At 41.9% G+C, this 66454-nt stretch overlaps 2 protein-coding genes across 3 annotated transcripts; one reads left to right on the plus strand and one right to left on the minus strand.

Moving 5' to 3' along the window:
- The first annotated feature begins 31680 nt into the window (after window positions 1-31680).
- LOC127305628 (cyclin-C1-1) lies at window positions 31681-36958 on the plus strand. 2 transcript variants are annotated; one of them, XM_051336133.2, is made up of 9 exons: window positions 31686-31885; window positions 31995-32101; window positions 34058-34097; window positions 34630-34674; window positions 35551-35672; window positions 35772-35886; window positions 36026-36070; window positions 36310-36457; window positions 36545-36958. In XM_051336133.2, exons 1-9 carry the CDS (start codon window positions 31854-31856, stop codon window positions 36662-36664), a joined length of 774 nt encoding a protein of 257 aa, XP_051192093.1. In that variant the 5' UTR covers window positions 31686-31853; the 3' UTR covers window positions 36665-36958. The 2 variants fall into 2 exon arrangements, with proteins under 2 accessions (XP_051192092.1, XP_051192093.1); XM_051336132.2 differs by having other exon boundaries at window positions 31681-31885; window positions 36310-36958.
- A 2071-nt stretch (window positions 36959-39029) lies between these two features.
- LOC127305627 (phosphoribosylformylglycinamidine cyclo-ligase, chloroplastic/mitochondrial) lies at window positions 39030-46386 on the minus strand. Its single transcript, XM_051336130.2, has 8 exons — window positions 45999-46386; window positions 40764-40858; window positions 40582-40683; window positions 40421-40480; window positions 39964-40136; window positions 39714-39825; window positions 39464-39622; window positions 39030-39359 (listed from the first exon to the last, which is right to left on the minus strand). The coding sequence occupies exons 1-8, from the start codon at window positions 46315-46317 to the stop codon at window positions 39198-39200; spliced, it is 1182 nt and encodes a 393-aa protein (XP_051192090.1). The 5' UTR covers window positions 46318-46386; the 3' UTR covers window positions 39030-39197.
- Window positions 46387-66454: the final 20068 nt, after the last annotated feature.

Genomic DNA, 66454 nt, shown 5'->3' on the forward strand with positions numbered 1-66454 from the left:
CCATAATCATCAAATATAGGAGGCATATTGAAATCAATATTAATTTTCTCCTCAATAGTAGGTGGACTGGAAATATCATATTCATCATTGTAATCATCATATACTGGAGACATATTACCATCAAAGTAAATTTCCTCCTCCGTGCTTGGGGGACTTAAAATATCATTCTCATCAAAACCAGCTTCCCCAAGCTTAGACTTTTCCATAGCATTAGCAATAATGGTGTTCAAACAATTCATACTAATAACATTACTATTATCATGCAAATAAAGTTCCATAGGTTTTTTAATTTTCTCTTCAAACACCTCATGTCCTAACTCAAGATAAATACTATAAAGCTCTTTACTTTGTTGTTGTTTTCCATTAAGCCTAACTAGTGAAAATAAAAACAAGAAACAAAAAGATATAATTGCAAAATCTAAAGAAAATAACTTCGAGCACTCACCAGCAACTAGAAAACTTAGTAGCTAGAGGATGTGAGTACCTTTTACCTTACCTCCCCGGCAACAATGCCATAAAAGAGCTTGTTGCCGTGGGAGTTGGCAATCTCTGTGGTGTAACTTTTCTTCAGTTCCCCGACAATGGCGCCAGAAAAGAGCTTGATGTCTACTCACGCTTCTATTCTTGTAGATAGTGTTGGGCCTCCAAGTGCAGAAGTTTGTAGAACAACAACAAGTTTCCCTTAAGTGGATCATCCAAGGTTTATCGAACTCAGGTAGGTAGAGGTCAAAGATATCTCTCTCAAGCAACCCTGCAATTACGATATAAGAAGTCTCTTGTGTCCCCAACACACCCAATACACTTGTCAGATGTATAGGTGCACTAGTTCGGTGAAGAGATAGTAAAATGCAAGTGATATGGATGAATCTGAGTGGTAATAACAATATGAAATAAATATGGCAGCAAGTAAACATGCAGTAAAAAGGTAAATAAACGGTGATTCGATGTTTGGAAACAAGGCCTAGGGATCATACTTTCACTAGTGGTCAGTCTCAACAATGATATCATAAAGGAATATAAATATAAGCACTTTACTATGCTACTCTGAACTACTCTTCGGTTGGAGAACGAACACTAATTCACCGCGTAGGACTGCAAAAGCAAACCTTAAAGATGTATTCCCAAGTACCAATGAACACCCCACACTGTACTTTGAGCATTCGTAGGAGGTACTAACACACCACAATTTCATAGAGACATCCAACTCAAATCATAATTCAGTGAACCAGTACTCTGTGAAATATAGCCTAAGAGACCCACACGGTGCACACACCCTCACCTTTACACACGTGGGACAAGGGGTCTCCGGAGATCACATAAGTAAAGTTCACTTGAATAGCATAACGACATCTAGATTACAAAGCTCATGGTCACATAAAGATCACACCATGGGAGAGAGAGATATACCACATAGCTACCGGTAGAGCCCTCAGCCCTGGGGGAGAACAATTCACTCCTCATCATGGGAGTCAGCAATGGCGATGAAGATGGTGGTGGAGTCGATGGAGATGGCTAGCTCCGGGGGCAATTCCCCGTCCCGGCAGGGTGCCGAAATAGAGACTTATGTCCCCCGAATCTTGTCTGCGACGGCGGAGTTACGTAACTTTTCGTGGGCGGAGGCTTGTATATTTAGGGTTTTGCGTCGTGAGATTTACATAGGCGGAAGGGTGAGGTCGGTGGAGGCCTGGTGGCCCCAGACCTACCCTAGGCGCGTGCCAGGTCCAGGCTGCGCCTAGGGGTGGTTTGGGCGCCCTGCTGCGCCTCTTTGACCCCCCTTCGGACTTCGTCTTCGTTTCGGTAAAATATTGACTTCAGTTTTTGTTTCATCCAATTTCGAGAATATTTCCTGTACAACTTTCCTGAAATACAAACACAGCAGAAAACATAGAACTAGCACTATGGCATCTTGTTAATAGGTGATACGTCTCAAACGTATCTATAATTTCTTATGTTCCATGCTACTTTTATGACAATACTCACATGTTTTATACACACTTTACATCATTATTATGCATTTTCCGGCACTAACCTATTAACGAGATGCCGAAGCGCGAGTTGCTTTTTTCTGCTGTTTTTGGTTTCAGAAATCCTACAAAGGAAATATTCTCGGAATTGGACGAAATCAACGCCCAGGGTTGATACGTCTCCAACGTATCTATAATTCCTTATGTTCCATGCTACTTTTATGATGATACACATATGTTTTATACACACTTTACATCATTTATATGCATTTTCCGGAACTAACCTATTGATGAGATGCCGAAGTGCCAATTCCTGTTTTCTACTGTTTTTGGTTTCAGAAATCTTACACAGGAAATATTCTCGGAATTGGACGAAATCAAGGCCCACGATCTTATATTTCCACGAAGCTTCCAGAACACCGGAGAGGGACCAGAGGGGAGGCCCAGGGCCCTCACACAATATGGCGGCGCGACCAGAGGGGGGGCGCCCCCCTGGTGTGTGGGTCCCCCAGATCCCTTCCGACTCCGTTTCTTCGCCTATGTAAGTCGTCGTGACCTAAAACTTCGACACCAATAAGCCACGATACGAGAAAAGTTCCAGAGCCGCCGCCATCGCGAAGCCAAGATTCGGGGGACAGAAGTCTCTATTCCGGCACGCCGTCGGGACGGGGAATTGCCCCCGGAAGGCATCTCCATCGACACCACCGCCATCTTCATCGCCGCTGCTGTCTCCTATGATGAGGATGGAGTAGTTCTCCATCGAGGCTGAGGGCTCTACCGGTAGCTATGTGGTTAATCTCTCTCTCATGTACCCCAATACAATGATCTCATGAACTGCCTTGCATGATTGAGATCCATATGATGAGCTTTGTATCACTATTAATCTATGTGCTACTCTAGTGATGTTATTAAAGTAGTCTATTCCTCCTTCATGATGTAAAGGTGACGGTGTGTGCATTATGTAGTACTTGGCCTAGGTTATGATTGTAATCTCTTGTAGATTATGGAGTTAACTATTACTATGATAGTATTGATGCGATCTATTCCCCCTTTCATAGTGTAATGGTGACAGTGTGTATGCTATGTTAGTACTCGGTCTAAATTGTAGTGATCTATTATGCTCTAAAGGTTACTTAAATATGAACACCGAATGTTGTGGCGCTTGTTAACTCCGGCTTGAGGGAGCTCTTGTAGCCCTACACAATGGATGGTGTTTGTTATCAAACAAGAGTATATGTAGCACAAGTGAGGAGAAGTTATTTATTTATTATGTGATCAATGTTGAGAGTATCCACTAGTGAAAGTAGGATCCCTAGGCCTTGTTTCCAAATACTGCAAACATCGCTTGTTTACTGTTTTACTGCATCTTTACTTCCTGCGATATTACCACCATCTATACCACCTGTGTTTTACTATCTCTTCGCCGAACTAGTGCACCTATACATCTGACAAGTGTATTAGGTGTGTTGGGGACACAAGAGACTTCTTGTATTTTAATTGCAGGGTTGCTTGAGAGGGATATCTCTGACTTCTACCTCCCTGAGTTCGATAAACCTTGGGTGATTCACTTAAGGGAAACTTGCTGCTGTTCTACAAACCTCTGCTCTTGGAGGCCCAACACTGTCTACAGGAATAGAAGCGTGCGTAGACATCAAGCTATTTTCTGGCGCCGTTGCCGGGGAGGTAAGGTAAAAGGTATTCACATCCTCCGACTACTAAGCTATTTCCTAGCACTGTTGCCGGTGTGTGAGTGCTCGAAGATATTTCCTTTAGATCCTCCAATTATATCTTTTTGTTTCTTGTTTTCACTAGTTAGGCTTAATGGAAAAGAACACAAAATGAGAGATCTTTATGAACTTTATCTTGAATTAGGACATGATGTGTTTGAAGAGAGAATTAAAAAACCCATGGAACTTTATATGCATGCTAATGGGAATGTTATTAGTATGAATGCTTTGAACACCATTGTTGCTAATGCTATGGAAAATTCTAAGCTTGGGGAAGCTGGTTTTGATGAGCATGATATTTTTAGTTCCCCAAGTTTTGAGGAGAAATTTTTCTTTGATGATACTTTGCCTCCTATTTATGATAATTATAATGATAGTGGTATTTTGGTGCCACCTACTATGGAGGATAAAGGTTATTATGATTATACCATGGCTGCAATTTATGATGATTACAATGATGGTTATGATAGTTTTACTCCCACTATTACTAATAAAATTGATTATGCTTATATGGAGAGTAATGATACTTTTATGCATGTAGCTCATGATAAGAATGTTTCATGTGATAGTTATATTGTGGATTTCATCAATGATGCTACTGAAAGTTATTATGAGAGAGGGAAACATGGTTATATGCATCTTAATAATATTAAGTTTCCCCTCTTTATGTTGAGAATTTTGAAGTTGCGCTTGTATTGCCTTCCTATGCTTGTTGCATTATGCTTACATGACTTGTTTATTTACAAGATTCCTTTTCATAGGAAGTGGGTTAGGCTTAAATGTGTTTTCAATTTGCTTCTTGATGCTCTCTTTTGCTTCAACTCTTATTTCTTGCGCGAGCATCATTAAAATTACTGAGCCCATCTTAATGGCTATAAAGAAAACACTTCTTGAGAGATAACCCATGTCTTTATTTTGCTACTATTTTATTGTGTCTTGGAAGTTGTTACTACTGTAGCAACCTCTCCTTATCTTTATTTTATTGCATTGTTGTGCCAAGTAAAGTCTTTGATAGTAGGGTTGATACTAGATTTGGATTACTGCGCAGAAACAGATTTCTTACTGTCACGAAATTGAGCAGTCCCGTCTGTAGGTAACTCAGAAAATTCTGCCAATTTACGTGCGTGATCCTCAGATATGTACGCAACTTTCATTCAATTTGAGCTTTTTCATCTGAGCAAGTTAAGTGCCCCAGAAAATTTCGTCTTTACAGACTGTTCTGTTTTGACAGATTCTGCCTTTTATTTCGCATTGCCTCTTTTGCTATGTTGAATGGATTTCTTTGTTCCATTAACTTTCAGAAGCTTTGTGCAATGTCCAGAAGTGTTAAGAATGATTGTGTCCTCTCTGAACATGTGAATTTTTGATTATGCACTAAACCTCTAATGAGTTTGTTTTGAGTTTGGTGTGGAGGAAATTTTCAAGGGTCAAGAGAGGAGGATGATATACTATGATCAAGAAGAGTGAAAAGTCTAAGCTTGGGGATGCCCCCGTGGTTCATCCCTGCATATTTCAAGAAGACTCAAGCATCTAAGCTTGGGGATGCCCAAGGCATCCCCTTCTTCATCGACAACTTATCAGGTCACCTCTAATGAAACTATATTTTTATTCCGTCACATCTTATGTACTTTACTCAGAGCGTCTGTGTGCTTTTATTTTCGTTTTGTTATCTTAGTTCTATGAATAAATTGGATCATACCTTGTGTGGGAGAGAGACACGCTCCGCTCGTTCATATGAACACTGGTGTTCTTAGCTTTACTTTTAATGTTCATGACGAAGGTTGAAACTGCTTCGTTCATTGTTATATGGTTGGAAACAGAAAATGCTTCATGTGGTAATTGGTATAATGTCTTGAATAATTTGATACTTGGCAATTGTTGTGCTCATATAGATCATGTTTAAGCTCTTCCATCATGTACTTTGCACCTATTAATGAAGAACTACATAGAGCTTGTTAAAATTTGGTTTGCATGATTGGTCTCTCTGAGTCTAGATATTTTCTGGTGAAGTGTTTGAACAACAAGGAAGACAGTGTAGAGTCTTATAATGCTTGCAATATGTTCTTATGTAAGTTTTGCTGTACCGGTTCATACTTGTGTTTGCTTCAAACAACCTTGCTAGCCAAAGCCTTGTACTGAGAGGGAATACTTCTTGTGCATCCAAAACCTTGAGCCAAAACCTATGCCATTTGTGTCCACCATACCTACCTACTATGTGGTATTTCTCTGCCATTCCAAAGTAAATTACTTGAGTGCTACCTTTAAAATTCTATTCTTTGTCTTTGCAATACATAGCTCATGGGAAAATAGCCTTAAAAACTATTGTGGTATTGAATATGTTGCTATGTATCTTATTTCTTATAAGTTGCTTGTTGAGCGGTAACCATGTTTCTGGGGACGCCATCAACTTTTACATCATTGTTGGATATCATGTGAGTTGCTATGCATGTTCGTCTTGTCTGAAGTAAGGGCGATTTTCATGATCAAATGGTTTGAGTATGCATATTGTTAGAGAAGAACATTGGGCCGCTAACTAAAGTCATGAATCATGGTGGAAGTTTCAGTTTGGACACAAATCCTCAATCTCTTATGAGAATATTATCTGTTGTTAAATGCTTAAGCATTAAAAGAGGAGTCCATTATATGTTGTCTATGTTGTTCCGGTATGGATGTCTAAGTTGAGAATAATCAAAAGCGAGAAATCCAATGCGAACTTTCTCCTTAGACCTCTGTACAGGCGGCATAGAGGTACCCCTTTGTGACACTTGGTTGAAACATATGTATGCAATGATAATCCGTGTTAATCCAAGCTAATTAGGACAAGGTGTTGGCACTATTGGTATTCTATGCATGAGACTTGCAACTTATAAGATGTATTATGCATAACACATATGAATTATTACTACCGTTAACAAAATTGTTTCTATGTTTTCAAAATAAAAGCTCTAGCACAAAAATAGTAATCCATGCTTCCCTCTGCGAAGGGCCATTCTTTTACTTTTATGTTGAGTCAGTTTACCTACTTCTTTCTATCTTAGAAGCAAACACTTGTGTCAACTGTGCATTGATTCTTACATGTTTACTTATTGCACTTGTTATATTGCTTTATGTTGACAATTATCCATGAGATATACATGTTACAAGTTGAAAGCAATTGCTGAAACTTAATCATCCTTTGTGTTGCTTCAATGCCTTCTACTAAGAATCTATTGCTTTATGAGTTAACTCTTATGCAAGACTTATTGATGCTTGTCTTGAAAGTACTATTCATGAAAAGTCTTTGTTATATGGTTCAGTTGTTTACTCACTGTCTTTACCATTGCTTTGAATCACTTCATTCATCTCATATGCTTTACAATAGTATGATCAAGATTATGATAGCATGTTACTGATGTCTACGGGAGCTTCTATTCTTGTAGACAGTGTTGGGCCTCCAAGAGCAGAGGTTTGTAGAACAGCAGCAAGTTTCCCTTAAGTGGATCACCCAAGGTTTATCGATCTCAGGGAGGAAGAGGTCAAAGATATCCCTCTCAAGCAACCCTGCAACCACAAAGCAAGAAGTCTCTTGTGTCCCCAACACACCTAATACAATAGGTGCACTAGTTCGGCGAAGAGATAGTGAGATACAAGTAATATGGATGAGTGTGAGTGGTAATAGCAATCTGAATGAAATATGGCAGCGAGCAAACATTCAACAAAACAGTAGACAAACGGAGATTCGATGCTTGGAAGCAAGGCCCAGGGATCCTGCTTTCACTAGTGGACACTCTCAACAATGATCACATAATAGGACTACTCTACACCCTCTTGTTGGATGATGAACATCATTGTGTAGGATTACACGAACCCTCAATGCCGGAGTTAACAAGCTCCACAATATTCAATGTTCATATTTAAATAACCTTAGAGTGCAAGATAGATCAACACAACCAAACCAAGTACTAACATAGCATGCACACCGTAACCTTCACACTATGAAAGGGGGAATAGATCGCATCAATACCATCATAGTAATAGTTAACTTCATAATCTACAAGAGATCACAATCATAGCATAAACCAAGTACTTCATGATGCACACACTGCCAACATTACATCATGGAGGAGGAGTAAACTACTTTAATAACATCACTAGAGTAGCACATAGATAATATTCAACTTGATCACAAAGAGAGAGAGATGAACCACATAGCTACAGCGGAGCCCTCAGCCCCGGGGGTGAATTACTCCCTCCTCATCATGGAGGCAGCGATGGCGGTGAAGATGGCGGTGGAGACGGCGGTGGAGATGGCTCCGGGGGCAATTCCCCGTCCCGGCAGGGTGCCGGAACAGCGACTTCTGTCCCCCGAATTGGACTTTTGCGATGGCGGCGGCTCTGGATGGTTTTCTCTGTTTCCGTCGAACTTGTCGAGGTTTTTAGGTCAGGGACGATTATATAGGCGGAGAGGCGGCGCAAGGAGGCGGCTAGGGCCCCCACACCATAGGCTGGCGCGCCCAGGGGGCCACCCGCGCCGCCTTATGGTGTGGGCCCCCTGCTGCCCGCCTCCGACTCTCCTTCGGTGTTCCGGAAGCTTCCGGGAATTCTAAGACTTTCGGTGTTGATTTCGTCCGATTCCGAAAATATTTCCTTACTAGGATTTCTGAAACCAAAAACAGCAGAAAACAACAACTGGCCTTTCGGCATCTCGTCAATAGGTTAGTTCCGGAAAACGCATAAAAATGATATAAAGTGTGAACAAAACATGTTGATATTGTCATAAAACAAGCATGGAACATCAGAAATTATAGATACGTTGGAGACGTATCAGCATCCCCAAGCTTAGTTCCTACTCGTCCTCGAGTAGGTAAACGATAAAAGATAATTTCTGAGGTGACATGCTACCAACATAATCTTAATCATACCATTGTAAAGCTTATGAGATGAATGCAGTGATTCGAAACAATGTAAATGCAATGAGTAAACAAGTGAATCATACAGCAAAGACTTTTCATGAATAGTACTTTCAAGACAAGCATCAATGAGTCTTGCATAAGAGTTAACTCATAAAGCAATAAATTCATAGTAAAGGCATTGAAGCAACACAATGGAAGATTAAGTTTCAGCGGTTGCTTTCAACTTGTAACATGTATATCTCATGGATAGTTGTCAATGCAAAGCAATATAACAAATGCAATATGCAAATATGTAGGAATCAATGCATAGTTCACACAAATGTTTGCTTCTTGACATGGAGAGAAATAGGTGAACTGACTCAACAATAAAAGTAAAAGAATGGTCCTTCAAAGAGGAAAGCATCGATTGCTATATTTGTGCTAGAGCTTTTATTTTGAAAATATAAAGAGAGCATACAAATAAAGTTTTGAGAGGTGTATGTTGTTGTCAACGAATGGTAGTGGGTACTCTAACCCCCTTACCAGACAAACCTTCAAAGAGCGGCTCCCATTTTATTTTATTTTGGGTGGCACTCCTTCCAACCTTTCTTTCACAAACCATGGCTAACCGAATCCTCGGGTGCCTGCCAACAATCTCATACCATGAAGGAGTGCCTTTTTATTTTAGTTTTATTATGATGACACTCCTCCCAACCTTTGCTTACACAAGCCATGGCTAACCGAATCCTTCGGGTGCCGTCCAACAATCACATACCATGGAGGAGTGTCTATTTTTGTTAATTAATTCGGGACTGGGAATCCCATTGCCAGCTCTTTTTGCAAGATTATTGGATAAGCGGATGAAGCCACTAGTCCATTGGTGAAAGTTGCCCAACAAGATTGAAAGATAAACACCACATACTTCCTCATGAGCTATAAAACATTGACACAAATCAGAGGTGATAAATTTTGAATTGTTTAAAGGTAGCACTCAAGCAATTTACTTTGGAATGGCAGGAAATACCATGTAGTAGGTAGGTATGGTGGACACAAATGGCATAGTGTTGTTTGGCTCAAGGATTTGGATGCATGAGAAGTATTCCCTCTCGATACAAGGTTTAGGCTAGCAAGGTTGTTTGAAGCAAACACAAGCACGAACTAGTACAGCAAAACTCACATAAAAGACATATTGTAAACATTATAAGACTATACATCGTCTTCCTTGTTGTTCAAACACCTCACTAGAAAATATCTAGACCCAAATTTTAACAAGCTCTATGTATTTCTTCACTAATAGGTGCAAGGTATATGATGCAAGAGCTTAAACATGAGCACAACAATTGCCAAGTACCACATTATTCAAGACATCACACCAATTTCTACATGTAGCATTTTCCGTTTCTAACCATATAACAATTAACGAAGCAGTTTCAACCTTCGCCATGAAAACTAAGAACACATGTGTTCATATGAACCAGCGGAGCGTGTCTCTCTCCCACACAATCATTTATTCAAACAAAAACAAAAACAAGAAACATACAGACGCTCCCAGTAAAGTACATAAGATGTGACCGAATAAAAATATAGTTTCAAGAGAAGGAACCTGATAATTTGTCGATGAAGAAGGGGATGCCTTGGGCATCCCCAAGCTTAGACGCTTGAGTCTTCTTGAAATATGCAGGGATGAACCACCGGGGCATCCCCAAGCTTAGACTTTTCACTCTTCTTGATCGTAGTATATCATCCTCCTCTCTTGACCCTTGAAAACTTCCTTCACACCAAACTTCTCATAAACTTCATTAGAGGGGTTAGTACATAATCAAAAACTCACATGTTCAGAGGTGACACAATCATTCTTAACACTTCTGGACATTGCTCAAAGCTACTGGAAGGTAATGGAACAAAGAAATCCACCCAACACAGCGAAAGAAGCAATGCGGAATAAAAGGTAGAATCTGTCAAAACAGAACAGTCCGTAAAGACGAATTTTTAATAAATACTTCCGTTGCTCAGATCAGAAAACTCAAAACTAATGAAAGTTGCGTACATATCTGACGAACACGCACGTAAATTGGCATATTTTTCTGATTTTTCTACAGAGAAAACAGCCCAGATTCGTGACAGATAGAAATCTGTTTCTGCGCAGAAATCCAAATCTAGTATCAACCTTCGATTAGAGGCTTCACTTGGCACAACAAAACACAAAACTAAGATAAGGAGAGGTTGCTAAAGTAGTAAACAACTTCCAAGACACAAATATAAAACAAAATACTGTAGCAAAATAACACATGGGTTATCTCCCAAGAAGTTCTTTCTTTATAGCCATTAAGATGGGCTCAGCAGTTTTAATGATCCACTCGCAGGAAATAGTATTCGAAGCAAAAGAGAGCTTCAAGAGGCAAATTCAAAACAAATTTAAGTCTAACATGCTTCCTATGAAGAGGAATCTTATACACAAATGAATTCATGAAGAACAAAGTGACAAGCATAAGAGGATAAAACACGAGTAACTTCAATATTCTCAACATAAAGAGGGGAAACTTAATATTATTAAGATGCATACAACCATATTTCCCTCTCTCATAATAACTTTCAGTAGCATCATTGATGAAATCCACAATATACCCATCACTTAAAACATTCTTATCATGGTTCATATGCATAGAAGTATCATTAATTTTGGCATAAGAAGAGTTATTCTCATTAATAGTAATTGGAGCAAGATTATTTTCAAGAATTTGAACATGGTAAACAAGTTGCATATTAAAAGAATTGTTTTTGGTACTCCAACCATGACTATGACAAGTTTCATAAGGGTAGTTATAACCTATATCATAGCATTCTTTATAATAATCATCAAAGATCGGGGGCACAGTGTCATCATAAGAAATAGAATAGTTATCTTTCATAGTCGGTTTATCTATGACCATACCATCGTTGTTATTAGAAGGAGATGTATCAAACACATAATGATCAGTAGCAAAAGGATTTTCAAACACCTCTTCCCCAAGCTTAGAGCTTCCTATATCATTATGGGAGGAAGCATGGATAGCACTGACACTATGGCAATTATTATCATCATCATTTTCAGAATTAGTTTCCCAGAGATTTGCAATATCAAAAGTAGTGTGCTCATTCAAATCATGATCTCTAATGTATGTAAAGGGCATAGGAAGATCATCATATTTAGATTCATTATCACAATAATCATTAGGAGCAACATACTTACGGTTACTTAGCGTTATCTCATTCATGCGGGGATACGCCGTTACCTCTTTCTTTTTATTCTTCTTCTTCTTCCTCTTCTTCTTCTTCGTTCCCTTCTTCTTCTTCTTATTCTTCTCTTCCTTCTCCTCATTTCCTTCTTTAGGAGGAAGAGGCTTGAAGGGTGGCTTGTCCGCATAACCTGATTTACTTTTAGAAACAATAGAAGAAACTTGGGAGGATTCCTCCTTTTCATTAATTAGTTCAAAACACATGGCGGTCCTATCATATTTTGGCAAGGTGTCATCTTCTAAAATATTTTGTATGTAAGTATTTGTATGGCTATTATCAATGCAATAAGAAAAACACCCATGCAGGACATCATCAATATCAAGATCACTCATATGTAACAAAGAGATTTTTCTCGACAGTTCTTCACACCCAAAAATAAAGTAAGTTCATCATGCTGATTAGGAGTAATTTCATCATCACAATACAAATTTGCAGCACTCATTGGGTTCAAATTATCATTGGAGGAGCATTGAAAATTAAAATGACCCACTTCATGGCAAACTTCACAAATAAAAGGATAGAGGGCACAAACTTTTTTACCAAGACCATCTAGAGCCCTAAGCCACTTTCTAGTTTTTTCATTAGCATGATGGATACAATATTCATCTTTGATTTGATTAATTCCACAAGGTCTATGTATTCCACAAAAATTAACATGCTTATAGGAAATAGCATTCTTAGGAGTCTGAGCATGCTTATTGCAATAATTAACAACAATTTCATTCTTCATGCAAGCCTCTTTAAAAGGTTCATGATACTTATCAAAATTCTTTTTAGGCAATTCAAAATGAGAAGCAAAGGCTTTATAAAGATTTGCAGCAACTTGAGAGTCAAGACCATAAGTAGCACTCATATTTCGAAATTTATCGGCATCCATAAAAGCTTTAATGCATTCATAATCATAATTTATACCTGACTCTTTACCTTCATTGTTCTCCCATCCTTCAGCGTTGTCCTCAATCCGATCAAGAAGATCCCACCTAGCTTCAACCTCCTTGCTTGTGAAAGATCCCTCCGAACAGGCATCCAGATAGTCCTTGTGTTGTCCTGAAAGCCTCGCATAAAAATTGTTAACAATAACATTACGGGGGAGCTCATGAATGGGACATTTGAGCATTAGTGACTTCAGTCTCCCCCACGCTTGAGAAATACTCTCTCCATCACGAGGATAAAAGTTATAAATATAATTCCTATCAATATGCACTTCATGAGGAGGATAAAATTTAGAATAAAAGAGAGATGCAATTTCCTCCCAACCAAGAGAATGTCTATTCTCCAACAATTTATACCAATGCGCCGCTTTACTCGACAAATAAACAGAGAATAGCTTCTTCCTCACTTCATCCATAGAGATACCTGCACACTTGAATAACCCGCATAATTCATGCAAAAACAGTAAATGATCTTTAGGATGGACAGTTCCATCCCCTTTATAGTGGTTATCCATAACATGTTCAATAATTTTCATAGGTATTTTATACGGAATACTTTCAGCAGGTGGATTTAAAATATCAGAAGCATCATTAGAGTTATCGCATATGGGAGATAAAGCATTATCAGAGCAAAATATTTCTTCCAAAGCCGAGGAGCAAAAAAGATTATTTTTATATAAACTAGCTTCCCCAAGCTTAGACTTATCCATAGCATTAGCAGTAATTGCGTTCATACTAATAACATCGCTACTAGCATGCAAATAAGGTTCCATAGGTTTTTTAATTTTCGCATCAAACAATTCTAAATCAGGAAAACGATTAAAAAGCTCACCAATTTTTTTGTTGTTTTCCATTATGCCTAACTAGTGTAAACAAGAAACAAAAAGTTGCAATTGCAGGATCTAAAGGAAATAGCTTCGAGCACAAACACAATGGCGCCAGAAAATCTTGTTACAGGAACCGGAGTATGAGTGCCTTTTACCTTTCCTCCCCGGCAACGGCGCCAGAAAAGTGCTTGATGTCTACGGGAGCTTCTATTCTTGTAGACAGTGTTGGGCCTCCAAGAGCAGAGGTTTGTAGAACAGCAGCAAGTTTCCCTTAAGTGGATCACCCAAGGTTTATCGATCTCAGGGAGGAAGAGGTCAAAGATATCCCTCTCAAGCAACCCTGCAACCACAAAGCAAGAAGTCTCTTGTGTCCCCAACACACCTAATACAATAGGTGCACTAGTTCGGCGAAGAGATAGTGAGATACAAGTAATATGGATGAGTGTGAGTGGTAATAGCAATCTGAATGAAATATGGCAGCGAGCAAACATTCAACAAAACAGTAGACAAACGGAGATTCGATGCTTGGAAGCAAGGCCCAGGGATCCTGCTTTCACTAGTGGACACTCTCAACAATGATCACATAATAGGACTACTCTACACCCTCTTGTTGGATGATGAACATCATTGTGTAGGATTACACGAACCCTCAATGCCGGAGTTAACAAGCTCCACAATATTCAATGTTCATATTTAAATAACCTTAGAGTGCAAGATAGATCAACACAACCAAACCAAGTACTAACATAGCATGCACACCGTAACCTTCACACTATGAAAGGAGGTATAGATCGCATCAATACCATCATAGTAATAGTTAACTTCATAATCTACAAGAGATCACAATCATAGCATAAACCAAGTACTTCATGATGCACACACTGCCAACATTACATCATGGAGGAGGAGTAAACTACTTTAATAACATCACTAGAGTAGCACATAGATAATATTCAACTTGATCACAAAGAGAGAGAGATGAACCACATAGCTACAGCGGAGCCCTCAGCCCCGGGGGTGAATTACTCCCTCCTCATCATGGAGGCAGCGATGGCGGTGAAGATGGCGGTGGAGACGGCGGTGGAGATGGCTCCGGGGGCAATTCCCCGTCCCGGCAGGGTGCCGGAACAGCGACTTCTGTCCCCCAAATTGGACTTTCACGATGGCGGCGGCTCTGGATGGTTTTCTCTGTTTCCGTCGAACTTGTCGAGGTTTTTATGTCAGGGACGATTATATAGGCGGAGAGGCGGCGCAAGGAGGCGGCTGGGGCCCCCACACCATAGGCTGGCGCGCCCAGGGGGCCACCCGCGCCGCCTTATGGTGTGGGCCCCCTGCTGCCCGCCTCCGACTCTCCTTCGGTGTTCCGGAAGCTTCCGGGAATTCTAAGACTTTCGGTGTTGATTTCGTCCGATTCCGAAAATATTTCCTTACTAGGATTTCTGAAACCAAAAACAGCAGAAAACAACAACTGGCCTTTCGGCATCTCGTCAATAGGTTAGTTCCGGAAAACGCATAAAAATGATATAAAGTGTGAACAAAACATGTTGATATTGTCATAAAACAAGTATGGAACATCAGAAATTATAGATACGTTGGAGACGTATCAGCATCCCCAAGCTTAGTTCCTACTCGTCCTCGAGTAGGTAAACGATAAAAGATAATTTCTGAGGTGACATGCTACCAACATAATCTTAATCATACCATTGTAAAGCTTATGAGATGAATGCAGCGATTCGAAACAATGTAAATGCAATGAGTAAACAAGTGAATCATACAGCAAAGACTTTTCATGAATAGTACTTTCAAGACAAGCATCAATGAGTCTTGCATAAGAGTTAACTCATAAAGCAATAAATTCATAGTAAAGGCATTGAAGCAACACAATGGAAGATTAAGTTTCAGCGGTTGCTTTCAACTTGTAACATGTATATCTCATGGATAGTTGTCAATGCAAAGCAATATAACAAATGCAATATGCAAATATGTAGGAATCAATGCATAGTTCACACAAATGTTTGCTTCTTGACATGGAGAGAAATAGGTGAACTGACTCAACAATAAAAGTAAAAGAATGGTCCTTCAAAGAGGAAAGCATCGATTGCTATATTTGTGCTAGAGCTTTTATTTTGAAAACATAAAGAGAGCATAAAAATAAAGTTTTGAGAGGTGTATGTTGTTGTCAACGAATGGTAGCGGGTACTCTAACCCCCTTGCCAGACAAACCTTCAAAGAGCGGCTCCCATTTTATTTTATTTTGGGTGGCACTCCTTCCAACCTTTCTTTCACAAACCATGGCTAACCGAATCCTCGGGTGCACCGCCAACAATCTCATACCATGAAGGAGTGCCTTTTTATTTTAGTTTTATTATGATGACACTCCTCCCAACCTTTGCTTACACAAGCCATGGCTAACCGAATCCTTCGGGTGCCGTCCAACAATCACATACCATGGAGGAGTGTCTCTTTTTGTTAATTAATTCGGGACTGGGAATCCCATTGCCAGATCTTTTTGCAAGATTATTGGATAAGCGGATGAAGCCACTAGTCCATTGGTGAAAGTTGCCCAACAAGATTGAAAGATAAACACCACATACTTCCTCATGAGCTATAAAACATTGACACAAATCAGAGGTGATAAATTTTGAATTGTTTAAAGGTAGCACTCAAGCAATTTACTTTGGAATGGCAGGAAATACCATGTAGTAGGTAGGTATGGTGGACACAAATGGCATAGTGTTGTTTGGCTCAAGGATTTGGATGCATGAGAAGTATTCCCTCTCGATACAAGGTTTAGGCTAGCAAGGTTGTTTGAAGCAAACACAAGCACGAACTAGTACAGCAAAACTCACATAAAAGACATATTGTAAACATTATAAGACTATACATCGTCTTCCTTGTTGTTCAAACACCTCACTAGAAAATATCTAGACCCAAATTTTAACAAGCTCTATGTATTTCTTCACTAATAGGTGCAAGGTATATGATGCAAGAGCTTAAACATGAGCACAACAATTTTCAAGTATCACATTATTCAAGACATCACACCAATTTCTACATGTAGCATTTTCCGTTTCTAACCATATAACAATTAACGAAGCAGTTTCAACCTTCGCCATGAAAACTAAGAACACATGTGTTCATATGAACCAGCGGAGCGTGTCTCTCTCCCACACAATCATTTATTCAAACAAAAACAAAAACAAGAAACATACAGACGCTCCCAGTAAAGTACATAAGATGTGACCGAATAAAAATATAGTTTCAAGAGAAGGAACCTGATAATTTGTCGATGAAGAAGGGGATGCCTTGGGCATCCCCAAGCTTAGACGCTTGAGTCTTCTTGAAATATGCAGGGATGAACCACCGGGGCATCCCCAAGCTTAGACTTTTCACTCTTCTTGATCGTAGTATATCATCCTCCTCTCTTGACCCTTGAAAACTTCCTTCACACCAAACTTCTCATAAACTTCATTAGAGGGGTTAGTACATAATCAAAAACTCACATGTTCAGAGGTGACACAATCATTCTTAACACTTCTGGACATTGCTCAAAGCTACTGGAAGGTAATGGAACAAAGAAATCCACCCAACACAGCGAAAGAAGCAATGCGAAATAAAAGGTAGAATCTGTCAAAACAGAACAGTCCGTAAAGACGAATTTTTAATAAATACTTCCGTTGCTCAGATCAGAAAACTCAAAACTAATGAAAGTTGCGTACATATCTGAGGAACACGCACGTAAATTGGCATATTTTTTTGATTTTTCTACAGAGAAAACAGCCCAGATTCGTGACAGATAGAAATCTGTTTCTGCGCAGAAATCCAAATCTAGTATCAACCTTCGATTAGAGGCTTCACTTGGCACAACAAAACACAAAACTAAGATAAGGAGAGGTTGCTAAAGTAGTAAACAACTTCCAAGACACAAATATAAAACAAAATACTGTAGCAAAATAACACATGGGTTATCTCCCAAGAAGTTCTTTCTTTATAGCCATTAAGATGGGCTCAGCAGTTTTAATGATCCACTCGCAGGAAATAGTATTCGAAGCAAAAGAGAGCTTCAAGAGGCAAATTCAAAACAAATTTAAGTCTAACATGCTTCCTATGAAGAGGAATCTTATACACAAATGAATTCATGAAGAACAAAGTGACAAGCATAAGAGGATAAAACACGAGTAACTTCAAGATTCTCAACATAAAGAGGGGAAACTTAATATTATTAAGATGCATACAACCATATTTCCCTCTCTCATAATAACTTTCAGTAGCATCATTGATGAAATCCACAATATACCCATCACTTAAAACATTCTTATCATGGTTCATATGCATAGAAGTATCATTAATTTTGGCATAAGAAGAGTTATTCTCATTAATAGTAATTGGAGCAAGATTATTTTCAAGAATTTGAACATGGTAAACAAGTTGCATATTAAAAGAATTGTTTTTGGTACTCCAACCATGACTATGACAAGTTTCATAAGGGTAGTTATAACCTATATCATAGCATTCTTTATAATAATCATCAAAGATCGGGGGCACAGTGTCATCATAAGAAATAGAATAGTTATCTTTCATAGTCGGTTTATCTATGACCATACCATCGTTGTTATTAGAAGGAGATGTATCAAACACATAATGATCAGTAGCAAAAGGATTTTCAAACACCTCTTCCCCAAGCTTAGAGCTTCCTATATCATTATGGGAGGAAGCATGGATAGCACTGACACTATGGCAATTATTATCATCATCATTTTCAGAATGAGTTTCCCAGAGATTTGCAATATCAAAAGTAGTGTGCTCATTCAAATCATGATCTCTAATGTATGTAAAGGGCATAGGAAGATCATCATATTTAGATTCATTATCACAATAATCATTAGGAGCAACATACTTACGGTTACTTAGCGTTATCTCATTCATGCGGGGATACGCCGTTACCTCTTTCTTTTTATTCTCCTTCTTCTTCCTCTTCTTCTTCTTCGTTCCCTTCTTCTTCTTCTTCTTCTCTTCCTTCTCCTCATTTCCTTCTTTAGGAGGAAGAGGCTTGAAGGGTGGCTTGTCCGCATAACCTAATTTACTTTTAGAAACAATAGAAGAAACTTGGGAGGATTCCTCCTTTTCATTAATTAGTTCAAAACACATGGCGGTCCTATCATATTTTGGCAAGGTGTCATCTTCTAAAATATTTTGTATGTAAGTATTTGTATGGCTATTATCAATGCAATAAGAAAAACACCCATGCAGGACATCATCAATATCAAGATCACTCATATGTAACAAAGAGATTTTTCTCGACAGTTCTTCACACCCAAAAATAAAGTAAGTTCATCATGCTGATTAGGAGTAATTTCATCATCACAATACAAATTTGCAGCACTCATTGGGTTCAAATTATCATTGGAGGAGCATTGAAAATTAAAATGACCCACTTCATGGCAAACTTCACAAATAAAAGGATAGAGGGCACAAACTTTTTTACCAAGACCATCTAGAGCCCTAAGCCACTTTCTAGTTTTTTCATTAGCATGATGGATACAATATTCATCTTTGATTTGATTAATTCCACAAGGTCTATGTATTCCACAAAAATTAACATGCTTATAGGAAATAGCATTCTTAGGAGTCTGAGCATGCTTATTGCAATAATTAACAACAATTTCATTCTTCATGCAAGCCTCTTTAAAAGGTTCATGATACTTATCAAAATTCTTTTTAGGCAATTCAAAATGAGAAGCAAAGGCTTTATAAAGATTTGCAGCAACTTGAGAGTCAAGACCATAAGTAGCACTCATATTTCGAAATTTATCAGTATCCATAAAAGCTTTAATGCATTCATAATCATAATTTATACCTGACTCTTTACCTTCATTGTTCTCCCATCCTTCAGCGTTGTCCTCAATCCAATCAAGAAGATCCCACCTAGCTTCAACCTCCTTGCTTGTGAAAGATCCCTCCGAACAGGCATCCAGATAGTCCTTGTGTTGTCCTGAAAGCCTCGCATAAAAATTGTTAACAATAACATTACGGGGGAGCTCATGAATGGGACATTTGAGTATTAGTGACTTCAGTCTCCCCCACGCTTGAGAAATACTCTCTCCATCACGAGGATAAAAGTTATAAATATAATTCCTATCAATATGCACTTCATGAGGAGGATAAAATTTAGAATAAAAGAGAGATGCAATTTCCTCCCAACCAAGAGAATGTCTATTCTCCAACAATTTATACCAATGCGCCGCTTTACCAGGACAAATAAACAGAGAATAGCTTCTTCCTCACTTCATCCATAGAGATACCTGCACACTTGAATAACCCGCATAATTCATGCAAAAACAGTAAATGATCTTTAGGATGGACAGTTCCATCCCCTTTATAGTGGTTATCCATAACACGTTCAATAATTTTCATAGGTATTTTATACGGAATACTTTCAGCAGGTGGATTTAAAATATCAGAAGCATCATTAGAGTTATCGCATATGGGAGATAAAGCATTATCAGAGCAAAATATTTCTTCCAAAGCCGAGGAGCAAAAAAGATTATTTTTATATAAACTAGCTTCCCCAAGCTTAGACTTATCCATAGCATTAGCAGTAATTGCGTTCATACTAATAACATCGCTACTAGCATGCAAATAAGGTTCCATAGGTTTTTAAATTTTCGCATCAAACAATTCTAAATCAGGAAAACGATTAAAAAGCTCACCAATTTTTTTGTTGTTTTCCATTATGCCTAACTAGTGTAAACAAGAAACAAAAAGTTGCAATTGCAGGATCTAAAGGAAATAGCTTCGAGCACAAACACAATGGCGCCGTAAAAGCATCATTACTGAACCGGAGTATGAGTGCCTTTTACCTTTCCTCCCCGGCAACGGCGCCAGAAAAGTGCTTGATGTCTACGGGAGCTTCTATTCTTGTAGACAGTGTTGGGCCTCCAAGAGCAGAGGTTTGTAGAACAGCAGCAAGTTTCCCTTAAGTGGATCACCCAAGGTTTATCGATCTCAGGGAGGAAGAGGTCAAAGATATCCCTCTCAAGCAACCCTGCAACCACAAAGCAAGAAGTCTCTTGTGTCCCCAACACACCTAATACAATAGGTGCACTAGTTCGGCGAAGAGATAGTGAGATACAAGTAATATGGATGAGTGTGAGTGGTAATAGCAATCTGAATGAAATATGGCAGCGAGCAAACATTCAACAAAACAAAGAGACAAACGGAGATTCGATGCTTGGAAGCAAGGCCCAGGGATCCTGCTTTCACTAGTGGACACTCTCAACAATGATCACATAATAGGACTACTCTACACCCTCTTGTTGGATGATGAACATCATTGTGTAGGATTACACGAACCCTCAATGCCGGAGTTAACAAGCTCCACAATATTCAATGTTCATATTTAAATAACCTTAGAGTGCAAGATAGATCAACACAACCAAACCAAGTACTAACATAGCATGCACACCGTAACCTTCACACTATGAAAGGAGGAATAGATCGCATCAATACCATCATAGTAATAGTTAACTTCATAATCTACAAGAGATCACAATCATAGCATAAACCAAGTACTTCATGATGCACACACTGCCAACATTACATCATGGAGGAGGAGTAAACTACTTTAATAACATCACTAGAGTAGCACATAGATAATATTCAACTTGATCACAAAGAGAGAGAGATGAACCACATAGCTACAGCGGAGCCCTCAGCCCCGGGGGTGAATTACTCCCTCCTCATCATGGAGGCAGCGATGGCGGTGAAGATGGCGGTGGAGACGGCGGTGGAGATGGCTCCGGGGGCAATTCCCTGTCCCGGCAGGGTGCCGGAACAGCGACTTCTGTCCCCCGAATTGGACTTTCGCGATGGCGGCGGCTCTGGATGGTTTTCTCTGTTTCCGTCGAACTTGTCGAGGTTTTTAGGTCAGGGACGATTATATAGGCGGAGAGGCGGCGCAAGGAGGCGGCTGGGGCCCCCACACCATAGGCTGGCGCGCCCAGGGGGCCACCCGCACCGCCTTATGGTGTGGCCCCCCTGCTGCCCGCCTCCGACTCTCCTTCGGTGTTCCGGAAGCTTCCGGGAATTCTAAGACTTTCGGTGTTGATTTCGTCCGATTCCGAAAATATTTCCTTACTAGGATTTCTGAAACCAAAAACAGAAACGACAAGCGACGCTTTCGGCATCTCGTCAATAGGTTAGTTCCGGAAAACGCATAAAAATGATATAAAGTGTGAACAAAACATGTTGATATTGTCATAAAACAAGCATGGAACATCAGAAATTATAGATACGTTGGAGACGTATCAGTCACTTAAGAAATTATCTTTGTTATCGTTTAATTACCTACTCGAGGGCGAGTAGGAACTAAGCTTGGGGATGCTGATACGTCTCCAACGTATCTATAATTCCTTATGTTCCATGCTACTTTTATGATGATACACATATGTTTTATACACACTTTACATCATTTATATGCATTTTCCGGAACTAACCTATTGACGAGATGCCGAAGTGCCAGTTCCTGTTTTCTGCTGTTTTTGGTTTCAGAAATCTTACATAGGAAATATTCTCGGAATTGGACGAAATCAAGGCCCACGATCTTATATTTCCACGAAGCTTCCAGAACACCGGAGAGGGACCAGAGGGGAAGCCCAGGTCCCCCACACAGTATGGCGGCGCGGCCAGAGGGGGGGCGCACCCCCTGGTGTGTGGGTCCCCCAGATCCCTTCCGACTCCGTTTCTTTGCCTATATAAGTCGTCGTGACCTAAAACTTCGACACCAATAAGCCACGATACGAGAAAAGTTCCAGAGCCGCCGCCATCGCGAAGCCAAGATTCGGGGGACATAAGTCTCTGTTCCGGCACGCCGCCGGGACGGGAAATTGCCCCCGGAAGGCATCTCCATCGACACCACCGCCATCTTCATCGCCGCTGCTGTCTCCTATGATGAGGAGGGAGTAGTTCTCCATCGAGGCTGAGGGCTCTACCGGTAGCTATGTGGTTAATCTCTCTCATGTACCCCAATACAATGATCTCATGAACTGCCTTGCATGATTGAGATCCGTATGATGAGCTTTGTATCACTATTAATCTATGTGCTACTCTAGTGATGTTATTAAAGTAGTCTATTCCTCCTTCATGATGTAAAGGTGACGGTGTGTGCATTATGTAGTACTTGGCGTAGGTTATGATTGTAATCTCTTGTAGATTATGGAGTTAACTATTACTATGATATTATTGATGCGATCTATTCCCCCTTTCATAGTGTAATGGTGACAGTGTGTATGCTATGTTAGTACTCGGTCTAAATTGCAATGATCTATTATGCTCTAAAGGTTACTTAAATATGAACACCGAATGTTGTGGCGCTTGTTAACTCCGACTTGAGGGAGCTCTTGTAGCCCTACACAATGAATGGTGTTTGTTATCAAACAAGAGTATATGTAGCACAAGTGAGGAGAAGTTATTTATTTATTATGTGATCAATGTTGAGAGTGTCCACTAGTGAAAGTAGGATCCCTAGGCCTTGTTTCCAAATACTGCAAACATCGCTTGTTTACTGTTTTACTGCATCTTTACTTCCTGCGATATTACCACCATCTATACCACCTGTGTTTTACTATCTCTTCGCCGAACTAGTGCACCTATACATCTGACAAGTGTATTAGGTGTGTTGGGGACACAAGAGACTTCTTGTATCTTAATTGCAGGGTTGCTTGAGAGGGATATCTCTGATCTCTACCTCTCTGAGTTCGATAAACCTTGGGTGATTCACTTAAGGGAAACTTGCTGCTGTTCTACAAACCTCTGCTCTTGGAGGCCCAACACTGTCTACAGGAATAGAAGCGTGCGTAGACATCAAGGGTCTTATTTTTCCACGGAACTTCCATAAGACCGAAGAGCGTACGAAGTGGGGCCACGAGGTGGCCAGACCATAGGGCGGCACGGCCAGGGAGGGGCCCGCGCCGGCCTATGGTATGGGCCCCTCGTCAGCCCTCCGACTCTGCCCTTCCGCCTACTTAAACTCTCCGTCGCAAAAACCCTATTACCGAGAGCCACGATACGGAAATACTTCCAGAGACGCCGCCGCCGCCAATCCCATCTCGGGGGATTCAGGAGATCACCTCCGGCACCCTGCCGGAGAGGGGAATCATCACCGGAGGGCTCTACATCACCATGCCCGCCTCCGGATTGATGCGTGAGTAGTTCATCCTTGGACTATGGGTCCATAGCAGTAGCTAGATGGTTGTCTTCTCCTCATTGTGCTATCATGTTAGATCTTGTGAGCTGCCTATCATGATCAAGATCATCTATTTGTAATGCTACATGTTGTGTTTGTTGGGATCCGATGAATATTGAATACTATGTCAAGTTGATTATCAATCTATCATATATATGTTGTTTATGTTCTTGCATGCTCTCCGTTGCTAGTAGAGGCTCTGGCCAAGTTGATACTTGTAACTCCAAGAGGGAGTATTTATGCTCGATAGTGGGTTCATGCCTCCATTGAATCGGGATGCTGGACAGAAAGTTCTAAGGTTGTGGATGTGTTGTTGCTACTAGGGATAAAACATCGATGCTTTGTCTAAGGATATTTGTGTTGATTACATTACGCACCATACTTAATGCAATTGTCTGTTGTTTGCAACTTAATACTGGAAGGGGTGCGGATGCTAACCTGAAGATGGACTCTTTAGGCATAGATGCATGCTAGATAGCGGTCTATGTACTTTGTCGTAATGCCCTGATTAAATATCATAGTAATCATCATGATATGTATGCATCTCTATTTGTCAATTGCCCAACTGTAATTTGTTCACCCAACATGCTATTTATCTTATGGGAGAGACACCACTAGTGAACTGTGGACCCCGGTCCATTCTTTTATATCTGAATACAATCTACTGCAATCATTGTTCTCTACTGTTATTCGCAAACAAACATCATCTTTCACACTATACATTTAATCCTTTGTTTACAGCAAGCCGGTGAGATTGACAACCTCACTGTTACGTTGGGGCAAAGTATTTGGATTGTGTTGTGCAGGTTCCACGTTGGCGCCGGAATCATTGGTGTTGCGCCGCACTACACTTCGTCACCAACGACCTTCAAGTGGCCCTTGACTCCTACTGGTTCGATAAACCTTGGTTTCTTACTGAGGGAAAACTTGCTGCTGTACGCATCACACCTTCCTCTTGGGGTTCCCAACGGACGTGTGCTTCACGCGTATCAATAGGTTAGTGCCGGAAATCATGTAAAAGTGCAACAAAGTGTAAGCAAAACATATATGAATTGGTGTAAAACAAGCATGGATCATCAAAAATTATAGATACGTTTGCGACGTATCAACATCCCCAAGCTTAACTCCTGCTCGTCCTCGAGTAGGTAAGTGATAACAAAATAATTTTTGAGGTGACATGAAGCCAACACAATCTTGATCAAGTTATTGTAAAAGCATTGTGAGCTAGGATCATAGTACTCTAAACATAGGCATGATAGATATGATTCTAACAATAGAACTTAGCAACTATGTTATAACATGAGAAGTAACTCAAACAAAGGATTCATGAATAATAATGCATTGAAAGCAACTGTTTGTTTTTGAGAAAACATAGCAAAGTGGTACTCAACATGTCCTTAATGGAGTAACAAAACATAAATGCTAGGACACCTTTGAAGTTCAGAGGGTGACTAGATACAAGTAATTTAAGAGCAAACAATAGCACAATCATGAATCAATCAATAATAATTTTGGGACTATGCACATTGCACCAAGAATGACAACTATGTTCTTTTAATTGGTGCATAAAGTAGAAGATGAAGACTCAACATGATAGTAAAATAGAGACTCTTTGCAGAGTAAGCAAGATAAACAAGTTTTATAAACCTTCCAAAAAGTATGGTACTTATTAGCTTTGAGCTCTCATTGCCCCTATCATAAGCATCTTGAATGGTTAAAAGTTAATGTGAGTCGAAAATGAGCTATATGCTTGCAAATCACAAGTTGAAAATCTCATGCCCCTTGAATGCGAGTACCTAAACCTCATGCTACTCAACTTAGGTCCCAAATAAGTTCTTATCATTGTAAGTATACATGTATCATCGAGAACCGCCAACAGGGTACTGATACGTCTCCGACGTATCGATAATTTCTTATGTTCCATGCCACATTATTGATGATATCTACATGTTTTATGCATACTTTATGTCATTATTATGCGTTTTACGGAACTAACCTATTGACGAGATGCCGAAGGGCCAGTTCCTGTTTTCTGCTATTTTTGGTTTCAGAAATCCTAGTAAGGAAATATTCTCGGAATCGGACGAAATCAACGCCCAGCATCTTAGAATCCCCGGAAGCATCCAGAACACCCGAGAGTCGCCAGAGTGGACCCACAGGGGGCCCAGGAGGTAGGCCGGCGCGGCCCAGGCCCTGGCCGCACCGCCCTATCGTGTCACCGCCTCTTCGACCCTCCGACTCCGTCTCTTCGCCTATATAAAGGTCCTCGACCTAAAACCACGAGACGAAAAAGCCACGGTACGAGAAACCTTCCAGAGCCGCCGCCATCGCGAAGCCAAGATCTGGGGGACAGGAGTCTCTGTTTCGGCACGCCGCCGGGACGGGGAAGTGCCCCCGGAAGGCTCCTCCATCGACACCACCGCCATCTCCATCAACGCTGCTGTCTCCCATGAGGAGGGAGTAGTTCTCCATCGAGGCTCGGGGCTGTACCGGTAGCTATGTGGTTCATCTCTCTCCTATGTACTTCAATACAATAATCTCATGAGCTGCTTTACATGATTGAGATTCATATGATGATGCTTGTAATCTAGATGTCGTTATGCTAGTCAAGTGAATTTTACTTATGTGATCTCCGGAGACTCCTTGTCCCACGTGTGTAAAGGTGATAGTGTGTGCACCGTGTGGATCTCTTAGGCTATATTTCACAGAATACTTATTCACTGTTATGAATGGTATAGTGAAGTGCTTATTTATATCTCTTTATGATTGCAATGTGTTTTGTATCACAATTTATCTATGTGCTACTCTAGTGATGTTATTAAAGTAGTTTTATTCCTCCTGCACGGTGTAATGGTGACAGTGTGTGCATCCGTGTTAGTACTTGGCGTAGGCTATGATTGTGATCTCTTGTAGATTATGAAGTTAACTATTGCTATGATGGTATTGATGTGATCTATGCCTCCTTTCGTAGCGTGAAGGTGACAGTGTGCATGCTACGTTAGTACTTGGTTTAGTTGTGTTGATCTGTCGTGCACTCTAAGGTTATTTAAATATGAACATCGAATATTGTGGAGCTTGTTAACTCCGGCATTGAGGGTTCGTGTAATCCTACACAGTTAGTGGTGTTCATCATCCAACAAGAGGGTGTAGAGTATGCATTTATCTATTCTGTTATGTGATCAATGTTGAGAGTGTCCACTAGTGAAAGTATGATCCCTAGGCCTTGTTCCTAAATACTGCTATCGCTGCTTGTTTACTGTTTTACTGTGTTTCTACTGCCTGCTATATTACCACCATCAACTACACGCCAGCAAGCACTTTTCTGGCACTGTTGCTACTGCTCATACTTATTTATACCACCTGTATTTCACTATCTCTTCGCCGAACTAGTGCACTTATTAGGTGTGTTGGGGACACAAGAGACTTCTTGCTTTGTGGTTGCAGGGTTGCATGAGAGGGATATCTTTGACCTCTTCCTCCCTGAGTTCGATAAACCTTGGGTGATCCACTTAAGGGAAACTTGCTGCTGTTGTACAAACCTCTGCTCTTGGAGGCCCAACACTGTCTACAGGAAAAGGAGGGGGCGTAGACATCAAGTAATTTTCTGGCGCCGTTGCCGGGGAGGAAAGGTAAAAGGCATTCATACTCCGGTCCCAGGTAAAGTACTTTTCTGTTACCGTTGTGTGTGTGCTCGAAGCTATTTCCTTTAGATCCTGCAATTGCATCTTTTTGTTTCTTGTTTACACTAGTTAGGCATAATGGAAAACAACAAAAATATGAGAGATCTTTATGAACTTTATCTTGAATTAGGACATGATGTGTTTGAAGAGAGAATTAAAAAACCCATGGAACTTTATATGCATGCTAATGGGAATGTTATTAATATGAATGCTTTGAACACTATTGTTGCTAATGCTATGGAAAATTCTAAGCTTGGGGAAGCTGGTTTTGATGAGCATGATCTTTTTAGTCCCCCGGGCAATGAGGAGGAAATTTACTTTGATGATACTTTGCCTCCTATTTATGATGATTATAATGATAGTAGTCTTTTGTTACCACCTGTTATGGAGGATGAATTTGATTATGAATACAATATGCCTCCTATATTTGATGATGAGAATAATAATGATAGCTACTTTGTTGAATTTGCACCCACTACAACTAATAAAATTGATTATGCTTATGTGGAGAGTAATAATTTTATGCATGAGACTCATGATAAGAATGTTTCATTTGATAGTTATATTGTTGAGTTTGCTCATGTTGCTACTGAAAGTTATTATGAGAGAGGAAAATATGGTTGTAGAAATTTTCATGTTACTAAAATACCTCTCTATGTGCTGAAATTTTTGAAGCTACACTTGTTTTATCTTCCTATGCTTGTTACTTTGCTCTTCATGAACTTGTTTATTTACAAGATTCCTATGCATAGGAAGCATGTTAGACTTAAATGTATTTTGAATTTGCCTCTTGATGCTCTCTTTTGCTTCAAATACTATTTCTTGCGAGTGCATCATTAAAACTGCTGAGCCCATCTTAATGGCTATAAAGAAAAGAACTTCTTGGGAGATAACCCATGTGTTATTTTGCTACAGTACCTTGTTTTATTTTTGTGTCTTGGAAGTTGTTTACTACTGTAGCAACCTCTCCTTATCTTAGTTTTGTGTTTTGTTGTGCCAAGTAAAGTCGTTGATAGTAAGGTTCATACTAGATTTGGATTACTGCGCAGAAACAGATTTCTTTGCTGTCACGAATCTGGGCAAAATTCTCTGTAGGCAACTCAGAAAATTATGCCAATTTACGTGAGTGATCCTCAGATATGTACGCAACTTTCATTCAATTTGAGCATTTTCATTTGAGCAAGTCTGGTGCCTCAATAAAATTCGTCTTTACGGACTGTTCTGTTTTGACAGATTCTGCCTTTTATTTCGCATTGCTCCTTTTGCTATGTGGGATGAATTTCTTTGTTCCATTAACTTCCAGTAGCTTTGAGCAATGTCCAGAAGTGTTAAGAATGATTGTGTCACCTCTGAACATGTGGATTTTTGATTATGCACTAACCCTCTAATGAGTTTGTTTCGAGTTTGTTGTGAAGGAAGTTTTCAAGGGTCAAGAGAGGAGGATGATATACTATGATCAAGGAGAGTGAGAAGTCTAAGCTTGGGGAAGCCCCGGTGGTTCATCCCTGCATATTTCAAGAAGACTCAAGCATCTAAGCTTGGGGATGCCCAAGGCATCCCCTTCTTCATCGACAAATTATCAGGTTCCTCCCTTGAAACTATATTTTTATTCCATCACAGCTTATGTACTTTGCTTGGATCGTCGGTTTGTTTTAGTTTTTGTTTTGTTTGAATAAAATGGATCCTAGCATTCTTTGTGTGGGAGAGAGACACGCTCCGCTGTTGCATATGGACAAGTATGTCCTTAGTTTCTACTCATAGTATTCATGGCGAAGTTTCTTCTTCGTTAAATTGTTATATGGTTGGAATTGGAAAATGATACATGTAGTAATTGCTATAATGTCTTGGATAATGTGATACTTGACAATTGTTGTGCTCATGTTTAAGCTCTTGCATCATATACTTTGCACCCATTAATGAAGAAATACATAGAGCATGCTAAAATTTGGTTTGCATATTTGGTCTCTCTAAAGTCTAGATAATTTTTAGTATTGAGTTTGAACAACAAGGAAGACGGTGTAGAGTCTTATAATGTTTTCAATATGTCTTTTATGTGAGTTTTGCTGTACTAGTTCATCCTTGTGTTTGTTTCAAATAACCTTGCTAGCCTAAACCTTGTATCGAGAGGGAACACTTCTCATGCATCCAAATACTTGAGCCAACCACTATGCCAATTGTGTCCACCATACCTACTTACTACATGGTATTTCTCCGCCATTCCAAAGTAAATTGCTTGAGTGCTACCTTTAAATTTCCATTCTTCACCTTTACAATATATAGCTCATGGGACAAATAGCTTAAAAACTATTGTGGTATTGAATATGTACTTATGCACTTTATCTCTTATTAAGTTGCTTGTTGTGCGATAACCATATTCCTGGGGACGCCATCAACTACTCTTTGTTGAATTTCATGTGAGTTGCTATGCATGTTCGTCTTGTCTGAAGTAAGAGCGATCTACCACCTTATGGTTGGAGCATGCATATTGTTAGAGAAGAACATTGGGCCGCTAACTAAAGCCATGATCCATGGTGGAAGTTTCAGTTTTGGACATATATCCTCAATCTCATATGAGGAAAAATAATTGTTGCTACATGCTTATGCATAAAAGAGGAGTCCATTATCTGTTGTCTATGTTGTCCTGGTATGGATGTCTAAGTTGAGAATAATCAATAGCGAGAAATCCAATGCGAGCTTTCTCCTTAGACCTTTGTACATGCGGCATAGAGGTACCCCATTGTGACACTTGGTTAAAACATGTGCATTGCGATGATCCGGTAGTCCAAGCTAATTAGAACAAGGTGCGGGCACTATTAGTATAATATGCATGAGGCTTGCAACTTGTAAGATATAATTTACATGATACATATGCTTTATTACTACCGTTGACAAAATTGTTTCTTGTTTTCAAAATCAAAGCTCTAGCACAAATATAGCAATCGATGCTTTCCTCTTTGAAGGACCATTCTTTTACTTTTATTGTTGAGTCAGTTCACCTATCTCTCTCCACCTCAAGAAGCAAACACTTGTGTGAACTGTGCATTGATTCCTACATATTTGCATATTGCACTTGTTATATTACTCTATGTTGACAATATTCATGAGATATACATGTTATAAGTTGAAAGCAACCGCTGAAACTTCATCTTCCTTTGTGTTGTTTCAATGCTTTTACTTTGAATTATTGCTTTATGAGTTAACTCTTATGCAAGACTTATTGATGCTTGTCTTGAAAGTACTATTCATGAAAAGTCATTGCTTTATGATTCAGTTGTTTACTCATGTCATTACCATTGTTTTGATCGCTGCATTCATTACATATGCTTACAATAGTATGATCAAGGTTATGATGGCATATCACTCCAGAAATTATCTTTGTTATCGTTTACCCGCTTCGGACGAGCAAACTAAGCTTGGGGATGCTGATACGTCTCCGACGTATCGATAATTTCTTATGTTCCATGCCACATTATTGATGATATCTACATGTTTTATGCATACTTTATGTCATTATTATGCGTTTTCCGGAACTAACCTATTGACGAGATGCCGAAGGGCCGGTTCTGTTTTCTGCATTTTGGTTTCAGAAATCCTAGTAAGGAAATATTCTCGGAATCGGACGAAATCAACGCCCAGCATCTTAGAATCCCCGGAAGCATCCAGAACACCCGAGAGTCGCCAGAGTGGACCCACAGGGGGCCCAGGAGGTAGGCCGGCGCGGCCCAGGCCCTGGCCGCGCCGCAGCATCGCCGGGGAAGGAGGCGAGCATGGCGGAGGGCGGCGAGCATGGCGGAGGGCGGCAAGCATGGCGGAGGGCGGCGGTGAGGGGAGGCCCGCCGGCGCGCATGAGCTCCAGAGAGGGGAGAGAGAGGAGGTCGCGGGGAAGAAGGGATTTGCACGCTAACAGAGCCCGTTCCACTTCGTTCGACCGAATCGGCCGGACGGGCTCGTTCCGGATCTACAGAGAATATTCGCTTTTGAGGAACGCGTTGGTTTCGTTCCATCCCAGAACCGAACGCAGGAATCGCCCCGAGGAACAACTTGATTCCATTCCGTTCCATCCGGTTCTGAAACCGAACAGACCCTTAAAAGTAACTCTTTATAAAAAAATAGGAATTGGCACGTTCTGGGATTTTCTTGCGATGAGTAGTACGCGTTAGACATGATAGGCCTGTCAGATTGGGCTGCCGAGCAGGGTCGGGGCGTTCCAATGCGACTTGTGGAATAGGCCTGCCTGCGCATCGCGGCGGACCCCGCACCTCCTCTCCGTACTCCGAGCTCAACTCCGCCCGATTCCGCCGGCGAGAATCTGTCGGGGAATCGCTCATCCAGGATGGCCGCCAACTTCTGGGCGTCGTCGCACAGGTAAGCCGCCGGCACCCACCCAATCTCGATCAGATTTAGTATTGCACGAGACTTGGTGAATTCTGAGTTGCTAATCGAGGGAGTGTGCACGATGATTCCGTGCGAGCAGCAAGCAGCTGCTGGACCCGGAGGAGGTGGACGTGGTGCCGGCGGCGGACCGGGAGCGGGGCATCACGCCGGTGGAGTTCCGCCTCGTCAAGATCCACATGTCCTTCCGTGAGCTCTCCGTGCGCCTGCCTCCCCATCATTTTTATCTGCCATCTCTAGTATCTAGGCTGAGGAGATTAGCTTAGATGCGTCCTTACAAATAATAGAATCGACAATAAGCTCGGCCTTGAATGATAGATGTTGATGAAGATGTGGCAACTGGCAACACCGGTTTGGTTTGAAGTTTGTGAACTCCACGGTTTTGGGTGCGGCAACAATCTGACTTGTATGATTTGTAATTAGACCCATGGGCATATTGTGCCATGCACCTTTAGAATTGTGGTCAAAGTAGAAGGTTCCCTCCTTTAAATGTGTTTAGGTAGAAACAGAGACGGAGCTGCCTTAGTGCCATTGGGGTCAGCTGACCCCAATGATTCTTGGGGAATGCTTCACTAAGTAGTACAAATTAGACATATTTTAGACAAGATGACACCAATGAATTAGAGCAAATATAGGGCTGACCCCAGTGATATTTTTTTCTAGCTTCGTCCCTGGGTAGAAATGTGGCACCCTGCTGACACTGCCTCGAGCGCAGGTGGGTGAGCTAACGGCTGTGTGCTCTAACCAACGTTCCGCTGCTCGGTTCTGGTGCCATGCATCTTTGTAGCGTATAATTCATTCTAACATAACCGTTGAACAATTATCTACTGATTCTGCTCAAACAAGCTGATAATATGTTACCATCTTTGTTCTTTTTACTAAAAATGGGGATGCAAGTTCATATTTATTATTCTGATAGAGAAGTTTTTGGTGACGCAAGCTGTGCATGCTTATTTTCAGTAACCGACACTATCCAAGTTACATCAGTAGCAATCTAGTATACATGTAAAAAAGAAGTAGCAATCTGGTGTAGGTACTAACTTTGACCCCAGGCACTTGATTCATTTCATTCCAATTGTAGCAGCCATGATATCTGTGGCTAGGTAAATGGCCCAGGAGAAACGGGTCATGCGGCCTGCTTTGGTGAGAGAAGGATGGACTTATTCTTTCTTTGCTTCTTTCTTGCTTTAGTCAACCACACATCAATTCACATACAGAGGTGACCTACCCCTAGGACCACAATCTAATCCAACTAAAAGGAATCCCTAGGAGCTTTATGTAACTTCACTGATAATATGTTACTACCATCTTTGTTTTTTTTACCAGATGGAGATACAAGTCTGTACTTATTCCGCTGGAGAAGTTTTTGGTGACACAAGCTGTGTGCATTGCTTATTCTCAGTAACCGACATAATCCTAGTTACATCAGTCACTATCTAGCATACATGGAAAAAAGAAGTAGCAATCTGGTGTAGGTACTAAATTTGACCCCAGGCACTTGATTCATTTCATTCCAACTGTAGCAGCCATAATACCTGTTGCTGGGTAATACAGCCGTATGATGGCCCCAGGAGAAACGGATCTCAGGGCTTGCTTTGGTGCGAGAAGATAACAAAGTTAAGGATGGACTTATTCTTTTATTGCTTCTTGGTTGCTTCAGATAACCACACAGTGATTCACATATATAGCTGACCTACCCCTAGGACCATTATCTAGTAAACCTAAAAGGAATCCCTAGGAGCTTTATATAACCTCACTGGTATACCTGGGAATCCTTCGTGCCGGGCCGGGAAAAGCCCGACGCTCAAAAACTAGGCCCAAGCCAGTCCCGGATAAAAAACCCGAAAGCCCATCGGGCCATGGGCCCCTATTTCGTGTTTTTGGACTACCCAGGCCCAGCCATCGGGCCAACATTTTTAGGCACGGGCCTGGGAATATCAGGACGGGCTGCCCATGGCCAGATATGCTTACTGGCAAGATCTTATCTCGAAATCATGCTAATCCAACTAGCAAACAAACTAATCAAACAACTTGCTACGTACTGGAACCTGGATGGGCACATTAACAGTATGTTACTTACAATTTATTGATATACATTCTGCATTAGTTTTATTCCTTACAAAATAAAGCATTTGATGATTTCAGATATATGGCGGTTGGCCCAGCAGGTGAAAGTTAGGCAAAGGTAAGTGATCTTGTTTTCATTTTCTGACATGTACCTTTGTTTGTAGCTGTGTATGATATCTATGTACTTCAGTGATCAAATAAATAAACCTGTGTGTTTTGCTTTTGGACTGTAATTAGCAAGCTTTCCTTCCGCAGTCATTTTTTTTTTCAAGTGGCTACCTTTGTATCTAAAGAAGTTATGCATATTGGTAGTTTATTACCTGAAACTCATGCAAATATTTGGTGGTATTTATTCTTTTCCTCATAAAGTTCTTCATGGTAACATTTTTGCGAAGTTTGCTTGAACTCAAACACTGATTTAGTGCTACCAAAGCTAACTAAGAAAAGTAAACAATATCAGTACAATTCCAGTCTCCTTTATCTGTATTCTTTTTTCATCCTAAGGTTGTTGCAGTTTTATTATAAGCCTAACTTGTGACTAATACCATTTAGTTAATGTCTGCTACGGAATGGCTTACTTTTCCACCTTATGGTATGATGTTCATCTTCCACCAGACCTATCTGGCATTAACTCATGATTGTTATTTCAGAGTCATAGCTACTGCGATCACATACTTCAGGCGTGTCTATACAAGGTATGATTCTTTATTTAGTAAGGACACACCACATAGAAGAGTGCCCTTCTTGCCTCTAATGTCGCCGTCTGGATTTGACTATTTATTTACTATCTGAAGAAATGAAAACACAGTATTGTTTAATAGACTGTAAGTTGTTGTGCCACTAAGAAAGCAGGAAATGTATCCTTATGATGTAAGATGGTCAACTTACAGGCAAGTCAGAACCATATACTGTGATTGTACATTTGTATCTACGAGAACTTGTGTGCTTCACTCAGAACTCTATAGTTCACTTGCCTCATTCATAACTTGGGTGATTGTAGATGTGAGGTTCTCATCAAGTTGCTCCAAGCAGAATTAGTACGATGATGCTAGTCGGGTACTTTTGAAATTCGATTTACAAATATTATACTTCAAGCACCAAACTCGTGTTTCTATTTTCTGTGAACAAAAACTGGACATGAAGCTTCATATTTGAATGCCTATTTCACCAAACTGGACATGATGTAAGATGGTCAACTTACAGGCAAGTCAGAACCATATACTGTGATTGTAGATTTGTGTCTATGAGAACTTGTGTGCTTCACTTAGAACTCTATAGTTCACTTTGCCTCGTTCATAACTTGGGTGATTGTAGATGTGAGGTTCTCATCAAGTTGCTCCAAGCAGAATTAGTGCGATGGTGCTAGTCGGGAACTTTTGAAATTCGATTTACAAATAGTACTATACTAGTATACTTCAAGGACCAAACTCGCGTTTCTATTCTCTGTGAACAAAAACTGGACATGAAGCTTCATATGTGAATGCGTATTTCTACATTATTTTTTGAACATATAAAGGGTTTTTATTTAATGGAACTTAAGCATTCAGAACTGTGTCTGAATCTATTTACAGAAAGAGCATGACGGAGTATGATCCTCGTTTGGTAGCACCAGCTTGTTTGTATTTGGCATCAAAGGTGGAGGAAAGCACAGTGCAAGCAAGGCTTTTAGTATTTTACATCAAGAAGATGTGTGGTAGGTCTCCTGATCATTCATATTGACGTATGTTTACCTGGAAGGCTGGACGAGCTGCACAGCCTACAATAACCATTAATTTCGTCCTTCAAAATGTAGGTTCTGATGACAAATACAGATTTGAAATCAAAGATATCCTTGAAATGGAAATGAAGCTCCTGGAAGCATTGGACTATTATTTGGTTGTTTACCACCCATACCGTCCTCTTTTACAGTATGACTTTGCTTCCCTATCATCTGAACAGAAATGGCATTTCCACTGAAATAACACTTTATATCTTCCAATTCTGTGAGCTTTGAAACTAACTCCCCTTCGATATTCTACAATGACATTGAGATGTGCCATTTTACAGGTTATTGCAGGATGCTGGCATAACAGATCTGACACAGTTTGCCTGGTAAGTACGTTTCTTGAGGATTGGATGCAATGGAACTTGTACGCCTTTATAATTTCAGTCACATGGTGTACTGTTTTCTTTTTTTGTGAATGGAAGCTGTTTGTCTTTCATATACAAGAAATTTTGCTTTATTCGCTTTAGTAATATTTGGTGGTGATGAGATACTTTTTATTATGATTTATGGGTGTACAACTTGACCTATATGGCTATATCTGTCCTGATTAGACACTTACTTACAGGGGCCTTGTCAATGATACTTACAAGATGGATCTTATTCTCATCTACCCTCCATATATGATTGCATTGGCCTGCATATACATTGCAAGTGTTCTTAAAGATAAGGACACGACTTCCTGGTTTGAAGAACTCCGTGCTGACATGAACATTGTAAGCGCTAGATTGATATTTTTCCAATCATTGATGATTTGGCTCTGTCCTTGTATTAATCCATCGACATTCGTTTGCAATACTCAGGTTAAGAATATTTCTATGGAAATCTTGGACTTCTATGACACCTACAAGATTGATCCTAACAGGGGTCTCCAGGAGGACAAGATTGTTCCTGTGATGAACAAGTTGCCATCAAAGGCCTGAAGCCAGGTTTAGCGCCAATTTCGGTATGATCGATTAACCACCTTACACTTCGAGATATTGGGCAAATTCGGAGGGGAGGTTTGCGGAATGCCCCGTGGACTTGGAGGAGGGCGTTAACTTGATAGGCGTAAGTTATTCTGCACGATTGTTATCCCCATGTAGAGGTAGTGTAGTTGATGTGCTTGTAACAGTCTCTTTGTAGTTCATGTGCTTGTAACAGTCTCTTTAACACTTGGATCTGTACTTCCTATATCGTACAAAAAAACTAAGGCGGCTTGTGTCCTGTTTGTTGAATTGTTCTTTGAGGCCATACATCATGTAAAGACTGCCTCAGTTTGGTTTTATAACTCTGCATTTGCAGAGTCAACCACAACACGCCTGATTCCAGAGGATGAGATGATTAAAGGCGGAGCATTGAAAAGAACACAGACCTAAAACTCTGATGAGCAGCCAAGGTCTCTAATAAGAAAGTGTCACACTTTTTATCTGTACTAGCAAAAGTGCCCGTGCGTTGCACCGGGATACGTTTTTCAAATGTTTTCATGACATCAAAAAACATGCAAATAAGAAAACTTGAAATTATTATGCGCGATTTTACCTTCTCAAAACGTCCTAAGTTACACTTCTTTTGTTGTGTTGTTTTGTCGGAGCTCGCCTCTTGATTTGTATACTGATTGTCACCGAGCTTCTAGATGGGGAGGTTCTTCCTATTGTATTGGAGCCCCCTCTATAATCTGATTCATATTAATGTCTTTGCATAGTTTGTCAAACTTGTCACTATATCAACTTGACGAATTCAACCACTTCACCCAAGATGAGCTCACTAACATCAATGTCCTAGCTACTTTCATTTTATCTAAACTCTTACATTAACCATGCTCTGAGAAATTGCTCATGTTATTGGTATTTTCACGTCTCTTCCGTTTCCGCGCTAGCTCATGGAAAACCGTCATTGGCTTTCCGCGCAGCCACCAGTGCTGGCCATCGACACTCTCCGGCGCTGCTAGCAGCATACTGTTGTTATAGAAACTGCATGGCTAAATAAGTAACCGAATCTGTACCTCCATATATTACTTCTAAGAAACTGTACTTGATGGCAAATTCTGAATAAGAAAAAAATACAGGGTCGATTATACATCAAAGAGAAACCAACAAATATATATATGGCACCAACAACAATGAACACCATAAAGAGGAATTTGGGTTGAATTAAATTCAACAGCATTTCGAGGTCAGACTGCTCTCACTATTTCACTTACGTGTTCCTCTATCTGCTTCTCCAACTTTGCCATCACCGCCGTACAAAGTGTTTAGCTCTGGGGTCCTTCTGTGCTAGACAACCCTCGAGATCTTAGAGCAATATGTAGAGAAAACTAATTCAGGGCTGAAGTTGCGTCCAGCTAGAAGAAATTGGAGTCTCGCAGATGTGGGCACCCTTTTGAATCTTATATATGTGACTAACTCTTAATTCGAAGAGATAACTTAGGCCCCACTTCATTAAACGATAGGATTACTTGAAATTGAGGATAGATTGACTGGGGCGCATGATCAATACTGATAGGCCTGTTGCTCAGAAATCCCTGTCTTCGCGTCATAGCAGCACCCACCCGCACGGATCCATCAGTTGAAAGAGAAATAGTCGCCTAAATCAACGCTCGCCGCAGGCTATACCCAGCGAGTGCGATCCTAAGTGCGCCATGCAGATGCAGATTAGTGTGCTGTCGATCAGGAACATCAGCACCGCGTCGCTGAACTGGCTCGGAAGTTGAATACAGTGGAACCTGCGCGTCGCCGCTCGTGGACGCCTCCTAGCTGAATCCCTGGCGCCGCCCGTCCGTGTAGGATCTGTGTGATAGAGATGGGTGGGTCCCTCGGCAGGTCCAGCCGGCGCTTCCTGATCAGTAGCTGAGGACAAATTTTGACTTCGATCATATCGCGCACGCGCAAGACGATCGAATTCCGATCAAATCACCAGGACAAAAAAGAAGGAAGAAGTAGAACGAAGGAGATAGATCGACGGTCGGGTGGATATATAGAGGAGAGATGGCGTTCTACGGTGGTGGGACTGGTGGAGATGGAGTTTGGATCGGATTTATGTCAACGATGGTTACAACACATGACATGCCTGGGTCGGGCTCTCGGTGCGCGTGGGATCGGGTGGCGTGGGTTGCTAATTGGGCCATCCCAGACGCGCGCGTTGAGGTTACCGCCTTGTCCACGGATCATATATGGCAGATAAGATCGATCGTATCTTAAACGGATTCTAACAACGAAACGAAAATTAGCGTCGGACAACGGACGAGAACCAAGCGGACGAAAACGAACGATACCAAAGAAACGCTTCTCCCTTTATTATTAGGTATAGATAAAGGTTCGTTGAAAAGCATGAAAAAGATTCTCAGCTTTCTCTATTTAGAAAAAAAAGAAGTACTCCGTATGTGACTTATTGAATATAAAAGGCCCACCTAAGATACTTCGGCTGCTTGGCCCACATGGCAAACAAGTTTGAGATGAAAGTTCTCTTGTTACAAGCTCAGACATAGTGAACACCATTGCCCTGGATCACCTCTCCAATGCGATAGGCAGGACTTGCTTCTTCGATAATTCTGTCTGCTGCCTCCTTGCTTACTACAAGGACCATTCCGACGCCCATATTGAACGTTCGCATCATCTCCGAGTCTTCAATCTTTCCAACCTATAAACGTGTACCAAATAATCCAATAACTGAGTATAAGGAAACTGAATCTATTGACCGGGAATGTTCAAGCTAAGTTTGTGTACCAAATAATCCAATATTACCTGTTGAAGCCAATTGAACACAGGTAGCACTTTCCACGATCCAGTAAAGATCTTTGCCCCAAGTCCTTTTGGAAATACTCTCGGGATATTATCGGTGAAGCCACCACCAGTAATATGGGCTAGTCCTTTTACACCACCCTTGCTGATAATCTCAAGCACCTTTTTCATCCAACATGATTGGGTTAACGTTGTAACTTTGGATATAAATAAAACCATGGGAAATAAGAGCTGTTCATCAGGAAAGACTAACCTGCTTAACATAGATGGTAGTTGGTGTCATGAGAGCTTCACCAATGGTAGTTGTTTTGCCATCATTTCCTGGGAGCTGATCACTCAAAGAGAGCCCACTTTTGTCCAATACTCTAGAAATAAGAATCTTTTAAGCTATCATTAACCATAAGCAATTCAAGTAAAAAGAATAAAAATCAAAGGGGTATAATTTGAGCTATGAATCATCTATCTGAGTTTAAGACAAATGCAAATAGATAAATGCAATATACCTTCTAACGAGAGAGAACCCGTTTGAATGAACCCCACTTGAAGGAAGACCAATGAGGATGTCTCCCTCCACAATGTTTTTACCGTCGATGACCTTATCCTTCTCCACAGCACCCACAGCAAAACCACTTAGATCGTATTCACCTTCTGCATAGAATCCAGGCATCTCTGCTGTCTGTCATAACCAATTACTCAACTGTTAATGCCCTTTTGCATTACATATATAGTTTATTGCAGAAAAGGTGGCTAGTCCATACATAATGTTTCAGGAGAGTGAATACTAATTCTACAATGAAATGAATAGTCGCTAGAAATATTATGGTATTTTCAGTTAAAAGCTGCCCACGCAAATACTCAAAACATTCTGTTGCAGTTACACTAATGTTCATATGGGGGAGATAATTACAAATGACCCAACGAGATTCATTATGTAGAAAGGCTTATCTCAGGAGGTCTTACCTCTCCTCCTTCCAGTCTACAGCCTGCTTGTTTGCATCCATCCACAATTCCATTGATAACCTGTAAAATTTTATTATGCATAGACACCGCTCCAGGAGCGGTGAACAAAATTAGCATAAGCAACAAATGCTATGTTAAGATAGCAACAACATTGACAATACCTTCTCTGCAAGATCAACATCAAGCTTGCTCGTAGCGTAGTAATCTGTGAAGGCCAATGGTTTTGCACCTGAAGTTAGGATGTCATTGACACTCATAGCTACCTGCAATAATGAACATGATTGATCCACTCCACGTGATAAATGCAACAAAGAGCACATATATATAGAAATTCATCACATACCAGGTCAATCCCAACTGTATCATGAATACCAGTTTCAAATGCAAGCTTCAGCTTTGTCCCAACACCATCAGTGCTAAGTACAAGGTAATCATCCTCTGTTCAATCCAACCATAGGAAACAAAATTTTATGAATATATGGCATTACACTCCAGCGTCCAACCTCAGTAAACAACAAATACAAGCTGCCTATTATGAAGATATGGGATTAGACAAAAAAATGTTTATGTGTTGTATCTCTAGTAGGCTTCTTATCCTCGTATATTCGCCTCGGAGCTTTAATACGACACACATCGCATTACCCCAATTCTCATCCTCTATCATGATATCAGCCATAAGATCCTAAACCTACCCACCAGAGCTTACGTGTGTCGTGCCATCCTAGGAAGATCGGTCTCCATGGTCTTTGCCAAGGATGCAACCTGTAGCTAGAACTCATCATGTCAATCAATTTGATGGGCTGTCCCTCAGTATCTTTTTCCTATCATTTGATCGGTGGTTCTCTTTGCCGGTCATTTGACCGACATCTTTAGACGCAACACTAGACGGCTCCTTGTCACAAACTGTGCATCAAGCCCGAACATGCCACCCAAGGGACATCTTCATGCGTCATAGTTGGCTGTTCTCATACAAGTCTTGTTCATTGCCTGTCTATCTTCACTACCATAGATCATGACGGATTCGACAACACCGCCACGACTCAATTGTGGGTGGCATCGTCAGTAACGGCTGCGCCGTCAGTTCAAGATGATCTACACCACGTGTACCTTGTTCTAATCAACTTAACACGCACACTTTGCCGATCAACCAAACGCCAGTGAGCACGCGCGCACCGGCAATAATCGAGCATCAGGCTGTTGACGGTCTTGGTCCTTGCTACCAGCTATCAAAGTGTCTCTCTAGACGCGGACATTGCTAATAGCCTTTAGTGGCCTCTCCTGTAATTGTACCGACTGAGCTCCAGCTCGGTTGCCTAGGGACATAGTTTTGGCTGCGTTGCCTCTTCACGCCTACCCCGACATCCTTGGATACCATTGCACGCCTCATTACGTGTGGTGTCGCCACCTTCTGTGCATGGTCTTTATCACGATGTCGAAGCGTGGGATCTTTCCTCGCCTACTTCTCCACAGCCGTTGCGCTTCTACATTCAATCTGCATGGCCACTTCAGGTTGTTATTGCTCTGCTGACTACACATTCATCTATTTGCAGTACAACTTTGTCATCGACGTAATCGCCTTGTCCCTAACTACACCTTTTTCCGGCTATCATGGCCCTCCTTCTTCGCTATACACACCATACTTGTCCTGGAGTCCTCTGCTAGCCTCTCTGACATGGCGCAAGATTTGTGATGGTCCTCTTCTGCGCGCACTTGATGGCTGAAACACCAATAATGCGATACTTCTTCCCCAACATTTTCTGGAACTTGGAAACCCTGATGTAGCTCATTGTTTACGACGACTTCGACAACATTTTCTTTGGCGTCTACACACTCAATGAATGCTTCCATTGAGTCCCCATTTTTGTCACCAACGCTTCCCTGTGTCACACGGTTACCTCAACATTGGTAACCAACCATGGCATATCAGCCACTATGTTCCCTCGCATGGCTACCTCGACTGCATGCTCGTCCCACACTCTTAGCTACCTTGTGCCTTCTAATAACTATGTGTATGCATCGATTACATGAAATTAGGTAGGAATTGTTTCCATCTTATCTCTGGGAGACTGGGACAGTTTCTTGTCTTCTATATATACTTGTCCAGAAGCATACCAATACGGACACACGTCACATTAGGCCAATTCTTAAATCTAAACTAAAACCAGGACAAGAATTATGGAACGGAAAGAGTACTAGTTTTTTTTTACAACCTGGCAGAATCTGACCAAAGCCAAGGCAACAAATTTGGAACGGAGAGAATTAACAACCAAGAAGAGTCTATTTCTTCATACAGGCTTCTCCCTCGTGACAACTTTTTAAACATAAGGCCTAAGCCCAGACACACATAAGTAGCACCACCCACCGCTCGCTACAAGACTGAGACCTACTACACCATTACCCAAATCACATCACAACGGGGCAACCCACCCCCAAACATACACCGATACAAGCTAGAAGACTAGAATGGATGGATGTGCCCTCCAGGTCCTCTTCCTTGCGTGTAGCCTTCTAGGCTCGTCCAGAGCCGCGTCCAGCAAGTCCCTCTCGGCCAGTGCCCGCCAGCGCCTACGGTTTGTCGTTGATGATGATGGCCTCGAGGTTCTTCTCGCTCGCCCTCCTCTGCGCCTTCTCCATGACCGGCGTCGTACCCTTGCATCTCGCGCTCTTGCGTGTCGCCGTGACCCCGACCGCCTTCTTCTTCCTTGCATACGGGATCGTCGGCGTGCGCTTAGCCTGCGGAGTCGGGGCCTCCTGGGTGACCACCTTCCGCAGGTCCGGGAATGCAACCGACCTCTCCCCCTCACACACCGCCGACTGCACCTCCGCTATCACTTCCTGAGGCTGTCCCTCCGGCCCCGTCAGACTCACACCCACCCTCGCAACCTTGGCAGGTGGCCCCACCGGCGGCTGGCTGTCTGCCACCCATGTCGCTAGCGGGTCTGTCAACTGGGAGCCGTCCTCCATCGAGATAAGGGACTCCGCCCCCTCTTGCTCCGCCCCAAGCCCGACCGCCGCTGGCATCGCCATGGTTAGACACAGCTGCAACTCCGGGTTAGAGCTGAATTGGTTGAAGGAAATCGGCAGGTTGGGTCCCTCCCAGATTCGCCCCGCTACCAGAGCGCACTTCGTCCCTGCCGCCTGCTTCCCGGTGGACTTGGCTCCCTCAACCACGATCGTCCCCACGTGCCCATTGTGCGGAGCCCCATGCTGGTCCCCTTCCTTCCTTCTCCTGTGTTTGTTCCACTCATTGTCTGTGGATCCCTTGTCCGAGAAAGCCTCATCCTCGCCGTCCTTGTCCTGCCTCGGCGGTGGGGGAGGCGGCGCACCCGACCCTCCACCCAACCCACCCCTCGGGCCACTCTCAGCCTGCACACCAACGGTGAAACCCTCACCATTGACGAAGACTTGTACCGAACCCTTTATCCTCTCAGGGTACCGACACTGGAACCGCACCCGGACCGGCTCCGACTCCCACTTCTGCAACGAAAGGTCATCGACATCAATGGCTCGCCCCACCATAGCGAAGGCAGCCATGAGCCTCTCTCGCTCGAGTAGGTCCTCTAGGACCCCCATCAGCTGGACCCACGCCGACGGTAGCAACAGAGAGGGCTTCGGAGCACAGAAGGCCTCCCGGATCTCTGTCTCGGTCTTGCACAGCGGCAGGTAGAGCTTGCCGCTGCCCGTGCACAACCTGAGGGTCTGCCTAGTTGGGAACACCACCGAGAACTCTGTCTCCGAGACCCTCTTGACTTGCCAATCCCAGAGCTCATCAACCAAGTGCTTGAGTTCCTCTGACAATTGTTCCTCCGAGAGAGGTACCGTGTTAAACTTGATTACCGCCGAGAAGACTACGCCTTTCCTCTGCCCAGACCTCAGCGGCTCAACGTCAATGTTGAAGAAGCCTGCCCCGGTAATGGCATGTCCCATGGTCTGGAGCTTGAACGACCTACCCCTGGTCGGGCAGCAAGCCGAGGAGTGCCCCTCGCCGCTGCACAGCACGCACAAAGGCTCATACGTGCACACAGATTGGAAGTGTCCACCCCTACCACACTTAAAACACTCGCCGCCAGCTAGGGGCCCTGCCCGCTGCGAACCGACATTGGCCTTGTTCTTCGTCTGCGACGGCCCTGCCGCGCCCCCCGACAACTTGCCACGGTACCTCTGCACCTAGCGTTGGCCTTGGTCCGCCATCACTACCTCGGCAAAGGATCTCACCAGCGGCGGCAACTCGCACCGGGGGCGGAGAAGACGGTGCGGCGGCGCGGACGGGTCGGACAGCCTTTGTCGCACCTCACTCCGCCTCGCTCTAAACCCTAACTCTGGGATCCATCGAGCCCGCAGGCATCCAAAGCCAAACGAAGCGCCTTCGACGGGTTGGGCCGACCGTCCCATCAACCACCCCTGGCGACCTAGGCCGAGGGACAGGCCCCGCCTCCACCACCACAGTAGCTGCCTGGGCGGGCCCTGGACACGGCCCAACAAGACACCCCTCCACAGCCAGGCCCACAGCCATGGACCGTCCCGAGGACGACCGGCGCCCCTGGCGAACATCGCGCCGCCACCGGCCGCTCCGCACCCGCCATACGCACGACGGCAGACGCAGCCGTCCCCGTCGCCTCCGCCCCAGCCACCTGCCGAGCGGAAGCCGCGGCCATTGATCTCCGGGACCACGAGTCTCCCAACCTCGCGAAGCGCGGCGCCGTCGCGCCCCCCGACCTAGAACCCCTTCCTTCGAGCGCAGACACCGCACGCCGCTGGTGCCGAAGGGAGCCCCCAAGCTCCTCCGCGCGCTGGACGAAACCGCCAAGGGTCGCCGCCGGCTGCCGGCTCCGCGAGCTCCCCTCGTGACAACTATGTATCTAAGCATACAACGCATACTGTATCTAAGAACTGACGAAGTTGAAAGAGTCAGCCCGGCAAAATAAACGCATGTGAACCGTAAGGAACTCATAGACGCACTTGACACTCTTTGTCGCGGCTAACTCACCCACAGCCTTTATTGTTTTTCATTCCTTCTATTAGGAAACACAAAGGACTAAAAGGACGTGATCCTACATCATAGCCGTACCCAAGCTACTGGTACGCGTGCTGGCCGACCTGACGCTAGGAACTCCACGACTCACACTACATGCATCAGTAAGGAAAAGCTTTTGCCATTGTGGTCTAACTAGCTTGGACCAGGTACAACAGACACGTGCAGATATGACATATCTAACATTCTAACTAAGTAGCTAACTAGCATGGTGCAAACTGCAGACATCAAGGTCGCATGTAGCAGCTACACTGGACTAATTCCTTCGTACGGCTGAGTGATATATAAGACAACATGTGAGTAACAACATCATGCTACACCTCTGTAACACGTCTAAAATATGATGTGAACTACTACTACTCCTATAATAATACACCAAACGATCCTAACAACAAGATTTGTTCCAACAAGAACAACTCCCTCGGTCCAATGAAAATTTGTCAAAATAGGTACGGACGTATGAAGTACAGAGTACATCAAACGCTCTTTCTAAACAAAAGGCGGCAGAATTAAGAGATAAAGTGAGCAATGACGACAGAATCATACTGTAGGCTAAGAGACCGCCGAAGCCGCCTATCCAGGGGGCCATCTTGCGGATGCGGCGCACGAGCTCGGTGCCAGCGTCGATGTCCACACCGGCATCCTTGTAAGTCATGCCGTCCTCCTCGGTGCCAGCGTCGATGTCCACACCGGCATCCTTGTCAGTCATGCCGTCCTCCTCGGTGGAGCTGGAACAAGCCACGGCAACGCGCCGCTTGCCTGATGGAAGGCCGACGCGCTGCGGTCGGAGAGGGCCCCGGCGGTGCGTTGCCGCCGGGGAGGCCACCGGCGAGCGAAGGAGGTGGAGGATGCGGTCGGCTGTCATGATGGGGCGCCGACGGTTTAGGTTTAGGGTTTTCTTTTCTGGCTTCGCGCTGCCGGGATTACAGGACCAACAGAACATAAATTTGACGGCTTTACTTCTTTTTTTACGGTCCTGTCATTAGTTGGGCCACACTATTCGTTTTGATCTTATTTGAGCAACTCCAACATCATGTGCATCTCTTATATCTCCCCCTGTATGTATATTTGTCTTCAATTTTTTTTTCATAGTTGCCCAAAACACATTCCTAGAGCGCCCCTCGTATGTTTACATTTTCTTTCACATTTTTTCTTCATTCCATATTGTTAGAAATAAATGTCAATTTGTGATTTTAGATTTCCCTAATAAATCTCAAAATCGATATGTGAGAAAAAAGTAGAGGTGCAAACTTTAATCCCAAAGAAGAGTTAGAACACTTTATGTAGTGACTGGAATAGGGAGAGACACCACAAACACACGCTCTCTCGTGTGGATGGCGTGGGTGTCCATGCACCTAAATTGTGTGGCGAAATCCAATCCATGGTCCTGTAGACGCAACCTCTTTTCTCCTTCCCTTTTTTTTTTTTGGTTTCTTGGCCTTCAATTTATGAGTTGCAAACCTAGTTGATTCATATCGCGATCGCGACACAAGAATGTCGGTTCTCCTCGTATTGGCTGCCACCAAAGAGACACCATATCGAGTTACAATGTTGCCTCCTCTCGCTGCATATATGCTCCGCCATCTTAGTCTACTTCAACTCGAGCGTCGATGTGGATGGATGTATGGGACATCATGTCTACATAACCTCTCTCTCTTGTACGGGAGAGAGCAAATACGATTTTTTTATAAGAGCCCACAAAACTGGTTGGGTTCGTCATCATGGGTCGTCTACCATCTAAGTCGAGCGGTGCCGCGTACTGCCGTTTATGTCGTTGTCTTCTTCGAGTGGTCTTTGCCAACATAAGCCAGGTTATTTTTGTGTGGATAAAAGAGGATTTCATTAAACAAGTAGGGTTACAAGACACTTCAATTCTAGTTTCCACAATATAATGTCTGGACCAGACCCGAGCCACATATCCGTATGTTGACTAACCCTAATCTGAAAGAGACCCTTTTATAAATTTGCATAATCTACCTTAAGGAGCTAATAGCTTAATATCTCAAACTAAATGCATGTGGACTGAGAGATCAGGGGCAGGATCTGCGACCGCCGAATCCAACTAGGAGCAGTCCATATCGATGACGATGGTGAGGTGGCAATATTGGAGAACCAATTCCAAGCCTTCATGACATGCTCAAAGTTTTGACTTTAGAGGATCACTATTTGAGTGCCCATGTGTTGCCATGAGAAAACAAAACATGGAGAAAGGCAACATTACATTTTTGGTCTTTCCAAGCCTACTCCAGCAAGGATCGGATGATCGCCACCCATCACCCCAATCACTACTAACCTTTGCTATCATTTGGTTAATCCCTACACAACACAAGGATCAACATGCAACAAACAACACGTTCCCCTTTTCAAATCCACGCGTGCCTCCCCTCATGCTTCTTCTGTGGCGAAACCAATCCGAGGCAGAGAGAGAGAGCTTGATCTCATCGATGTTGCTGACTTCTCTAGTGTGAGGCAGCAGGGGACATGGACATCGTGGAAGCTAGGGTTTTCGCTGGTCTCTTTGGTGGCATCTAGGTTGAAGAAGGGAGCGCCCATATTATACAGGGGGATACTTATAGTTCTTGAACAGTTCACACTTTACAGAATGCTCCACACTATGCGTTATTTATGTCCTTTTTTTATCTTTCCATCGCACCATGTGTCTTCTTATCTAGCGACTTTGCAGACAATTAACAACATTTTTTTATTGTGTAAGCATGTCAATACTCAATAATAAGAAATGTTGTGTTGACTCCAAATCCATCTAACAATGCAACTATCCTAAACAAGAAAGCAGCATGCCAGCAAGGAAAAAAAAGTAGAGTTTTCCTCTTTTTTATACAACGACAACAATTGTTAATAAAAGAAGTATTATATAAGTAGTCATGTATGAAACTACATTGAAAGTTTTCTACAATACATACAATAGTTAATTGAAAAAATAGGGATGCGTTGGGCAGCACCAGGGGCTCGTCTTATGGCAACTTATATGCCGGCGACCCAGGGTACCTAGGGCACAGTCGCCTGGGTCGCCTACCAACGGCCCAACGTACGCAGACCTGGATGGCGCCATGGAGAACACATATCAATTGTAACTAGTTTCGAAAAAGAGTATCGAACCACGAGGAGTTGCTAGTTATGGTCTTAATGCTCCTTGCTACTATCTACTCCCTCCGTCCCAGTTTATAGGGTTTGCGCATATCCCTAGGTTGTCAATTTGGCCAACATAATATTATTTGTATACTATAAAAATTATATCATTAGAAAGTAGAACATCTAAGTTTTCTAATGATATATATTTTGTAATACATATGTTGCATTATCATCGTTAAATGTACGACCTAGGGATACGCGCGTAAACCCTGTGAACTGGGACAGAGGGAGTATTAAAGATTACTTGTAAATTGTTTTCTCATCTCAAAATGTTTTAAGGGGATGGTTGTAATTGGTTGAAAATAAAGTAAATAAAGCACTAAAAACGTTATAGGAAATGGTTGAAACTCAATAAGACAAGGTGTTCTCGGAGATTGTTGGATCCACCTCTAGTATTAGGATTCATGTTAATCAAGATGAAGTATACTTTTAATTATATTGCGTGTGGAAGAGCTCCGTAATAAGATGCGTCCAGAAAGCCATCGATTATTGTATATCTAAATAACCACATCAACTAGTATTTCGCAAGCCACATATTGACTATTGCTATTAAGAGTTTTACCCCGTGGTTATCGATATGAGCTTGGTGAGTCCCTCTTTCCCTCCTCATCCATGTGTTAAAGTGCCGATACGGTAATGTCACTTATCGTCGTTCACTTTACCACACTTCAAAAGGTAGTTCCCTCTCGAGATCACAAGGCAAATATTACATGGTGCACAACACATAATATCAAGATAGAGAACTAACACACTGATGAGTGCATTTTTAGCATGTTTTTGTATTGTTATTTCATCAAGTTATCATTAAGTAGTGATAGGGATTTTGTATTTCACCGCGCTGCTGCGCCCTTTTATGCTTGTCTACACATAATCTCTAAATAATAAGTCAATAATAAAATATCAATAAAAATGTCATTTCCTGGCATTTTGAGGTGATAAAAATCATTTTTGCACTTAATAACGCGCCTGGGCGGAAGGACAATGCGAGGACAACTTCCATTAGCTTTAACATGCATCGGTGCGGGCGGGACTTGCTCGTACCGTCCGCCCGTACCACCCGTCGGAAGCACCGCCTCATCAAATACTTTCACCTCCCGCAGACGGATCTGAGATCCAAGCACGTACGCGACCAGAAACACCAGAACACCGGCCAGAAGAGATCTGAAGAGAGATCAAGAAGGGACCTCATCCACACTGCTACTTGGTTCATTGGAGGACAAGGCATCATCACCTTCATCATCATCCGCAACGAATCACCATCCCCATTGATGGCGTGTAACTCACACGTTCGTTGGGAACCCCAAGAGGAAGGTATGATGCGCACAGCAGCAAGTTTTCCCTCATAAAGAAACCAAGGTTTATCGAACCAGGAGGAGCCAAGAAGCACGTTGAAGGTTGATGGCGGCGGGATATAGTGCGGCGCAACACCAGAGATTCCGGCGCCAACGTGGAACCTGCACAACACAAACCAAGTACTTTGCCCCAACGAAACAGTGAGGTTGTCAATCTCACCGGCTTGCTGTAACAAAGGATTAACCGTATTGTGTGGAAGATGATTGTTTGCAAAAAACAAGAAACAAGTATTGCAGTAGATTGTATGCGATGTAAAGAATAGGACCGGGGTCCACAGTTCACTAGAGGTGTCTCTCCCATAAGATAAAAGCATGTTGGGTGAACAAATTACAGTCGGGCAATTGACAAATAAAGAGAGCATAACAATGCACATACATTTCATGATAAATATAGTGAGATTTAATTGGGCATTACGACAAAGTACATAGACCGCTATCCAGCATGCATCTATGCCTAAAAAGTCCACCTTCAGGTTATCATCCGAATCCCCTCCAGTATTAAGTTGCAAAACAACAGACAATTGCATTAAGTATTGCGCGTAATGTAATCAATAACTACATCCTTAGACATAGCATCAATGTTTTATCCCTAGTGGCAACATCACATCTATAATCTTAGAGATTTCTGTCACTTCCCCAGATTCACGGAGACATGAACCCACTATCGAGCATAAATACTCCCTCTTGGAGTTACAAGCATCTACTTGGCCAGAGCATCTACTAGTAACGGAGAGCATGCAAGATCATAAACAACACATAGGTAATAACTTGATAATTAACATAACATAATATTCTCTATCCATCGGATCCCGACAAACACAACATATAATATTACAGATAGATGATCTTGATCATGTTAGGCAGCTCACAAGATCCAACAATGAAGCACAATGAGGAGAAGACAACCATCTAGCTACTGCTATGGACCCATAGTCCAGGGGTGAACTACTCACTCATCACTCCGGAGGCGACCATGGCGGTGAAGAGTCCTCCGGGAGATGAATCCCCTCTCCGGCAGGGTGCCGGAGGAGATCTCCAGAATCCCCCGAGATGGGATTGGCGGCGGCGGCGTCTCAGTAAGGTTTTCCGTATCGTGGCTCTCGGTACTGGGGGTTTCGCGACGAAGGCTATTTGTAGGCTGAAGGGCAGGTCAAGAGGCGGCACGAGGGGCCCACACTACAGGCCGGCGCGGCCAGGGCTTGGGCCGCGCCGCCCTGTAGTCTGGCCACCTCGTGGCCCCACTTCGTCTCCTCTTCGGTCTTCTGGAAGCTTCGTGGCAAAATAGGACCCTGGGCGTTGATTTCGTCCAATTCCGAGAATATTTCGTTACTAGGATTTCTGAAACCAAAAACAATGAAAACAAGAATCGACACTTCGGCATCTTGTTAATAGGTTAGTTCCAGAAAATGCACGAATGTGACATAAAGTGTGCATAAAACATGTAGATATCATCAATAATGTGGCATGGAACACAAGAAATTATCGATACGTCGGAGACGTATCAGCATCCCCAAGCTTAGTTCTGCTCGTCCCGAGCAGGTAAAACGATAACAAAGATAATTTCTGGAGTGACATGCCATCATAACCTTGATCATACTATTTGTAAAGCATATGTAGTGAATGCAGCGATCAAAACAATGTATATGACATGAGTAAACAAGTGAATCATATAGCAAAGACTTTTCATGAATAGTACTTCAAGACAAGCATCAATAAGTCTTGCATAAGAGTTAACTCATAAAGCAATAAATCAAAGTAAAGGTATTGAAGCAACACAAAGGAAGATTAAGTTTCAGCGGTTGCTTTCAACTTGTAACATGTATATCTCATGGATAATTGTCAACATAGAGTAATATAATAAGTGCAATTCAAGTATGTAGGAATCAATGCACAGTTCACACAAGTGTTTGCTTCTTGAGGTGGAGAGAGATAGGTGAACTGACTCAACATAAAAGTAAAAAGAATGGTCCTTCAAAGAGGGAAGCATCGATTGCTATATTTGTGCTAGAGCTTTTATTTTGAAAATATGAAACAATTTTGTCAACGGTAGTAATAAAGCATATGAGTTATGTAAATTATATCTTACAAGTTGCAAGCCTCATGCATAGTATACTAATAGTGCCCGCACCTTGTCCTAATTAGCTTGGACTACCGGATCATCGCAATACACATGTTTTAACCAAGTGTCACAATGGGGTACCTCCATGCCGCCTGTACAAAGGTCTAAGGAGAAAGCTCGCATTTTGGATTTCTCGCTTTTGATTATTCTCAACTTAGGCATCCATACCGGGACAACATGGACAACAGATAATGGACTCCTCTTTAATGCATAAGCATGTGGCAACAATTATTATTCTCATATGAGATTGAGGATATATGTCCAAAACTGAAACTTCCACCATGAATCATGGCTTTAGTTAGCGGCCCAATGTTCTTCTCTAACAATATGCATGCTTAACCATAAGGTAGTAGATCTCTCTTACTTCAGACAAGACGGACATGCATAGCAACTCACATGATATTCAACAAAGAATAGTTGATGGCATCCCCAGAAACATGGTTATCGCACAACAAGCAACTTAATAAGAGATAAAGTGCATAAGTACATATTCAATACCACAATAGTTTTTAAGCTATTTGTCCCATGAGCTATATATTGCAAAGGTGAATGATGAAATTTTAAAGGTAGCACTCAAGCAATTTACTTTGGAATGGCGGAGAAATACCATGTAGTAGGTAGGTATGGTGGACACAAATGGCATAGTGGTTGGCTCAAGGATTTTGGATGCATGAGAAGTATTCCCTCTCGATACAAGGTTTAGGCTAGCAAGGTTATTTGAAACAAACACAAGGATGAACGGTGCAGCAAAACTCACATAAAAGACATATTGTAAACATTATAAGAATCTACACCGTCTTCCTTGTTGTTCAAAACTCAATACTAGATATTATCTAGACTTTAGAGAGACCAAATATGCAAACCAAATTAGCAAGCTCTAGGTGTTTCTTCATTAATGGGTGCAAAGTATATGATGCAAGAGCTTAAACATGAGCACAGCAATTGCCAAGTATCACATTATCCAAGACATTATAGCAATTTACTACATGTATCATTTTCCAATTCCAACCATATAACAATTTAACGAAGAAGAAACTTCGCCATGAATACTATGAGTAAAGCCTAAGGACATACTTGTCCATATGCTACAGCGGAGCGTGTCTCTCTCCCACAAAGTGAATGCTAGGATCCATTTATTCAAACAAAAGCAAAAACAAAAACAAACCGATGCTCCAAGCAAAGCACATAAGATGTGATGGAATAAAAATATAGTTTCAGGGGAGGAACCTGATAATGTTGTCGATGAAGAAGGGGATGCCTTGGGCATCCCCAAGCTTAGACGCTTGAGTCTTCTTGATATATGCAGGGGTGAACCACCGGGGCATCCCCAAGCTTAGAGCTTTCACTCTCCTTGATTATATTGCATCATACTCCTCTCTTGATCCTTGAAAACTTCCTCCACACCAAACTCGAAACAACTCATAAGAGGGTTAGTGCACAATAAAAATTAACATGTTCAGAGGTAACACAATCATTCTTAACACTTCTGTACATTGCATAAAGCTACTGGATATTAATGGATCAAAGAAATTCATCCAACATAGCAAAAGAGGCAATGCGAAATAAAAGGCAGAATCTGTCAAAACAGAACAGTTCGTAAAGACGAATTTTAAAATGGCACCAGACTTGCTCAAATGAAAATGCCCAAATTGAATGAAAGTTGCGTACATATCTGAGGATCACGCACGTAAATTGGCTTAATTTTCTGAGCTACCTACAGGGAGGCAGGTCGAAATTCGTGACAGAAAAGAAATCTGAAACTGCGCAGTAATCCAAATCTAGTATGAACTTTACTATCAAAGACTTTACTTGGCACAACAAAACACTAAACTAAGATAAGGAGAGGTTGCTACAGTAGTAAACAACTTCCAAGACTCAAAATAAAAACAAAGTACTGCAGTAAAAACATGGGTTGTCTCCCATATGCGCTTTTCTTTAACGCCTTTCAGCTAGGCGCAGAAAGTGTATATCAAGTATTATCGGAGGGTGGTGCATCAACCTTACCTTGGGCTTTACCCTTACCTTTCTTGTTGTTTTTCTTTCTCTTTGATTTAGGAAATGTATGATTCCCCCCGGTATAGAGGTGAATTCCAGGATGCCTTCTCCCACATCTATGACTGCTCCCAATAGTTTTAGCAGGGATCTTCCGAGTGTGATTTTTCCTGTCCCTACACATTCAATAACAAGATAATCAATGGATATTGTTCTTCCAAGAATGGTTGTATGCACACCTGCGATTATTCCCTTAGGAATTATAACAGAGTTATCAATGAGAGTTATTTCTTCTCCTCCTTCATCAACTCCCCAAAGTTTCAAAGATTTATAAATGCTCTCAGGTATAAGGCAAAATTCAGACATAATATCGCAGTTGGCACGAAGAGTTTGGTCACCGATAACAATTTTAACAGTAGGATCCCATACTGAAGATTTAGAGTTCACTAAAACTTGTTCAAGACGATTACGAACATGGTGATAGTTGTCATCCAAGCGAGATGTACTTATCTCGAGATTGTTTAATCTATTATAAATGCTAATAAGGGCTGAATCAAAGTTATTAGCTGAATCATGTGATGCAACCAACTTCTTTATGGCATTAAAAGCTTGATCCCCATTGCAATGAAGGAAATCTCCTCCCACTAAAGCATCCAAAGCATATCTATAGCGAATCATAAGACCAAAATAAAAATTACTAAGGAGCAAACTTAGAGTCATTTGAGGTTCAGTTTTACGATAAGAAGTAAAAATTCTAGACCAAGCATCCTTAAAACTCTCCTCATCCCCTTGATTAAAAGTGAAGACTAATTCTTCAGGCGAAGAAGTAACAGGTTCAGAGCTAGACATGGTAACAAAAGTAACTAATTTTTTTGTGTTTTTGATATAGCAAACAAGATAGCAAATAAAGTAAAACTAGCAACTAATTTTTTTGTGTTTTGATATAATGCAGCAAACAAAGTAGTAAATAAAACTAAGCAAGACAAAAACAAAGTAAAGAGATTGCGATGTGGAGACTCCCCTTGCAGTGTGTCTTGAGCTCCCCGGCAACGGCGCCAGAAAAAGAGCTTGATGGCGTGTAACTCACACGTTCGTTGGGAACCCCAAGAGGAAGGTATGATGCGCACAGCAGCAAGTTTTCCCTCAGAAAGAAACCAAGGTTTATCGAACCAGGAGGAGCCAAGAAGCACGTTGAAGGTTGATGGCGGCGGGATATAGTGCGGCGCAACACCAGAGATTCCGGCGCCAACGTGGAACCTGCACAACACAAACCAAGTACTTTGCCCCAACGAAACAGTGAGGTTGTCAATCTCACCGGCTTGTGATGGCGTGTAACTCACACGTTCGTTGGGAACCCCAAGAGGAAGGTATGATGCGCACAGCAGCAAGTTTTCCCTCAGAAAGAAACCAAGGTTTATCGAACCAGGAGGAGCCAAGAAGCACGTTGAAGGTTGATGGCGGCGGGATGTAGTGCGGCGCAACACCAGGGATTCCGGCGCCAACGTGGAACCTGCACAACACAACCAAAGTACTTTGCCCCAACGAAACAGTGAGGTTGTCAATCTCACCGGCTTGCTGTAACAAAGGATTAACCGTATTGTGTGGAAGATGATTGTTTGCAGAAAATAGTAGAACAAAGATTGCAAGAGATTGTATTTCAAGAAAGAGAATTGGACCGGGGTCCACAGTTCACTAGAGGTGTCTCTCCCATAAGACAAACAGCATGTTGGGTGAACAAATTACAGTTGGGCAATTGACAAATAAAGAGAGCATGACCATGCACATACATATCATGATGAGTATAGTGAGATTTAATTGGGCATTACGACAAAGTACATAGACCGCCATCCAACTGCATCTATGCCTAAAAAGTCCACCTTCAAAGTTATCATCCGAACCCCTCCGGTATTAAGTTGCAAAGCAACAGACAATTGCATTAAGTATGGTGCGTAATGTAATCAACAACTACATCCTTAGACATAGCATCAATGTTTTATCCCTAGTGGCAACAAGACAACACAACCTTAGAACTTTCTCACATCGTCCTGTGTCAATGCAGGCATGAACCCACTATCGAGCATAAGTACTCCCTCTTGGAGTTACAAGCATCTACTTGGCCAGAGCATCTACTAGTAACGGAGAGCATGCAAGATCATAAACAACACGTAGATATAACTTTGATAATCAACATAACAAGTATTCTCTATTCATCGGATCCCAACAAACGCAACATATAGAATTACAGATAGATGATCTTGATCATGTTAGGCAGCTCACAAGATCCGACAATGATAGTACAATGGGGAGAAGACAACCATCTAGCTACTGCTATGGACCCATAGTCCAGGGGTAGACTACTCACACATCACACCGGAGGCGACCATGGCGGCGTAGAGTCCTCCGGGAGATGATTCCCCTCTCCGGCAGGGTGCCGGAGGCGATCACCTGGATCCCCGAGATGGGATCGGCGTTGGCGGCGTCTCTGGAAGGTTTTCCGTATCGTGGCTCTCGATGCCGGGGTTTCGTCACGGAGGCTTTAAGTAGGCGGAAGGGTAGGTCAAGAGGCGGCACGGGGGGCCCAAACCATAGGCCAGCGCGGCCAGGGGTGGGGCCGCGCCGCCCTAGGGTTTGGCCACCCCGTGGCCCCTCTTCGTTTCGTCTTCGGACTTCTGGAAGCTTCGTGGAAAAATAGGCCCCTGGGCGTTGATTTCGTCCAATTCCGAGAATATTTCCTTACTAGGATTTCTGAAACCAAAAACAGCAGAAAACAAAGAATCGGGCACTTCGGCATCTTGTTAATAGGTTAGTTCCAGAAAATGCACGAATATGACATAAAGTGTGCATAAAACATGTAGATAACATCAATAATGTGGCACGGAACATAAGAAATTATCGATACGTCGGAGACGTATCAGCATCCCCAAGCTTAGTTCTGCTCGTCCCGAGCAGGTAAAACGATAACACAGATAATTTCTGGAGTGACATGCCATCATAATCTTGATCATACTATTTGTAAAGCATATGTAGTGAATGCAGCGATCAAAACAATGTATATGACATGAGTAAACGAGTGAATCATATAGCAAAGACTTTTCATGAATAGCACTTCAAGACAAGCATCAATTAAGTCTTGCATAAAAGTTAACTCATAAAGCAATAATTCAAAGTAAAGGCATTGAAGCAACACAAAGGAAGATTAAGTTTCAGCGGTTGCTTTCAACTTGTAACATGTATATCTCATGGATATTGTCAACATAGAGTAATATAATAAGTGCAATAAGCAAGTATGTAGGAATCAATGCACAGTTCACACAAGTGTTTGCTTCTTGAGGTGGAAAGAAATAGGTGAACTGACTCAACATTGAAAGTAAAAGAATGGTCCTCCATAGAGGAAAAGCATCGATTGCTATATTTGTGCTAGAGCTTTGATTTTGAAAACATGAAACAATTTTGTCAACGGTAGTAATAAAGCATATGCATCATGTAAATTATATCTTATAAGTTGCAAGCCTCATGCATAGTGTACTAATAGTGCCCGCACCTTGTCCTAATTAGCTTGGACTACCGGATCATCACAATGCACATGTTTTTACCAAGTGTCACAAAGGGGTACCTCTATGCCGCCTGTACAAAGGTCTAAGGAGAAAGCTCGCATTGGATTTCTCGCTATTGATTATTCTTCAACTTAGACATCCATACCGGGACAACATAGACAACAGATAATGGACTCCTCTTTTATGCATAAGCATGTAACAACAATTAATAATTTTCTCATTTGAGATTGAGGATATATGTCCAAAACTGAAACTTCCACCATGGACCATGGCTTTAGTTAGCGGCCCAATGTTCTTCTCTAACATTATGCATGCTTAACCATAAGGTGGTAGATCTCTCTTACTTCAGACAAGACGGACATGCATAGCAACTCACATGAAATTCAACAATGAATAGTTGATGGTGTCCCCAGTGAACATGGTTATCGCACAACAAGCAACTTATTAAGAGATAAAGTGCATAATTACATATTCAATACCACAATAGTTTTTAAGCTATTTGTCCCATGAGCTATATATTGCAAAGGTGAATGATGGAATTTTAAAGGTAGCACTCAAGCAATTTACTTTGGAATGGCGGAAAATACCATGTAGTAGGTAGGTATGGTGGACACAAATGGCATAGTGGTTGGCTCAAGTATTTTGGATGCATGAGAAGTATTCCCTCTCGATACAAGGTTTAGGCTAGCAAGGCTTATTTGAAACAAACACAAGGATGAACCGGTGCAGCAAAACTCACATAAAAGACATATTGAAAACATTATAAGACTCTACACCGTCTTCCTTGTTGTTCAAACTCAATACTAGAAATTATCTAGACCTTAGAGAAACCAAATATGCAAACCAAATTTTAGCATGCTCTATGTATTTCTTCATTAATGGGTGCAAAGCATATGATGCAAGAGCTTAAACATGAGCACAACAATTGCCAAGTATCACATTACCCAAGACATTTATAGCAATTACTACATGTATCATTTTCCAATTCCAACCATATAACAATTTAACGAAGGAGAAACTTCGCCATGAATACTATGAGTAGAAACCAAGGACATACTTGTCCATATGCTACAGCGGAGCGTGTCTCTCTCCCATAAAGTGAATGCTAGGATCCATTTTATTCAAACAAAACAAAAACAAAAACAAACCGACGCTCCAAGCAAAGCACATAAGATGTGATGGAATAAAAATATAGTTTCAGGAGAGGAACCTGATAATGTCGTCGATGAAGAAGGGGATGCCTTGGGCATCCCCAAGCTTAGACGCTTGAGTCTTCTTGATATATGCAGGGGTGAACCACCGGGGCATCCCCAAGCTTAGAGCTTTCACTCTCCTTGATCATGTTGCATCATACTCCTCTCTTGATCCTTGAAAACTTCCTCCACACCAAACTCGAAACAACTCATTAGAGGGTTAGTGCACAATAAAAATTAACATATTCAGAGGTGACACAATCATTCTTAACACTTCTGGACATTGCATAATGCTACTGGACATTAGTGGATCAAAGAAATTCATCCAACATAGCAAAAGAGGCAATGCGAAATAAAAGGCAGAATCTGTCAAAACAGAACAGTTCGTATTGACGAATTTTAAAATGGCACCAGACTTGCTCAAATGAAAATGCTCAAATTGAATGAAAGTTGCGTACATATCTGAGGATCATGCACGTAAATTGGCTTAATTTTCTGAGCTACCTACAGGGAGGTGGACCCAGATTAGTGACAGCAAAGAAATCTGGAACTGCGCAGTAATCCAAATCTAGTACTTACTTTTCTATCAACGGCTTAACTTGGCACAACAAAACACAAAACTAAGATAAGGAGAGGTTGCTACAGTAGTAAACAACTTCCAAGACACAAAATAAAAACAATGTACTGTAGGTAAAAACATGGGTTGTCTCCCATAAGCGCTTTTCTTTAACGCCTTTCAGCTAGGCGCAGAAAGTGTGCATCAAGTATTATCAAGAGACGAAGTGTCAACATCATAATTTGTTCTCATAATAGAATCAAAAGGTACCTTCATTCTCTTTCTAGGGAAGTGTTCCATACCTTTCTTGAGAGGAAATTGATATTTTATATTACCTTCCTTCATATCAATGATAGCACCAACAGTTCGAAGAAAAGGTCTTCCCAATATAATGGGACAAGATGCATTGCATTCAATATCCAAGACAACAAAATCAACGGGGACAAGGTTATTGTTAACGGTAATGCGAACATTATCAACTTTCCCCAAAGGTTTCTTTGTAGAATGATCAGCAAGATTAACATCCAAATAACAATTTTTCAGCGGTGACAAGTCAAGCATATTATAAATTTTCTTAGGCATAACAGAAATACTTGCACCAAGATCACATAAAGCATTACAATCAAAATCTTTAACCTTCATCTTAATGATGGGCTCCCAACCATCCTCTAGCTTTTTAGTAATAGAGGCTTCACGCTCTAGTTTCTCTTCTCTAGCTTTTATGAGAGCATTTGTAATATGATGCGTGAAAGCCAAATTTATAGCACTAGCATTAGGACTTTTAGCAAGTTTTTGCAAGAACTTTATAACTTCAGAGATGTGGCAATCATCAAAATTCAAACCATTATAATCTAAAGCAATGGGATCATCATCCCCAATGTTGGAAAAAATTTCAGCAGCTTTATCACAACTTAATAGCTTTAGCGATTTCAGTGCAGTTTTTCGCTTTGCATTAGAAGTGGAAACATTGCTAACACCAATTCTTTTATTATTATTAGTAGGAGGTGCAGCAACATGTGTAGCATTAGCATTACTAGTGGTGGTAATAGTCCAAACTTTAGCTACATTCTTCTCTTTAGCTAGTTTTTCATTTTCTTCTCTATCCCACCTAGCACGCAGTTCAGCCATTAATCTTATATTCTCATTAATTCTAACTTGAATGGAATTTGCTGTAGTAACAATTTTATTATGATGATTCTCATTAGGCAAAACTTTTGATTTCAAAAGATCAACATCAGCAGCAAGACTATCGACTTTAGAAGCAAGTGTATCAATTTTCCCAAGCTTTTCTTCAACAGATTTGTTAAAAGCAGTTTGTGTACTAATAAATTCTTTAAGCATGGCTTCAAGTCCAGGGGGTGAACTCCTATTATTGTTGTAAGAATTCCCATAAGAATTACTATAGCCGTTGCCATTATTATAAGGATATGGCCTATAGTTGTTACTAGAATTGTTCCGGTAAGCATTGTTGTTGAAATTATTATTTTTAATGAAGTTTACATCAACATGTTCTTCTTGTGCAACCAATGAAGCTAATGGAACATTATTAGAATCAATATTAGTCCTATCATTCACAAGCATAGACATAATAGCATCAATCTTATCACTCAAGGAAGAGGTTTCTTCGTCAGAATTTACCTTCTTACCTTGTGGAGCTCTTTCCGTGTGCCATTCAGAGTAGTTGATCATCATATTATCAAGAAGCTTTGTTGCTTCACCAAGAGTGATGGACATAAAGGTACCTCCAGCAGCTGAATCCAATAAATTCCGTGAAGAAAAATTTAGTCCTGCATAGAAGGTTTGGATGATCATCCAAGTAGTCAGTCCATGGGTTGGGCAATTTTTAACCAGAGATTTCATTCTTTCCCAAGCTTGAGCAACATGTTCAGTATCTAATTGTTTAAAATTCATTATGCTACTCCTCAAAAATATAATTTTAGCAGGGGGATAATATCTACCAATAAAAGCATCCTTGCATTTAGTCCATGAATCAATACTATTCTTAGGCAGGGATAGCAACCAATCTTTAGCTCTTCCTCTTAATGAGAAAGGGAACAATTTTAGTTTAATAATATCACCATCTACATCTTTATATTTTTGCATTTCACATAGTTCAACAAAATTATTAAGATGGGCAGCAGCATCATCAGAACTAACACTAGAAAATTGCTCTCGCATAACAAGATTCAGTAAAGCAGGTTTAATTTCAAAGAATTCTGCTGTAGTAGCAAGTGGAGCAATAGGTGTGCATAAGAAATCATTATTATTTGTGGTTGTGAAGTCACACAACTTAGTATTTTCAGCGTTGGCCATTTTAGCAACAGTAAATAAAGCAAACTAGATAAAGTAAATGCAAGTAACTAAATTTTTTGTGTTTTTGATATAGCAAACAAGATAGCAAATAAAGTAAAACTAGCAACTAATTTTTTTTGTATTTTGATTTAGTGCAGCAAACAAAGTAGTAAATAAAACTAAGCAAGACAAAAACAAAGTAAAGAGATTGAGAAGTGGAGACTCCCCTTGCAGCGTGTCTTGATCTCCCAGCAACGGCGCCGAGAAAAAGAGCTTGATGGCGTGTAACTCACACGTTCGTTGGGAACCCCAAGAGGAAGGTATGATGCGCACAGCAGCAAGTTTTCCTCGTAAAGAAACCAAGGTTTATCGAACCAGGAGGAGCCAAGAAGCACGTTGAAGGTTGATGGCGGCGGGATGTAGTGCGGCGCAACACCAGGGATTCCGGCGCCAACGTGGAACCCGCACAACACAACCAAAGTACTTTGCCCCAACGAAACAAAGAGGTTGTCAATCTCACCGGCTTGCTGTTACAAAGGATTAACCGTATTGTGTGGAAGATGATTGTTTGCGTAAAACAGTAGAACAAAGATAAAGAGATTGTATTTCAAGAAAGAGAATTGGACCAGGGTCCACAGCTCACTAGAGGTGTCTCTCCCATAAGACAAACAAGATGTTGGGTGAACAAATTACAGGTTGGGCAATTGACAAATAAATAGAGCAGGACCATGCACATACATATCATGATGAGTCTAGTGAGATATAATTGGGCATTACGCCACAGTACATAGACCGCCATCCAACCGCATCTATGCCTAAAAAGTCCACCTTCGTGTTATCATCCGAACCCCTCCGGTATTAAGTTGCAAAGCAACAGACACGTGCATTAATTATGGTGCGTAATGTAATCAACAACTACATCCTTAGACATAGCATCAATGTTTTATCCCTAGTGGCAACAAGACAACACAACCTTAGAACTTTCTCACATCGTCCTGTGTCAATGCAGGCATGAACCCACTATCGAGCATAAGTACTCCCTCTTGGAGTTACAAGCATCTACTTGGCCAGAGCATCTACTAGTAACGGAGAGCATGCAAGATCATAAACAACACGTAGATATAACTTTGATAATCAACATAACAAGTATTCTCTATTCATCGGATCCCAATAAACGCAACATATAGAATTACAGATAGATGATCTTGATCATGTTAGGCAGCTCACAAGATCCGACAATGATAGTACAATGGGGAGAAGACAACCATCTAGCTACTGCTATGGACCCATAGTCCAGGGGTAGACTACTCACACATCACACCGGAGGCGACCATGGCGGCGTAGAGCCCTCCGGGAGATGATTCCCCTCTCCGGCAGGTGCCGGAGGCGATCTCCCGGATCCCCGAGATGGGATCGGCGTTGGCGGCGTCTCTCGGAAGGTTTTCCGTATCGTGGCTCTCGACCGGGGTTTCGTCACGGAGGCTTTAAGTAGGCGGAAGGGTAGGTCAAGAGGCGGCACGGGGGCCCAAACCATAGGCCGGCGCGGCCAGGTGGGGCCGCGCCGCCTAGGGTTTGGCCACCCCGTGGCCCCTCTTCGTTTCGTCTTCGGACTTCCGGGAAGCTTCGTGGAAAAATAGGCCCTCGGGCGTTGATTTCGTCCAATTCCGAGAATATTTCCTTACTAGGATTTCTGAAACCAAAAACAGCAGAAAACAAAGAATCGGCACTTCGGCATCTTGTTAATAGGTTAGTTCCAGAAAATGCACGAATATGACATAAAGTGTGCATAAAACATGTAGATAACATCAATAATGTGGCACGGAACATAAGAAATTATCGATACGTCGGAGACGTATCAGCTTGCTGTAACAAAGGATTAACCGTATTGTGTGGAAGATGATTGTTTGCAGAAAACAGTAAAACAAGTATTGCAGTAGATTGTATGCGATGTAAAGAATAGGACCGGGGTCCACAGTTCACTAGAGGTGTCTCTCCCATAAGATAAAAGCATGTTGGGTGAACAAATTACAGTCGGGCAATTGACAAATAAAGAGAGCATAACAATGCACATACATGTCATGATAAATATAGTGAGATTTAATTGGGCATTACGACAAAGTACATAGACCGCTATCCAGCATGCATCTATGCCTAAAAAGTCCACCTTCAGGTTATCATCCGAACCCCCTCCAGTATTAAGTTGCAAAACAACAGACAATTGCATTAAGTATTGTGCGTAATGTAATCAATAACTACATCCTTAGACATAGCATCAATGTTTTATCCCTAGTGGCAACAACACATCCATAATCTTAGAGATTTTTGTCACTTCCCCAGATTCACGGAGACATGAACCCACTATCGAGCATAAATACTCCCTCTTGGAGTTACAAGCATCTACTTGGCCAGAGCATCTACTAGTAACGGAGAGCATGCAAGATCATAAACAACACATAGGTAATAACTTGATAATTAACATAACATAATATTCTCTATCCATCGGATCCCGACAAACACAACATATAGTATTACAGATTGATGATCTTGATCATGTTAGGCAGCTCACAAGATCCAACAATGAAGCACAATGAGGAGAAGACAACCATCTAGCTACTGCTATGGACCCATAGTCCAGGGGTGAACTACTCACTCATCACTCCGGAGGCGACCATGGCGGTGAAGAGTCCTCCGGGAGATGAATCCCCTCTCCGGCAGGGTGCCGGAGGAGATCTCCAGAATCCCCCGAGATGGGATTGGCGGCGGCGGCGTCTCAGTAAGGTTTTCCGTATCGTGGCTCTCGGTACTGGGGGTTTCGCGACGAAGGCTATTTGTAAGCGGAAGGGCAGGTCAAGAGGCGGCACGAGGGGCCCACACTTCAGGCCGGCGCGGCCAGGGCTTGGGCCGCGCCGCCCTGTAGTCTGGCCACCTCGTGGCCCCACTTCGTCTCCTCTTCGGTCTTCTGGAAGCTTCGTGGCAAAATAGGACCCTGGGCGTTGATTTCGTCCAATTCCGAGAATATTTCGTTACTAGGATTTCTGAAATCAAAAACAGCAGAAAACAAAGAATCGGCACTTCAAAGATCTTGTTAATAGGTTAGTTCCAGAAAATGCACGAATGTGACATAAAGTGTGCATAAAACATGTAGATATCATCAATAATGTGGCATGGAACACAAGAAATTATCGATACGTCGGAGACGTATCACCCATCCTCTCCACCCCATTAGATTGTAATCTCAATTACTATTGTGGGTTTGTACTTGGATTCATACCGTTATCCTTTTTCCATACACAAATTTATGATGATGTTCTTGATTGTCTCCATGTGTGAGTACTTCATCCCGTTCTTGGGGGGAGATGGAGAAAGCCTAGTAGTATTATTAATCCTCCACCACCTCTCTCTCTCCTCCTTCTTCCTGCGTAGGCTTGGCAAAGCCCTGCAGGATTAATCCTCTTCCTCCACCACCACCACACCGTCGTGCTGCTGAGATTCCGAGGAGGATCTACTACATCCTCTTCCCCGCTGCGGGGAGAGGGCATCATCATCGACACCGTACGTGTGACCGAGTACGGATGTGTTTCCCGATCGCAACACTGGTAAGGCCTGCAACACGAACCAGAGTTCGTCAAGTGTATATCTACATCAACCACAAGATCTGATCTCGTTAAAATTTTGGATCTTCAAGGGTATGTATATCTGATCCCTCTCGTTGCATAGATCTCATAGATTGGATCTTGGCTTTTTCATAGATTGGATCTTGGTTTTATTCATTCTTGCGGTAGAATTTTTTTTATGCTACGAACCCTACAAGGAAGATCCCTAGCTGATGTGCCACAAAGTCTCGGTCTCGTCGGTTGCGACGGTCTGGTTCATCGGCTCGGAAAGCATCCTTGTATGCGAATGTGCTCTCCTAGATCTAGATATGGAGGTTGTTCGCCTCTTTTCACGAAGCTTCCTTGGTGGCGACGGAGGACGTTAGTTTGGCGAGGCACAAGTTTCTTCAAGGGTGGAATTTTAATTTTACTTCTTATGGGTTTCTTTGTGCAAGTTTAGTTGGCAAGCATGTTTGTCTTGGGTGGTGACCATATATGTAATCTCTATAAACAAATCGTGTAATGACATATGGTTACTTAAAAAAACATAGTCACTTAATTACTTGAACTGACCCCACCTTATCTAAACTAGGGAAATCAAACACATGAAGTGGTGTTCGTGTAACCATCTTGGTGTGGATATTCCGATATCTACATGATGATGTGCCTGAAACCACCGTGGTGTCCCTTAGGGCGTGGTTGATTAAGGTCATGAAGGGAATGCAATGGAACTATTCAACACCTAAAGTCCGTTCTAGCGTTTGGCTGACAAATGGAGTGGAACGAGATGGTTACTCAAAAAAGAATATTTCCTATAAATTCGAAATTCATCCATTCCAATAAATTGGTGGTATATGCGTTCCTCTATGCCAAAATCACTCCATATTCACACACCTCCTTGATTCTCTTGTGACTATTTGTGCTAAACTCATTCCATGCTTGCTCACATCTTCTATTTCTTGAATCTTCCACATTCTACTCTCCAGTGAAACACATGAATAAAACCAACTCATTCTATTGTTTATCTCAAACTAAATACAAGGATGGAATCAACCTGCCTGATAGTACATTCTACTTGGTCCCCAAACCAAGCACACCCTATAGAGAAGCCACACATATATAGCGCCCCACCACCCCAACTCTCATGCAAGCTATTCTACAATCCTTCTCCTAGTTTGTCTACCACATGCAATCATCATTG

Source organism: Lolium perenne, chromosome 6 (assembly GCF_019359855.2).
Source record: "Lolium perenne isolate Kyuss_39 chromosome 6, Kyuss_2.0, whole genome shotgun sequence".
In the NCBI taxonomy this organism is placed as follows: domain Eukaryota; kingdom Viridiplantae; phylum Streptophyta; class Magnoliopsida; order Poales; family Poaceae; genus Lolium; species Lolium perenne.

What these genes read in the sequence shown, in the direction of transcription:
- LOC127305628 (XM_051336132.2), top strand. Translation starts at nt 31,854, where the DNA reads ATGGCCGCCAACTTCTGGGCGTCGTCGCACAG. An exon ending in TTCTGGGCGTCGTCGCACAG is followed by an intron (nt 31,886 to 31,994) that starts GTAAGCCGCCGG and finishes CCGTGCGAGCAG; the next exon opens with CAAGCAGCTGCTGGACCCGG. An exon ending in TTCAGGCGTGTCTATACAAG is followed by an intron (nt 34,675 to 35,550) that starts GTATGATTCTTT and finishes ATCTATTTACAG; the next exon opens with AAAGAGCATGACGGAGTATG.
- LOC127305627 (XM_051336130.2), bottom strand. Translation starts at nt 46,317, where the DNA reads ATGACAGCCGACCGCATCCTCCACCTCCTTCGCTCGCCGGTGGCCTCC. An exon ending in ATGTTGATCTTGCAGAGAAG is followed by an intron (nt 40,481 to 40,581) that starts GTATTGTCAATG and finishes AAAATTTTACAG; the next exon opens with GTTATCAATGGAATTGTGGA. An exon ending in CTACCATCTATGTTAAGCAG is followed by an intron (nt 39,623 to 39,713) that starts GTTAGTCTTTCC and finishes TGGATGAAAAAG; the next exon opens with GTGCTTGAGATTATCAGCAA.